General features: G+C 41.5%; 2 protein-coding genes across 5 annotated transcripts in view; both read left to right on the top strand.

Annotated features, from left to right (window-relative positions):
* Window positions 1-29,129: 29,129 nt before the first annotated feature.
* On the top strand, window positions 29,130-54,967 carry LOC149322364 (inward rectifier potassium channel 16-like). 2 transcript variants are annotated; one of them, XM_089540371.1, is made up of 2 exons: window positions 29,130-29,266; window positions 51,850-54,967. In XM_089540371.1, exon 2 carries the CDS (start codon window positions 51,932-51,934, stop codon window positions 53,204-53,206), a length of 1,275 nt encoding a protein of 424 aa, XP_089396497.1. In that variant the 5' UTR covers window positions 29,130-29,266; window positions 51,850-51,931; the 3' UTR covers window positions 53,207-54,967. The 2 variants fall into 2 exon arrangements, with proteins under 2 accessions (XP_089396497.1, XP_089396506.1); XM_089540380.1 differs by lacking the exon at window positions 29,130-29,266 and adding an exon at window positions 29,778-29,821.
* Window positions 54,968-63,483: 8,516 nt separating this feature from the next.
* Window positions 63,484-72,089, top strand: part of LOC149322363 (uncharacterized) — a 27,072-nt gene continuing 18,466 nt past the window's right edge. For 2 of the 3 annotated variants that reach the window (XR_016279874.1, XR_016279871.1), the window contains exon 1: window positions 63,704-63,817. Coding sequence is in view for 1 of the 3 variants with exons in the window: in XM_089508078.1 (XP_089364204.1) it covers window positions 63,714-63,817 (104 nt within the window). In the remaining 2 variants the exon portion in view is untranslated. Of the gene's footprint in view, window positions 63,503-63,690; window positions 63,818-72,089 lie in introns of those variants that run through there. The other variant, XM_089508078.1, reaches the window with a different exon arrangement.

The following is a 72,089-nucleotide window of genomic DNA, read 5'->3' as shown; positions in this document are numbered from 1 at the left end:
ATAAGCCAGCCTAACATCTGTCTCATTGTGAAATTTGGAGAGGGCAGAAAGATGTGCAAAGCTGTTCCTTTGATAAGACATCTTGAAGACAAGCCAAATTTCAAGTTTTTTTTTAAATCTCCCTCTTTTATTTATTCAGCAAAGGGAACATACAAAGAGGTGGTAAAGAGGATGGGATAAGGAAGGAAGGAGGGAAAAGGTAACATTTTATTTTATTTTATTTTGCCCCATCTTGCTTTCCTCCACAATGAAATAATCTTTGAAGAATGAACCAAAAATAGCAAAAGTGACCATAGATGAGTCCATTGATGAGTCTCTTTCCTGGCTATCCTTATTTCATTTAGTAAACAAACAAATAAATGAATAAAATAAAGGGCTAACATATTTCATTTTGTCTTGCAACCTATATTCAAAACTAACTACCTTCCTTTCTCCCTGCCTGCCTGGCTCTCGATATTCATTAATATGGGAGGGCAAGTACAGTAATAGCATTTGTTTTTATACTAATTTTGAAGTTCTCAATAAGGAATTGATTAAACTGCAAAGTTTTCCACAGCTCTTGTTAAAATATCTAAATTATTTTCATGCTGGTGAGTACATTGCTTGGAATATATTCTTCTGCAGAGGTCACCGACATCCATTCACACCTGGGCCCATTCACACACTGCTCAGTGGTTCTGAAACTGTGGGGTGGGACCCTCAGGAAGGGCCATGAGAGGTGCACAAGGAGAGAGCAGAAGACTTGAAGGTCCTGATCCCTCCTCTTCTCAAACCTCTTCTTTCCTGGAGTTGAAGAGAAAGGCAAGGAGGGTGCTTGGAGCCTCTGTTTGAGGGCAGCTAGCTACTTCCTTACAAGATGTTTAAATAGGAATATATATGAATGTGTGAACAAAGATACACACACACAAAAAGAAACAAAATATTTTTATTTATATTCTATGTCAAGTGGGGAGGGGGCACAATGTCCAGATGTAGATGTAAAAGGGGTCACAAGTGTAAAAAGTGTGAGAATTACTGAACTACAGAATTATAGCATAATGATTCCAGTGTGACTGCCATGGCTCCATCCTATGGAATCCCATCAACAATTTAGAGGGGTTTTTAGCCAGAAAGCTCTTCTGGTGTCTCTGACCAAAGTACAAACCCCAGGATTCAATGGGATGTAGAATAATAGCACTGTAATTGTGTAGCCTGAATGGGCCCCTGGGAAATCAGTTCAGCAATTATCAGTTCTCTTGTTAAAGGTTGATGAAGAAGAGGATGCCACTGGATAATTCAGATATTATCAGGGTAATGTGAAGATCATACAGGTAGTTCATATTTTGCATTCATAGGCTGCATTTTAAAAAAGTATTTTATTATATGCCTTAATGAAGCCAGTGAGGTTTTTTTAGCACTTTCTCTTGCTGAGATAGGAATTCCTTCCCCAGATAATTGTTGTGAACACAAAAACTTAGTAGGTACAAAACCTCTGAAGTGTCCTCGGTATAAGAGGGTACAGACAGGCATTTGCTATTTTGTTTTAAGTTATATAGGCAGGATTTCTACTTCTTATTCTCTCATGGCCATTATTCTCAAGGTAATTGGCTGCCTAGGATCCCGTTTAAAGAGAAAGGCAGGATATAGCAATAGCAGTAGCAAGTACATTTCTATACCGCTTATCAGTGCAGTTAAGCACTCCCTAAGCGGTTTACAATGTGTAAGTTAATTGCCCCCAACAAGCTGGGTACTCATTTTACCAACTGAAGGAAGGATGCCAGGCTGAGTCAACCCTGAGCCCCTGGCTGGTATTGAACTCACAACCTTGTGGTTTGTGAGCAAGTGGCTGCAGTAAAGGCATTTAACCACTGCGCCACCAGGGATATGAGTGCAATTGCCTTGATGGCATTTCTTAGACGTGTCATCAATGCATCCCTTAGGGAAGGTTATGTACCATCTGCCTTAAAGAAAGCGGTTGTTAGACCGCTTCTGAAAAAAACTTGCCTGGGACCCCTGGACATGAAAAATTATAGGCCTGTTTCCCATCTGCCATTTTTGAGTAAGGTAATTGAAAGGGCTGTCACTCTTCAGCTCCAAGTGGTCTTGGATGAAGCCGATTTTCTAGATCCATTTCAAACTGGCTTCAGGATGGGACAGTGGAGACTGCCATGTTCTCCTTAACTGATGACCTCCGTCTAAGCATTGACAGAGGAAGCGTGACCCTGCTGGTGCTATTAGACCTCTCAGCAGCATTTGACACAATAGACCATGACATCCTCTTGGAACGCCTGAGAGAGCTAGGAATTGGAGGCACTGCTTTGCAGTGGTTCTGTTCCTCCTGTCAGGTAGATTCCAGAGGGTGATGCTCAGGGACAGTTGCTCTTCAAAATCAGAGCTTAATTGTGACATCCCTCAGGGCGCCATCCTGTCCCCACTGTTATTCAACATCTATATGAAGCCGCTTGGAGAAATCATCTGTAGACATGGAGCGGGGTGTTATCAGTATGCTGATGACACCCAAATGTACTTCTCCATGTCTCGGTCATCAGCAATGACGACAGATGGCATTTCTCCCTTCAATCAATGTCTTGCAGCAGTAACGGACTGGATGAGGGAAAACAAACTCAAGCTGAATCCAGAGAAAATGGAGATACTTACAATAGGGCCCCCCAAACCAGGTATCGGGCTGCAACCTTCAGTCCTAGAGGGGTTCACGCTCCCCTCAAAGGACTGTGTTAGCAGCTTAGGGGTGTTTCTCGACTCGTTGCTTCAGATGAGAAATCAGGTGAATGCGACGGTCAAGAGTGCCTGTTATCAGCTCCGGCTGATACATCAGCTGTGCCCTTTCCTGGAGCCAGGTGACCTCGAAACTGTAGTACATGCACTGGTAACCTCAAGACTTGATTTTTGCAATGTGCTCTACATGGGGCTACCCTTGTGCCTAGTCCAGAAACTTCAACTGGTACAGAATATGGCTGCCAGATTGATCACAGGAACAACTAGGAGTGACCATATTACACTTATATTGAAATCACTCCACTGGCTGCCTATTAGTTTCCGGGCACAGTACAAGGTGTTGGTCATTACCTTTAAAGCCCTCCATGGCATGGGTCCAACCTATTTAAGGGATTGCCTCCTTCCGTATAATCCACCCCATGCACTCAGAGCCTCTGGGAGGAATTTGTTGCAGTCCAAAAAGACCAGACTGATGGCAACCTCCCAGAGGGCTTTTTCCGCGATCGCTCCCACCTTATGGAATGGCCTGCCAGACGAGATACGTCAAATTACCAACCTAGAGAGTTTCAAGAAAGCTGTCAAGATGGATCTCTTCTGGCAGGCCTTCCCGGAATAGAACCCGGCCATGTAAAGATCCCCTCCCCCCAAAGATTTATATATATAAGTGAAGATTCTGCCCACTGTTATTCTATCCTTGTGCCATTGTTTTTAGATTTTATTGTTTGTAATTTTAATGGATAGAATTGTTTAATCCTTTGTTAAGGGGGGGGATTGTATATATTGTTCTATTTTTTAAAGGTTGTACACTGCTTTGATTGTGGTAACAAAAAGCAGGATATAAATATTTATTTATTTATTTTATTTATTTAAATAGTGAATCTGCATATTTCTAAGAAATGTGCCCCCTTTTGAGATCTCTGAGTCAGGATTGCTCATATATTCCATGCTGAGGATTTTTTTTTAAAAAAAACTGTTCTATCTTAATATATTTTTTCTCAGTTTTGCAAAATGTTTAGATGGGTATATGTTGATGGGTTGTCATATACATAGGATGATAAATATTAAACTTGTACAACTCTGTGAAACATCAATATTTAAAAAGATCCTCCTTGATATAGATAAAATGAACATCTGTGGGAAATGTCTGTATTAAACAGAAAGCAATAGAAATTCATGAAAATACATAAAAGTGTAAATCTGAAATGACCCCAATGAATATCACTGTTTCAGACCTTTAATGAACTGTGAATATTATCTTCTTCTACATCTAAAGAACAGGTTATGGGAGAACATGAACCTGATAATTACCTTACACTCCTAGGAAAGGTTTCCTCACATAATAGTGTCTGCTGGCAAGACACCTACTCAGTGAATTGAACTCCGACAACCTTACTGTTAAGCAGTTGAACTCCATTAAATTTCACTTTAATTTTCTGCACTTAAATTTCACGTGAATCAGGGAATGTGAATGAGACCATTGCCTCTCCAAATTAGAATTCTGTCCTATCACCCTCAAATTTCTATCATTGTAGTAACTAAAATCTGCAGTTTAGGCATCAGAAGAAGGGTAGGAACCCAAAATCTATATATACACAGCCAAATCCAGGGGTTTGGCTATGTTTTGGTTTACTAGCATCAAATTTCCTTCATATTATGGTGACCTTATGAATAAGAGACCTCCAAGTCACCCTGTCCTCAACCACCCTGCTCAACTCTTGCAGACTCAAGTCTATCCACCTATAGTTTCTCTTTCTCTTTCTCTTTTCCTACTGCATTCTAACTTACCAAGCATTATTGTCATTTCTAATGAGATATATCTTTTCATGATATAAACAAAATACTGTACAACAATTTTCTTTTAAACATCTTGGTTTCGGGGGAGAGTTCAGGCTTGATTTGCTTTAATATGCATTCGCTTGTCATTTTGGCAGTCTGGAGTATTTGTAGAATTCCCCATCAGCACTATATTTCAAATGAGTTGATTTTATTTCTATCAGCTTTCTGCACTCTCCAGCTTTCACAACCATACATAATCAGAAATATGATGGCATAGACAATCCTGACTTTGGTATTCAATGATATATCATTACACTTGAGGACCATGTCTAGTTCCTTCATAGCTTTCTTTCAAATAATTTCTTGTCTGCAGTCTCCATTCAGATTAATGACTGAGCATAGGAAATCTTTAACTATCTCAGTGTCTTCATTGTCTGCTTTAAAATTCTGTAAATCATTTGTGGTCATAATTTCTGTTTTCTTAATGTTCAACTGCACGCCTGCCTTTGCATTTTCCTCCTTGACTATTTTCAATAGTCATTCCAGGTTTTTCCTCTTTTCTGCTGATAACCAAGACATGGGGGAAGAAGAATGCAGCAGCAAGATTTCTGTGCAGTTTTCTTCTAGCATTCCTGCTTTATGAAGTGTTCAGGAAAACTATTCTGCACAGAATGACACATAATTTTCCTTCACAGGAAACAGTGTTTGTGTACAGTATACACTGGCCTAAATCCTTCTCCAACTAGAATAGACACACTGAGTCAGTGGGATTTGGCGGGCCGTGCAACAACTAGAGTGCTTCTGGTGGAAACATTGCCGCTTATCTGACAAGGCTCTTCTTGACTCCTATGGGGTGGCAATCGATGCAGCAAAGAATTCATTCTATGCTGCTGGTATTGCATCAGCAGAGTCTCATCCAGAAGAGCTGTTCAGGGTGGTTAAAGAGTTAACCCAATGGTCTCCCACCCTGAACTCTCTATTAGAACCAACTAAAGCCTGTTGTGATGCCTTCAATGACGTTTTTGCTGACAAAATCTCTCTGATAAGCGTCGATCTTGACGCCGGTATTACAACAGAAACTATAAGAAAGGTGTCCAGTGACTCTGTGGACCATGTTAGACTGGATCATTTTGAGTTTGTAAATACCAACGAAGTGGGCAAGCTTCTTGTATGTGTAAGGAAGACAACATGCCCCCTCGATCCTTGCCCATCTTGGTTGACCGCCCAGGGAGGGGATGCAGTAACAGCATTACTTCAATCTATAATTAACGCATCCCTTAGGGAAGAAAAATTTCCATTTAAGCTTAAACAAGTGGTGGTAAAACCACTTTTTAAAAAACCCTCCCTAGACCCCTTGATAAGAAACAATTATAGGCCGGTCTCCTTATTACCATTCTTGGGCAAAGTGATCAAGAGGGCAGTTGCCTTCCAACTCCAGGCTGTCTTGGATGAAGCCAATTATCTAGACCCATTTCAAACCAGCTTCAGGCGGGATATGAAATTGAGACTCCCATTGTCACCTTGGTCGATGATTTCTGTCTGGGCATCGACAGGGGAAGTGTGACCCTGCTGGTGCTCTTGGACATCTCAGCGGCATTCGATACCATCAACCATGGTATCCTTCTGGAACGCCTGAGGGGGTTAGGCATAGGGGGCACTGTGCTCCAGTGGTTCCGGTTCTACCTCTCGGACAGATTCCAGATGGTGATGCTGGGAGACAGCTGCTATCGTAAAAGAGAGCTGACATCTGGCGTCCCTCAAGGTGTCATTCTGTCTCCCATGCTGTTTAACATTTACATGAAGCCACTGGAAGAGATCATCTGGTGATAGGGAGCACAGTGTTATCAGTACGCTGATGACACCCAAATCCATTTCTCAGTGTCTCTCCTCTAAATGTCTGTCTTGAGTAGGTAATGGGTTGGATGAGGGAAAACAAACTCAAGCTGAATCCAGAGAAAACAGAGGTGTTTGCGATAGGTACTACTGGTTCAGGAGCAGAGATTTACCAACCAGTCTTGGATGGGGTCACACTTCCCCTAAAGGATGAAGTTCACAGTTTGGGAGTACTCCTGGACTCATCTCTATAGCTGTCATCTCAGGTGGAGATGTTGGTCAGGAGTGCTTGGTACCAACTATGGTTGATACCCCAACTGCGTCCCTACCTGGCCCGGAGGTTCCTTGAAGCAGTAGTACATGCACTGGTAATCTCTTGTCTTGATTTTTGTAACACGCTCTACATGGGGCTACCTTTGTACCAAGTTCGGAAGCTTCAATTGATCCAAAATGCTGCAGCCAGATTGGTCACAGGAACATCAAGATCTGACCATATTACTCCAATATTAAGATCTCTTCATTGGCTGCCGATCAGCTTCCAGGCGCAATACAAAGTGTTGGTTATTACCTTTAAAGCCCTACATGGCTTGGGCCTGAGTTACTTAAGGGAACGCCTCTCCCTACACAATCCACCCCGTATTCTCAGAACAACAGGGAAGAATCTATTGGAACATACGAAAATTAGACTAACTACAACTTCCCATAAAGCGTTTACAGCCGCAGCCCCTAAATTATGGAACAATTTACTGGAAAAGATCCATCTCATTACCACCTTAGAAGCCTTTAAAAAGGCACTTAAGACGGACCTCTTCCATCAGGCCTATCCACCTGACCTTTTATAGCTGATTTTATGGAAGAGTCCCACGATTTGGCCTTTTTAGTGATTGGTAGCAATATTGCTGTTGTTTTACTGACTGTATTTTTAGATAATATTGTATTTTTTATTGTATTGTGGTTTTTAATTCTTTGCTGTAATCCTGTTTCGTTCCACAGGGAGAGGCAGGAAATACAAATCAAATTTATTATTATTATACTATTCACTACTTATCATTCAGCAATTCACTCCATGAATCATCTCTAGTTCAAAGTGAACAATAGGATTTGGGCTACTTTCTCCTGTGAAGAACCTGTGTTGTCTGAACAAAATGTGGAGTGTTTCTTGACAGAAAAACCACAGGTATTTTGCATAGAATAACTCCTTGGAATGCTTCACAAGGCATGAATAGTGGGAATAATGCTGCAAAAAGATTTTTATTACCTCCTGCAATGGGAAACTACATGAAACATTTGTCTTTGTACACGAGGATGATATAGGCAAGATTTACATCTCTCGTATAAGTTTCTGTCTGTGACTTTAATCTTTCTTTGTTCCTCTGACTTCCTTGTGAATGCAGCATAGATTGTTTGTATAGTTCTCTATAAAGTTCACTGTAAACCCAACAAATGGAACATGCAATCCTCTGTAAAAGGTAGATTCTCACAAAAATGCAAGATTGGATATAATACATGAAGTAAACAAAATTCAGTTATTTTGAAGCAGACTGGAATGAGTAAATGGAGATGTCTCATGGAGGGTGAAGAAATAATGAGTGAATTGAGGTGTGTGATAGGGGAAAATGTGCATTACCATATATACTTGACTATAAGTCGACCTCATGTATAAGTCGAGGACATGTTTTGGAGCTAAAATTATAGATTTTGCTATGACCTGTGGATAAGACAAGGGTAGAATTTAGGGGCACATAGCAAAGGGTTTAAAGGATGAAGCAAAGCAAAACTATGTCAAAGAACTTGTAAAATTCCAGCAGACATAACTCTTTGTGCTTAGTCTCAGAGCTAGATGGATGAGAGGATAGAGGGGATTGGTGCTTCCAGGACAGATTATACTATTGCTTTTCACCAGGGGATGGTGCCTTCTTATACATAAGAGGTAAGATAAAGTACTTACATTGGCCCATGGATAAGTTGATAAGTTTTTTGGGGTGAGTTTTTTGACCTAAATTTCTAGACTCATACATGAGTATATACTTGATTTCCTATCCCTTGATGACTTAATTCTTGATGACTAACAATGGATCCATGAAGTAACTGCACTAACACAATTGTGTTTGAAGTGATGTATCTTTCTGGGACTTGCATCTCTCCCTGGTCTCTCTGCTTTTAAAAATCAAAAGGAAATGCCAGTTCCAAAGCATTTTACTTTTGGTGATTTTAAGAGGCCAGTTTGCTAGTGTAGACATTGGCACCGAAGCTGTAAATATTTTTCCATAAATTATCTATACAGAACACCCAATTTGATTTACAAAGGAATCAAGAGAAGTGGCAATATTGCTCTCTCTATTTCATCAGCCACTGAAACAGATAAAGTGGAGAGTTTATATAGTGTTGTCAGGTCAGAACTATCTCAGGGCCTGAGATTTCAGGACCAAAGCTGAAATGTAGGAATGATCCGCTTGTGATGTCATGGGGTGGGCCCTTTTGATGCCAGTGTTGCAAGAGTGCTGCTACAATGAGCAGCCCCTCATAATCTTACTAAGCATGGCATTCAGATAAAAAACACCAAAGTGTAACAAATTAGAAAAAGGCAATATTCTTGCCCTGAGATCCCCCCTCACCCTGAGGACTGGGGAAGAGGTCCGAAGACCTCAGACTCATTTATCACAATGTGTCCCCCCTCCATTTTTCTCCCCAGCTCCCATCTGCTGCACTATTAGAAGGTGAATCTCTTATATCTCTTATATCAAAGCTTCTTATTCCTGATGGACTCGGGCAATAAAGCACAGACACAAAGGACTGGATTTTTAGGTTATAATTTACTGAGCATGGCTCTAATGATGTTTGAACAGTATGGTGACCTTTACATCTGTTGAAAGTTCTTATTCTAAATATCTTGCACCTATTTTCCTCATGTGTTGCCTTCTGTGTAGCACCTTCTGGTTAGGAGAAGGTGCAATGAATTCCTTATATTTCTTGAATCAGGAGTAGGAATTTTGTGGCCCTACAGATGTTATTGACCTATAATTCCCAGCAATCCAAGCTAGAATAGCCAAGTTGAATAATATCCATAAGACCGCACAGCTGCAACACTGCCTGAAATGTAGAAAATACAATGGGTGAAAGCTACTAGAGAAAGGTGTGTCCCTCTGTTATGAAAGGCTCTCACTAGCAGGGTTTATCTGGCAGTAAATCCTTGTCTTATCAATGCCAGGCAACCACCTTTTTTATTTTCTTGGACTTTCAAATCTTAACATTTGTTAGCAATTTATAGCACTGTTTATTCATGAAGTTACATTTTGATGCCACTATGAATTTAATTATATTATTTTATCATCTAGTGCTAGTTTTAAACTGTACTTAGATTTTATGATGTTATGGCTTTGTGTGCAATTGTTTTAATTTACTCTAAACTGCCTAGTGAACTTTTGTTATTGAGTAACATATAAATACTATAAATAAATGTATATAAAATTACAGCAATAAAGGAAATAACTACATACAGTTACTGAATGTTCATGGTTGAATAAACTTGTTGATCTTTAAGGGGACATAAGCCTCTGGGTCATTTTTGCTTCCACAGAATCACATAGCTACATTTTTTTTAAATGTTGTTATTTCCATTGTACAGAAGTGAAAATGACTCTGGGTTTCTCAAGACCATTAGGAATTTGAAACTAGGCATAGGTAAGGTCAGCTCGCTGAGTACATTGGTACTCTTTAGACCTAATACTTGGAAGAATAATTCATGCATGAATATTTTCTGGGTGTTTCCAGACATGTGATGTTTGTTTTAGAATTTGAAAGAGAGAAGGATTACACCTTACAGCAAAATGCTAGGGGCGTGTGCGCAGAATGGACCTGTGCTTGTTAGACCATAGAACAAGGTTATGAATCCCTACAGGCTTGCTGCATCAGGTAACACTCAATTCTCTTGTCATAAAATACTTTTCTTATTTCCATGGCTACAGCAATTACTGTTTCAGAGCTGTTTTACTCTGCAATTACTTCACTAGTGTTGTTGTTAAATATGTTTCCTTTGCAAATGTAAGGGCACTTTGAACTCTAATTTTCTTTTTCTCCCTGAAAAGACTGTTTTGTTTCTGTTGTTTCCCAAAGAGACTTTGCCAGAGTGGTATTAGAAGGGAGGAGGGAGATACTAAAATGATACTAAAAAGTTGTGGAAATTGTCCAGATCTGCACCATGAACACCTCAGATCTTGAAAGAGTTCATTTTCTGATGTATGGAGACCAGTTTTCTGAACATGTGTTCAATTGCTTAATCTTTGATTGTTGAAAGCTCCTACAGCTCAGTTTATATCCAATGATGTTCAGTGTTCTACAGACAATGAACAGAAGTAAAATCTTTATTTACCCACAACTGAGCCAAGATATTTTTCTGGCTAGGGAAAGGATGAAATGGTGTCAGTCATGCACTTTATCTAAACAAACTGACTGGATTGGCAGTTGGATTTTACTTAAACACTGGTTATAGGGCAATGGTATGCTTTAGTGCCCCCAAAGACAGCAAGGCTAATTTGGGGGATTTAAAGGAGGCTTCACGGCACATGCACTGTAAGTCTTTCACCCTCCAGTTTCTGTCATTCAGGACCATCCTCACCCTTCCCATTGGTAAGGAAGGACCGAACATATTTTCCCCTCTAATGCCAGCAATTTTAAGATGTAGTAATGACTTATGTGACACCAAAAATACTGCCTACCATTATAACTACATAGCACAAAAGCTGTGTTGTGAAAAAATTGAAAGTTGTGAAAAATTGTGGAGAGTTATTTCCACTAGTTTTCCAGATGAAGTGCGTCATCATCATTCAACCTCTCTCTCTCTCTCTCAGTCTTTGTTCTTTACTTTGTGATATCTAGTAATCACTTTAATATCCTTATTTGTACAGTTGGCCCTTCTTATACACAAATTTTTTATACATGGATTCAAGCATCCACAGTTTGAAAATGTTCCAAAAAAGTATAAATTTCAAATATCAAACCTTGATTTTCTATTTTTTTAAATAAGGGGCACCATTTTGCTATGTCATTATATTTAATGGGACTTGAGCATACACAGATTTTGTTATACATGGGGGACTTGGAAACAAACCCCAGTGTATAACAAAGGTCCACTGTATAGTGATTTACAGGGGAATTTCTTAGGTATACCTAGTTAAATAGAAAAATAAGAGGTCACCATTTGCATTTTTCAGAGTAGCAACCATTTGGTTGGCTGGAACAAAACCAGAAATTGACATCTTAAAGATTAAAAAATTATTCTGAAGTGAGCTTTTCTACCTGGCATTTATAACAAAAACAAGCACATGGTAAATATTCTGATACCCATATTTTGTCTCATGGTGAATTTTGAGAGAAAGAAAAATCAACGCCAGAATTTCCTATGGCTAGACTAGCTTACTCTGGTTGTTTGATTGTATCTTTATTTCAAAGTTCTGATTGTTCCTCCAGGAGTTACAAAAGATCATGCATTAAATCATTTTGTCATTTATGCAATGTATTTAAAGATTTAAGTTCAAAAGAACAAACTGTTCCGCTGCCTTTTACACCTGGGCAACACTTAAATCTCAGTCTGCTGCTTTCATGAAATCCATGTTTATCTTTTTGCCATTTCATGAATTTCTCTAGTTCTTCTTAGTGATCTTATTGGCCATCCGTTTTTTCACAGATCAGTGTGATATGGATGAGAGCAAAATTTCATCTGTTTGTACTCCATACTTTTTCCGTTATGTGAAAGGATACTAGGCAACTGTTCTCTATTCCTAATTCTTTCTCCAGGGACGTAGCCAGGATTTTAGGAGGGGGGGGGGGGTTCCAGACTAAGTGCCACCATTATAATGGGGCTTGGGTGTGGCGGAGCAGCAGCATGCACCATTCATTTTTCTAAAGGAAGGGGGGGTCCTGGACCCCAAGAACCCCCCCCCCCGGCTACGTCCCTGCTTTCTCTCTCTCCAGACAGCTCATAAATAAATGTTCTTTTGCATGTCATATTTAGGTTGTCTTTCATTTTATTTATGTGGGTTCAGGAAGGTTGTGTGGTTACCAAAGCAATAATCCAAAATGGAATCAGAACCTTTGAGCAACCTATGGAATGCAACTCTACAGGTGTTGCAACAGTCTGAAGAATTTTAATTGCTATGAAAACCCCCCAGCATTGCCATCATAGCTGCCTGTGATTTATAGTGTCTCTCTAGACTGGAGCAACACTGTATTTGCAGTGGTGGCAGTTGTTAAGCAGTATTACATCAAATGTCTAGTACAATAAATCATAATAAATGACTAGCTTTTGATTTGGTTTAAGCCTAGTCAAAGAATATATATTAGCCCAGGGGCTATGGACAACAACAATAAAATGCAACCAATGCATACTAAAATTGGATGAACAGGCTGTGATGGAGGGAGGATCCAATTCTAGAATTTGCCAGAAATCAAACCCAGAGTGTATACTGAACCTGTGGTCTTGGGGATTCAACCATTCCCTGAAAGCCAAATAAAAGGGGTATGGGGGCACGACAAACAGACCAGTTGGACATGCAAGGCCCTCTCAGTACTCAACAGACTAAATCAGGTCATGACCTAAAGCCCTCTGCGGAGTGATGCTGACTCTGTGCTATGCTGGCAGACACATCCCTGCTCCACTCCTATGAATAGGGAAACTATTTCTTGCCAAGATATCTCTTGTTACATCCAGTACATTTGTCATTTTCACACTTGCCCTGTCTTCATTTGCCAGAATACTCAGGGGGTGCTTGAGAGTATTCTAGCCCCAAATTTCCCATGGATTTCTACCCTACCTGCTTTCTTTCGCTGTGGGTTTTCAGCTCTCACAGCAAACGATGTGTGGCTGCCTTCCCACATGGTCCCTGTTCATTGTCCAGTGCTGCTGCTGAGGTTAGAACACGATGCCCAGCTATGTTATTGACACTGGGCACCTCATTCTGATATCGGAGTGACTCATGACTGGAATAGCAGTGATAGGTAGCTCACAGGGACCATAAGTAAATGCAACAACCATTATTACTACAAAGAGAGCAGAAAACCAACAGCAAAAGGTGCATTATTTAAATGTGGGTTAGGGAAGGAAACACCACATCAGTCCAGACTTGATTTGTGGTTATGGCCTTGAGTCATGTAAACAGGATGCAGTGAGCCCAGGGGAAATTAGGGGTAAATTACTCATGTAGACAAGCCACTTGTCTCACTCATTGGACTTTGACTGCTCTAACATATTAAAGGTGAACATGACAGTGGGATGGAATATTATATGAATCTAAATTCTGAGGTTTATTTCAGTATGTTTCTAGGGGTTTTAAGTGAAGGCTCAAGTTTCTAAAATAAAGCTTTTTATCGGGAGAGCATGATAAATGGCAATGGCTTACTATTTTGGCCCACAAGTGCCTCACTATTCTTCAGATTCATTTGTAGAAGAAAGAGTTGCTTAGTCATTATTGCTGCTGCTTCTTTTCTCCAGCAACTGTTGTTGGTGAAGCTTGGGTGAATTGTGGATAATGGCACAGGTACTGTAGGAAGTAAGAAGAATCAGCATCCTTCCCTGTTCCTTGCCAAAGCATGGAAACCTATCCTTCCACCCCCCGTTACAAGTTAGTTTAGAAATGGATACAGATTCTCATTATCTCCTCCTTGCAGATGTACGGAGAAGGAAAGGGAAAGGAAAATGTCCAAAGTTCACTCTGAATGCACCTTTACCTGCACATTAGTATTATATCTGGACTAAATCATTATTAGAGTTGAAGTGGGGGGGGGGAAGAGTTGAAGGACGGAGGTGACCTAAGTGGCTTTATGTCTTATTAGGCCTGGGTAAACCAGAAAACCTTGTTTTGTAATAAACCTCAAAGAGAAAAAAATGCCCACTTTCACCATGAACATGTAAGAGATAGAGTTGCAGTACAGGAGAGGCTCTGCTCCTTGGTCTAGGCTGAGTTCCATTTCACCAGTTTTTGTAATTCTTGGCCAGGGAAAGGTGCAAGCTCCATATGGTCCCTGAACCACTTTTTGTGGCCATCTGCAAGGCCCTAAACACTCTTTAAAAAAAAAAAAAAGGAAATCATTCTGGACTTTTTCTTGCCCCCCTCCCCAGTCACCAGGAGTCAAAAATCACTACAACTCTTTCCCCAAAGTCAGTTAAAAGTCCAGAAATGAAATCAGAAATTATTCCACATCATCTCCAGGTTTGATGCAGTGGAGTGGCGCATCAGGGTGTGGAGAGGATAAAAGAAAAACCCAAACATACAATTTTCATGAGATTTCAGCATACCTTATACTGGCTGTCTGCCATGATCTCCTTGCCTAGTAGTCTATTCACTCCCTGTGTCTCCTCACATCATGGATTGTCCATCTGAAGCTGATCAGGACTTTTCCAATGTCATTATGGCATGTTTTTCCCCTTTCCCTGAGAATTTGGGGTCTCCAGTTCCATGGCATTCTTTTTTTGCTTTTGAGATTCTCCTGGTTGCATTATAGTCTGTATTCCTAACATCACACATGTTCCATGGCACTTTATCAGAAGTGACAAGTATGAAGGTGAAGGGGGAATAATGTAGATTGGTGTGTGTGTGTGGGGGGGGGGGGAGCTTCCTAAATTTGCAGCTTAAAAACCTGGAGGGGGGATGACAGGCATTGGGGAGGGGGTATCATGCAATTGCAGTTACAGTCCACCCCATGTCTCTCTCTGGCTATGTCCTCTTCAAGCATATCTGAGATGTGTGAGGTAATTGGCTTCCCTGGATGGGTCATAGTTAGGGCCAATGAAGATTTTCACACTTGCCTGCATCGCTGCTAAAACGTCCTCCAAACGTAGCTAAAAGGGAAAGGAAGTGCCAGTGTCTGAACGCCAGGAGCGCTTCCTGAATTGCCATGGAAACATGGCTCCCTCTAGCGTTCTTGAATCGTTGCAAGGAAAGAAGATTTCCTCTGAACGCAAAGTTTGTGTTCAGAGGAATTCCTCTTCCCAGGAATGATTCAATCGCCATGTTTCCATGGCGTTTCAGGGACGTGCCAGGCTTTCAGACACAGGCTCTTCCTCCACTTTTTGGAGGACATTTCAGCAGCGTTTGAGCCAGGTACGAAAATCTTCACTATCAATGTGACCTTTCCTCTCTCATATCCAAAGGTATACTGAAGTGCTTTGTATTGTTCCTGGATAAAAGTTATATACTTGAGTCCACCCCCTCTGTCTCAGTGCAAAGTGCCCTACTCACACTCCTGAATTCATGGATGTCTATTTTGCAGTCTATGCATTTTACAGTGGTGCAAACTTTTGCTTTTTTGGTTTTGCTTTGTTTGTTCTAAAGTGGGAAGTGGACTTAAGGCAATGAAGACTTCATTAACATTTCAGGGTGTGTGTTTGAGAAGTGTGTTCTTTGAATGGAGTTCTGTTAGAAAGAACATAAAGATCTGAATTTCTAATTTGAAAAACATGTTAAGATTCAGTGACTGTCATTGAGTCCCAAGAACCTATAGCATCATAACATTTGATTGCACTTGCTGTGTGTTGCTCCAGTTCAGGTTGGGTTACAAAGAAGGAATGAGAGATCTGTGTTCTTAAGGAATGTTTTCTAACAATGATTTACCATTTGTTGGCAGCAAAGATTCCTCTTTTTGCTTTCCTCAGGATGTTTTGTGATGTCACTGCCCCCAACTTGTTTTGCACTTCTTATAACATTACTGGCTGTCTTCCAAACTGTTGTCTGTTATCTGTGCTTCCTGCACAGGGTGTAAACTTCAATAAACATGACAGTAGTCCTCTGCTGAAGAGATTCAGCAATTGTTATATTCTCCACTTAATCGTTTCATTGGAATAGATGACTAGATATACACTGGACGTAATTCATGTCTAAAGGTCAGCACATTCTTCTAGAATCTGCCAACAGTGCTTGATTCTGTTAATATGTACTTAAACCACAAAACAAAATAACAATAACACACCTGGATTTGTTCAGATTCCTATATGCTTATCACCTAAACCTGTTGTAATCACAAACTGTGCAGAAGACCAATTTAATTCAATCTAAAACAGATTCTATATCATCAAATGGAGCTATGATGATGGAATTTTTTTTTTGACCTAGCTATTTCTGATGATGCTGCCACCTCAAAACAAAAACAAAAACAAAACAAAACAAAAACACTCTCTATTAAACCAGGCAGCAACCCAGGTAAAGGTTTTCTGAAGCACTGCAAATGAAAGTGCTGGAAATGACAACTGTAGCATTCTTACAGTTGCAGGGTGCATTGAAACAGGCAGCTGGATAGAATCCCCCCAAAGGTCCTGCAACAGCCACTTGTCTCAATGCAGCCTGTGACAGGGACAGTGCAGCAGTCACAATTTTCCAGTACCCTTTGGCTGGAGTATTGCCTGGCTTAAGAGGTAGTTTTTTAGAGTCATGTTTGATCATTAATGACAGCAAAGATAAACCCCCAAATTAATGAGATCTGAATCATGGCTTACAATCTTGCGAATACAGAAAAGGATGCCATTCAATATTTATTACTTAGTTTTTCTAGAGAGGTCCCCTTGGGACCACAGCATAGAGAGTGGATATAACACTCTCAAATGTTACAAGCAACACGTAACTCCTTTGCTATAACAGCTTCACTGCTCACCATTTTGTTTCCAGACACAATTCAAAGTGCTAGTGATGATTTAAAAAGCTCTGTATGCCTTTGGTCTAGACTGTCTCCCTATATGAGTCTGCCCAGATTTTGAGATGCCTAGGGAGGGGCTTTATCTCAGCCCCACCATCCTCACAGGTACAGTTGGAGAGGATACATATAGAGCCTTTTCGGTGGTTGATTACAGGTTATGAAATTCTTTTCCTTGGGAGAGTAGGCTGCCCACCACCCAGTTTTTTCAGCAAGTAGAGATCTTTATATTTGAAGGGCGACTAGGTTGACTATCCGTATATGCTGTAAAGTCTTTTAACGGGATGTCTATACTGTACTTTTATTGTTATGAGTCATTATAAAATGATTTTACATGGTTTCAATGTACCCATGTTTTAATATGACAGTTTTGAAAATATCTTTTAACATTTTTATCAATAGGGTTTTTAATGTACCTTCATTTAAATCATGATGCAAGCTACCTTTAATTCATGATTTGAGCTGCCTGCGTGACTATCTAACTAACTAAATGTTGCCACTTGGAGATCTTAAGAAATCATTTATACAGGGATTGCTTCCAAAACAGAAAGCAGAACATATCATCCTCTAAAAGGACAATTGATCATCTAATTGTCAGAGTGATGTCAAGGAACATACATTTATGGAACAATTTTTTTGGTGTGTGTGTGTGTGTGTGTGTAGCTATAATGGCCTCCTCCAGAATGATCTGTCATTAGTACTACAGAAAAAGAAAGTCTAAAATAGTGGCTAGTTCTTGGAGAGTTTTGGGAATTGCCCAAGGAAATGTGATGAATGGGAGAGGGCAGACTTCAGTTATTTTAGTTTGTAGTCCTACCATTCCCCCATCTTTCACAAATTCAGTATGGCCACTGGTAAGAGACAGTGAAAAAAGGTAAAGTTAAAGGTAGTCACTTGACATGACTGTCTACAGTCCACCCTTGGCTTATGCGGGGGATCCGTTCCGGACCCCTGTGTAAGCCAAATTCTGCGCATGCTCAAGTCCCATTCAAGTGACGCGCATGCACCACAGGTGCACACCCCAATCATCCAAGTGGGACGCATCACCCCTTGCACCCCACGCGCTCCCATGCAGCTTTCAACATATGATGAAAGCCGCGTATAGAGCGCCTGCATATAACACGGGCACACTGTAGTTGTAACCAAATGTAAGGGTGCACATATCATCTCTAAGCTGAAGAGCCAGTGTTGTCTGAGCAATGCTCTGGTGATCATGTGGCCAGCATGACTGCACTGAATGCTGTTACCTTCCCACCGAAGTGGTACCTATTTATCTATTTGCATTTGCTTGCTTTCGAATTGCTAGGTTGACAGAAGGTGGGATGAATAACAGGAGCTCACCCCATCATGCAGCACTAAAGCTGTACCCCAAATAATCTGGAAGGGCAAACATTCATCATCCTTACTCTAGACATTCTGGGGATGGGAACCATAAAAGTGGTTCTGGTAGCAATGTCCCTCTGCATTACTTTCCACTTTAGAGAGCAATCAGGAGCCAGATTTACACAGCAGCATGCAGCATTGTTCGAGAGGATGGACAAAGTGTAGTTGCGGACAGCAAATTTGATATTCCTCCTCTTGGTTATGCTTGTTAGGGCTGAAGAGAGTTGCATCTGTCCTCCATCCTGACAGTATTAGTCTGGCTGGCGGGGGGGGGGGGCACATTGAGGGGTTCAGTGGCTCAGTCACACCCACCAAAATAGTCATATAATCATAGAATTGGAAGAGACCTCAAGGGCCATCATGTCCAGCCCCCTGCCATGCAGGAATACACAATCAAAGCACCCCTGACATTCAGCCTCTGTTTAAAAACTTTCAAAGAAGAAGATTCTACCACACTCTGAGGGAGTGTGTTCCACTGTCAAACAGCTCTAAATGTCAATATGACATCCCAATATTATATCCTCAATATGACATCCTTACAAATATTTAAACTGGGGTATCATATCACCTCTTAACCTTCTCTGTTCCAGGCTAAACATACCCAACTCTCTAAGTTGCTTCTCATAAGGCATGGTTTCCAGACCCTTCAGCATTTTGGTTTCCTCCTCTGGGCATGCTTCAGCTTGTCAACATCCTTTTTCAATTGTGGTGCCCAGAACTGCACACAGTATTCCAGTCAAGGCCTGACCAAAGCAGATTAGAGTGGTACCTATTACTTCCCTCCATCTAGACACTGTACTTCTATTGATACAGCTTAGAATTCCATTGGCTTTTTTAGCTGCAGCATCACACAGTTGACTCATGTTCAACTTGTGGTCTACTAGGACTCCTAGCTCCCTTTCACTGTTGTCAAGCCAGGTGTCCCCCATCCTATATCTGTGCATTTCATTTTTTTTCTCCATTAGTATAATACCTTACATTTCTCCCTGTTGGAATTAATTTCGTTAGTTTTGACCTAGTTTTCTAATCTATTGAGGTCGTTTTGAATCTCAGTCCTGTCCTTTGGAGTATTAGGTACTCCTCCTAATTTGGTGTCATCTGGAAATTTTATAAGCATGCCCTCTATTCCTTCATTCAGGTCATTGATAAAGATGTTAGATACCATTGGGCTCATGACAGAACTAGTCTGTGGCACCCTGCTAGTCACTTCCCTCTAGGATGAAGAGCGGTCATTGCTGAGCACCCTTTTGGTTTGGCGATTCAACCAATTACAAATCCACCTAACAGTGCATTGTCTAGCATTTTACTAGCTTGTTTGCCAGAATTTCATGGTGGACTTTGTCATAGTGAAATCTTTGGAGCAGTCTTAGTTCTCTACCTCTTCTATATACTGCAGTGGAGAGTTAATCTTTGATTCTTAAAGGTGTTCCTTAGACATAAATTCAACTCACATGTTTAAACTGTTGACCTGTAATAAACTGTGTAGACTATAAAGTGTTGAGACTGTAATACATTAACTTCTCAAAGGTCAATTGTATCTATACAAGAAGGCCAAGAAAGTTTTGTTTCCCCAAACATTTTTTAAGAAATGTTTAATGGCAATAAAACCATTCAAGTCCAGTTTAGACTGACTTTGTTGCACCTGCTGTTATTTCCAAAACTTTATTTAATATCGAGTGTCTTTGTGATAAGGATCTATTCCCTCATTTCATTATGTTTGCTTTTGAGGAATAAAATGAGGCTCTGACTGGCATAATAACATTATAAAGCTAACCTATTCCAAACCAAAATTAATTAGGTGTGGAGCAGCTGACTGAGTAACAGATTTAAAGGCATGTCAACCTGAATTTACTCAATACAAAATGAACAATTACATACTGCAAGCCTTGATAAAGACATTGTTACTTTTAGATATTTTTTGACAAGCTTTATTTACATTGGTATCTTGTCCTTCATCAAGGCTCAGTATATCCCCCTTCAACAACTTTTGCCCTGGGTAAATTAAACTGAAAGATACTGAGAGTGTAATGCAATCAGTATCTACTCAGAAGTAAGTTGCCCCCACCTGAATGAGATTAACATCCATAATAGTGTGTATAGCAATGAAGCCTGAAAGATTATTCAATGAGATGTTTATTTCTTAGAAGTTTTGAATACAGGCCATCTCAGCTGGGTGTGGGGACAGCTAACAATTACCCACTCTTAGAAAAGTAGATTACAACTAATACACAAGGTCTAGATGGTTATCAGCTCAGCTATTGTATCACTGTGATTATGTGAAGCTCAGTCATATAAACACAATGAATTCTTCTGTACTTCTTGATTGTGCTTAATCTAACATCTTATACTCATAATTGTTAATCTCATCAAGTGACCCTTTTCATTTGGAAGATTCTTAGAGGAATAGGTTCAATAGAAGAATGTTGTATCCATTGCTGAGGTGATCTTTGCTCAGCTGATTACTGCATTAATGACCAACAGAGGTGCAAGCTGTTTGTTAATGTTATTGTAACAGGGACATTCTTGACATGGCACTACTTTTCTGTTGTGGTGGGACTGCATGCTCCCATGAGGCAAGAGGCTATGCAGATGACAGCAATGCTGCTGCTAGGGTCTCCCATGTCAGGTGTTTGCTGAGGAGCCGGACTAAATGTGCCAAATAGCTACTGGGCAGGAGCAGTAGTAGGAAGGGGTGACACTGGCGGAGGATCTCTCAGAGACAATGGCAGTGGCAGCATAGCTAACACTTGTTATCACTGCACAGAGGTAAACCAATTCTGAAGCCTTCTACATTGAAAGCCCTTTGATGAGACAATTCAAAATGAAACATGTTCCAAAAGATGAGACTCCCAGACTGGAAGTCACTCAGTGAACTACTGTGGAAGAGCAGAGGACAGCTATGAGTAGTAGCAAATCAAGGAACTGGACTCATGCTAGAAGGATGATGTTGACAGTGGTGAAAGGGATGTCTGAAGTTCCATAACACGTGTTATAGGAACATGAAATGTGAGATTCATGAATCAGGGGAAGTTAGACACTGCAAAACAAAAATGGTATGTATAAACATTGCAGAACTTAGTGTGAACATTTTATGGTCAGACTGGAACATTTTCTGACATTTTCAATCATATAACTAAACAATGAAACTTATCACACAGGGACTCCATGCACGGGATGAGAACAGAACGAAAGGGGCCGGGAATGAGTGGGGAACAAGTGGGGGATGCATTTTACTGCACGCAGAAGTCCCATTCTGTTCTGTTCCCTTCCCTTCCATTCCCACTCCATTCCAGAGGATGCAATTTTTGAGAACTGTTCAGAATAGTTCTCAAAAATCACCTCCTCTGGGATGGATTGGGAATGGAAGGGAAGGAAACAGAATGAGTGAGGGACTTCCTGTGTGCAGTAAAATACATCCCCCACTCATTCCGTTCCTTTCCCGGCCCCTTTTGGACCGTTCTCATCCCATGCCATTAGCATGTGTGGTAAGGCCCAATGTTTTTACTCAGGAAATGAAAATCTAAGAAGAAACAGGGTGGCATTAATAATGAGAAAAGATGTAGCAAAAGCAGTCAAAGGATGTAATGCAACGTATCACTAAATAATATCAATAAGACTTCAGGAAAAACCCATAAGTGTAATCATAATCATGTTTATGCTCTAAGCAGAGGCAGAACAGAAAGAAATCAAATGATTCTGTGCTGGAGTCCAGGAGGAAATTGATCACACACCAAAACAGGTTATGTTCATAATCATAGGTGACTGGAACACAGAAATAAAAATGTGGGCAAAACCAAATATTTTAGGAGAAATTGGCCTAGGTTCAAGAAAAGATGAAGGAGAGTGACTGATGGAATTTTGTGAAATTAACAGTTCATTGCTTGCAAAAACATACTCCAGGCAACCAACGAGGTGACTGTATACACGGATATCATTTGATGCCCAATATAGAAATCAGATTGATTACTTGGAAACAGAAGGTGGAAAAGTTCCATTCTTTCTGAAAAACAATACCAGTAGCAGATTGTGGCACAGCCTATGAACTCCTAATATCAAAAATTGGAGAACAGCTAAAGGACAACACTAGGTCAATCATTGTGCCAAAATACAACCTGAAGAACATGAAACTAGAATTTAAAGTCTAGTTTCATGCTGGACTGAAGTATTCAATCCAGACTTTTCCCTTTATTTAGGAAGGGTTTGTATGAAGAAAATGGCCACTGAATATTGTATATATTAAGCAGTTAATTGTGATACTTGAACTTTGTGGTTGTGGTGATATTTGTTGTGTTCCTTCAAGTCATTTCTGACTTATGCTGACCCTCAGGTGAATCTATCATGGGGTTTTCTTGGCAAGATGTAGTCAGAGGAGGCTTGCCATTGCCTTCCTCTGAGGCTGAAAGAGTGTGACTTGCACCAGGCTAGTGGGTTTACATCGTTGAGCAGGGATTCAAACTCTGGTCTCCTGGATTTTTAGTCCAGCATTTCAGTCATACTGATTCCAAATACGGAAGCTACCATTAGTTAAAATGAGGTGGCAGAGTGGTGATTGCTGTCCTTATAAAAACTTTTTTCTTTAAATAAAGGACAAAACAATATATTTAGCACAACTTCATGAGGCAGCAGAGCCTCTGTAAAGCAGTACAGTGGCATTCTTATTTGCCATAGGATTTCCCACTTGCAATAACTTCACCTCAATTGGCAATGGAAGCAGTGGGTCTACCCCAAAATAAGTTCATTTAACTGTGTAGAAGGCTGTACCCTGTGAAGGGAAAGTGCCTACAGAACCAAAAGAATGAAAACAATGGAATTCATAACTGAGACTGTCACTCCAGCATGCTTTGGAAACATTTCAGCAAGGTGCATGGGGGTTATATTAAAACTTAATTGATGTTGTAGCATGGGCAGGATTGAAGAATGACGATCATCCTTCACTATGTTTATGTCTGATATGTAGTTATGGTTGAACTCCCTCATGAAGTCAAGAAGTATTTCCTCCCTAATTCGAATGTATCACCTGTAGCTCCACATAGTTCTGACTGTAGACATAACACTGCTGATCTCACTCTCTGTGGAAAATATTACAAACACACATAGCACATGAAACAAGAATCAAAGAGAACAGAACCTAGTCTTTTAACATGGAAGTTTGAAAGAAATTGACTTGTGTATTTGTAAATGAAGAGTGAAAACAGCTTCAGATTTTGCACAATCCTTCAGCTGCCCACTGTTAGATGAGGGGGGAAAAGTTTTTGTTTTTTGCATTTAAGACTATTAAATGATTATGTATACTCCAGGAGCCAGTCTACACTATGTGAATTACTCTATTTTATATATTTATTTTTTGCTTTGGGGGATTAAGAGATGAATCTTAAGGCAAATTTAATTTTAATATCATATCAAGCAATATTTATACCTTGCTTAAGAAATATAAAAAGTCAAGCTTTGACTCAGCTGTTGCAGATGTGCTACAATATTGTTTGGCTTATCTTTAGTCAGCTCTAGCTAGGAAACGTTAGTTTCAGTTTGACAAGATTTAGTCAGAGGAGTTTGCCATTACCTTAGGCTGAGATACTGTGACTAGCCCAGGGTCATCCAGTGTGCTTCAAACTCTGGTCCCTCAGAATCCTAGTGCAACACTCAGATCATTATATCACAGCAGATCCCGATACAGTGGTACCCCGGGATACGAATTGACCGCGTTACGAAATTTCCGGGTTACGAAAAAGTTAGATTTAAAAAAACTGTTCCGGGTTACGAAAGATTTTTCGGGTTACGAAATTAATTTCGGCGCGAAATTTAAATCGGAAGCGCGGCTAGCGGCTTTCCAGCGCCTTTTCGGGTTGCGAAATGTATCGGGTTACGAACGGCGCCGCGGAACGAATTAATTTCGTAACCCGAGGTAGCACTGTACTGGCAGTTGTCATTAGCCATGTTAACTGGACAATCCTGTGTTCTGAAGCACCCCAAGCACCCCAAAAGTAACTTTTCCATGATCTGGCTAATCATAGTTGTACCATTAGAACAAAAGGCCATGCATCCTTACTCTGATGGGGTAGAGCTACACTGTATGTTCAACACATGGATGTTGCCAAAATGTAGCCCATGCTAAGTTTAAGAACATTTGTCCCTAACAAATTTGCTGTGGCATAGGCTTTGATAGGTCAGAGCTCATTCATGAGATGAGATAGGCACTGGCCCATGCCACAATGATTTTGTCAGTCTATAAAGTGCCACAGGTTTCCTTTGATTATTTTTCTCCAACAACCCTTTGGATTTTACCCTATGTTATTCCTTGAATTTTTCTGCTATCCAATAAATGTTATTACTTTGGAGACAAAGGTAGGGAAATGATGGAAGTTACTTCCAAGGAAAGATAAATAAAGACGTTGCTCTAAGCTAAGCATTATGCAAGGAGCAAAATGAGAACACTCCCTTACCACTGTCACTTTCAGTTTCAAGCAGTGTGCAGTTCTGGAGAGTCAGACTGGTCTTATTGTATATATGGCAAGGCTAGGCAATATGTGTCCTTCCAGATGTTGTTGGACTCTCCATTCACTATTTATTAGCTGATAGGAACTGCAGTCTGTCAACATCTGGAGGGCTATACATTGCCCAGCCTCCCTCTGTTCTGTGGATAAGCCCAGATGTTCCCCACTTCCTGCTGTAATCTTGCCACTAACCACCCTGTGGCATTTCAAAAGAGTATTCCCCCCTCCCTGTATGTTGTGGATGGTGGTGGTAAATATGGATGCCTAAATTCACTGCCATGCATTAAAAACAAAATTATTTAATTTTTTGCAGTGAGATCCAAATACTGATTGTTGTTAGCTTCCTTTGAATACACGTCAGCTCATAGGGACCCTGTGAATGAGACATCTGAAGCACTCCCTGCCCTCAATTGCCCTGCATAAGTCCTGCAGGCTCAGACCTGTGGCCTTCCTGATTGAGTCTAACCATCTGGCATGTAGTCTTCTTCACTTTCTATTGCTTTCTACCTTTCCTAGAATTATTGTATTTTCTAGTGATTTATGCCTTCTCATGATGTGGCCAAAATTTGACAACCACAATTTAGTTATCTTGGCTTCCAGGAGAGTTCAGCCTTGATCTGTTCTAGAACACATTTGTTTGGCTGCCCATGATATCCTTGGATGTCCATGGTATCCTCAGCACTCTTTACCACCACCACCACATTTCAAGTGAGTTTCTTTCTATCAGCTTTCTTCACTGTCTTTCTATTTTCTTTCTATCAGCTTTCTTCATTGCCCAGCTCTTACATCTGAACATGGTGTTGGAGAATCCAATGGTTTGGACTATCCTCACTTTAGAGTTCAGAGTTATGTCTTTACACTTTAGGATCTTGTCCAATTCTTTCATAGCTGCCCTTCTCAATTGTAAGCCCAAAACAGATGGCTTCTGGCTGCTTTGGGGGCATGGTATGCAGATGACACATGCTCCCAAAGTGTCTGGAAGCTGCTCCAAGGCTGCCAAAGGTGGCCTGAAGTTTCTGAGAAAAGGAGCAGATTTAATTTGCTCCAGGTGTGGCCCATTTGGGACCACGTCAGCAGCAAGCTGTGGTCTATGAGAGTGGTCCATGCAGTTGCCACAGTCCTGGTCCAATTGCTGCTGGAGCAGCCAGAGGCCGCTCTTTGCCACCCATCTGCTTTGGGCCCTAGTCTTCTTCTGATTTCCAGACTCCAGTCTGATCCAAGGTATGAGAACTCTTTGACTATTTCAATTTTCTCATTATCTAGAATAAATCATTGTAGATCTTTCATGGTCATTATTTTTGTTTTCTTAATGTTCACCATTATGCCTACCTTGACATTACTTCCTTACATCTTCTTTAGCAATTGCTCCAGGTCTTTGTTGGTTTCTGCTAGTAGAATTTTGTCATATTTTTTGTTAAGGTTCTTTCCTCTGATCTTCACTGCTCCTGCCTCTGAATCTACATGGGGTGAGATAGGCATGTACACTCTTCTCATGTAAAAAGGAGCTTACAAATATTTGCAGGGGGCTTCAGTCCCCCCCCCCCCCCGAGAGACAGCTTTTCCCCATGAGAGCTGGAATGAAATGTTTATTCATGTTTGTGTTTATTTACCAGTTAAATGCATAAATATATAGCTGGGCTATATACAATAAAGATAAGATTACATCTTTTTATAAAAGCGGCATAATAACTGCTTGTTGTTATATGACTTCAAGTCAACTGCAATGTATCGAAACCCTATCACAAGGTTGTTGTTTTTAACAAGAGTTATTCAGAGAGGGTTAGCCTATGCCTTCTCCTGAGGTGAAAGAATCACTTAGAGGTTTTATGTGGCAGAGTAGGGATTTGAACCCTGGTCCCCCAAAGAACTAATCCAATGCTCAAAGCACTATCCCATGCTGGAATGCAATGTTTATTTATGCCTCTGTATGCTAGTAGAGGGAACAGACAACAGAATCTTACTAAAATTTATCACAACCCTTTAGTTTGCTTTTAGCTTTAGTCATTTTTAGATTCCAGAGTGTCCTAAATGTCTTGCAAGACATACAAAATTTGTCTAGTAGAAAGACTGAAAATGTTGTGGCTATGTTCATAATGCATTCAGAAATATTAAAATGACACATGGATGAAAAATAAAAGTCAGATAAGGACAAGACGTTTCATCATCAGTTGAGGGCAAGTTGTTGTGGTTTTCCTCAGTGTTGTCTTACATGTCACATTTCTTTCCTGACTAGAAAGCTGAGTTCTCTGCTTTGGAAGAATGTGAGTTGCATGCATAGTATTGAAAGAGGCAAAATGAAACACTGCTTCCATTGTGACAGCTTGGATGGGAAGGAGGGTGGCAACAAGACACTCAGGAAGACCTGTCAGAAGGACAGAACAGGGTAGGATGGAAGGCAGTAGATCATTAGAATACAGATGGGATGAGCTGGACAGAACCTTGGTGTCAAGATGTTCCAGTACTTTGAATGAATGAAATGTCCCATCTGGAAGCTGTCCAAAGGAAAGATCAGTGAGGAAAGAGGATTTTCCTTCTTCTTCTTGTGTTCCTGTCAGTCCAGTACAAGCAGGGTAAGAAAGAAATAAAGGAGCCAAAGTGGTGTAGTGGTTTGAGCACTGGATTATGACTCTGAAGACCAGGGTTTGAATCCCACTTGGCCATGGAAACCTACTGGGTGACCTTGGATTAGTCACACTCTTTCAGCCTCAGAGGAAGGCAAAGTCAAGCCCCTTCTGGTGTCCCTAAATTGAACCTGTCACGGGCAAGAATTCTTACTGGGGGGGGGGGGAGGCAGTGCATTCATTCTGTTCCCTCCATAGCTATACTCTTGGTTATGACTGTGTAGATTTAGACCCTCACTGCACTAGAAAACAAAGCTAAAATGGAGCTATTGATTAGCAACTTTTTCTGTGCCTTACTGCATGACATCATAGCACTTCACTTCTCTTCCTGTGGGAGATGGTTGCCAAAACAAGGCTTTTTTCCTAGCCAGAAAAATCCATTTGACAAAATACTTGTTTTGACAAGCATCTCTCATGGGGAAACATTGAAGCACTGTGACATTATACAGTAAGGCATGGAGAAATCCACTAGTCTCTGGCTCTGATTCAGGTTTGTTTTCTAGTGCGATAAGGCTCTTAGGCTACAGCTATACTGCAGAATTAATGCAGTTTGATACCACTTTAATTGCCATGGCTCAATGATATGGAATTCTGGGGTTTGTAGTTTTGTAAGCTTTCTCTGCTAGAGAACTCTGGTGGAACAACAAACTACAGACCCTAGGATACCATAGCATAGAGCCATGGCAATTAAAATGGTGTCAAACTGTATTAATTCTGTAGTGTGAGAGCAGCCTTGGACTTCGGTTTCCTGCCCTCCTGCTGAATGGGAAAACACTTTTAAGCCTACCTTCCTGCTGTCCTTCTCTAAAATAGTCCTGAGGCTGGGAATTACACTTCCCTATCTCTTCCCCACTTAAATACATCTCTTTTAACGGAGCTTTGATCCAGTCCTCTCCTTCAGTGTAGAATAATCTTTTCTAGGTCTAGGACACTTTTTAATCAGAAGCAGGAGAAACATTGAAACTCTCTACTGGCATAGTCACACGTAGCAACAGAGCCTCACACAAATCACATACACAGATTATTTTAATTGTCTGCCTCCAAAAAGGCTGGCAGTCTGTATATTTTTAGAGCTCCACATTTATTTATTTATTTATTTATTTATTTATTTATTTATTTATTTATTTCAAACACTTGTAAGTTACATCCTTTGTCAAACTGATTCTTGAAGTGTTGCCCAAAAACACACAACAAAACTCAATTCATGGTGTTTTTGTTGTTCTTTTAAAAAAGCCTACCATATAAAGCATACAAAATATGAAAAACTAAAGTGAAAACGCTAGTAAAAGTTAAAGCAGGCACAATTAAGTAGAACATCAGAAGCAAGTTTAGGCAGAAGATCCAATTTTTTTTAATTTTTTTTTTTTTTAGGAAGATTTAGCAAAGCCACAATAATTATTCAGAACCTAGCTGACCTTTTACATGCAACTTTCTCCCTCTCTCTTCCCTATCTTATTTTACTTTTTGGAAGTATCTAACACTTAATGCAGAAGCACAACTCTGAATGACTGCCAGGGCTATTGTGAAGTGCCCGTTCGTCCTAAATGCTCAATGAGCTGTGGGAGCCAAGGTTGCTTAGCACCCCATAGAATGAAGACCTCAAGACAGAAAAGGCTAACTGAGCTGTGTTGCCTTCTGGATTGGGGTGGGGATATAGCTGAGAAAATTAAGAAGAGCACAGTTTTGTTCCAAATCAGTAACTGCTATGGTTCTAGCTAGCAAGCAATCCTGGTGCTGCTGGTGGTAGCTGCCCTCTTGGCGAACAAACTGGTGAGTGGATTGGGGACCCGGGAGCTGAAGACATATCATAGACTGCCTTTAAAAGACTGGCTTTGTAGCTGGATGATAGCAGAATTCTGGTGCTTTTGTGTTGATGAAACTAGGCAAATGGGCTGTATGGGTTAATCTTCCCTGTTTAATTCAGTAACTGGACGTTGACAATAAATATTAAAAAATTAGGATTGATTGATTGATTGATTGATTGATATAAATGATGGCCACTCTGTCCAGGCTGATAACCTCTATGGCAAAATGAGTTTCATTTCTAAAACTGATGCTGCAGAAGTCATGAGCGATCCCAAGTAAGTGAAGATCCCACCCCCCACCCCCCATATAAAGGATGATAAGTCTTGTTTATACATGATAATGATCAGATGCCCAGAATGCTAATAGAATGCTTCACTACAAAGCAAGGCAACCTGGCGGGGATCAGGAACAGCATGCTTTTTCTGAGCAGCTGGAGGTTTGTACTTGGGCTGAAAGACAAGCTACAACAGAGACCCAATTTCTCAGGCTTTGGTGCTTCAGAAGAGAAAGCCAACATTGGTAAGAGCTTGATCTGTAGAGAGACAAAATATGGACTTCTTCTTTGAAATCACAGGGTTGAAAATGAGGGGAAAGAAAGAGGGAGGAATTGGGAACTGGGAAAGGAAGGCAGCAAGGGAGAAGCAATAGCAATGGCAATAGCAAGTACATTTCTATATTGCTTATCAGTGCACTTAAGCACTCCCTAAGCGGTATACAAAGTGTAAGCTAATTGCCCCCAACAATCTGGGTACTCATTTTAGCCACCTTGGAAGGATGCAAGCCTGAGTCAAACTTGAGCTCTTTTGCTGGTATTGAACTTGCAACCTTTTGGTTTGTGAGTGAGTGGCTGCAGTACAGGCATTTAACCACTGCGCCACCAGGGCTCCTACATATAAGCAACATATAAGAGGAGCAATGGAAGGAGAGAAAGATGTAGTAGAAAAGGTTATGCGAGTGAAAGTTTGATAAAGACAAGGTCTGTTGGAAGAGGAAGAAGTTACAAGAATAGCAAGTGGTTGCAAGGAGGTCACTTGCCCTGGAGCTCTTGAATGTGGAGCAAGGGGCTTAAACCTTTGAATTTCTGCTCCTCTGCAGAGCTGGTGGGGGGAACTTCTTGACCAAAGTTACTTTCCTGACTCCTCACCTTTATCTGCCCACCTGCCATTATGTTTGAAGCCTTGCCCCTTCCCATCCCTGTATTAACCTGCACACAATAACAAGCACAACAATAGATTCCTTGTCATTCAATAAAACAACTGTTCTGCTTGACTGTCTTTCTCTCTCCTCTGTTTCTACTCTCCTTCTGGAATCTCCAAGACTTTCAGCAGCTGGTCTTTCACTTATCCTGATGCATCTCTCCTATCATACCCACTTAACCTGGTTCCCTTCCCTGGATTTTGACCTCAGGCTGCCATTTGATCTGAGATACTCATTTCACTCTCTCAATCCAGATCCCTCAGCTCTCTCTCCCCACCTTGCAACTGATTCATCTCTCCTTTAGTTACGTGACACTGTGTCTCTTGGTTTGATGAACACTGTAGCTCCCAGGCTCCAAGTACATCCCTGTTGGCTAATTTTTCCACAGCTGGTTCCAGTAAATATTGTGGGTAGCTTGCATAATCAGCATACCTCATGAGTTCTTTTCTCTTTCATGCTATTCTTGCTGTTTCCTAAAATAAGTATTAAAATGTATTAGGGAAAGGTATTAAGGACAGTATCCCTAAGTGTTTTCTGCTCTGTTTTTTCCTCCTTCACCTCTTTTCTCCACCCTGCTTACAGCATCTGCAGATTCATGTGCACATAGTCTGCAGCTACAAACTTAGATTTCTCAGTTGTGGCTCCATGTGTACAATTTTGACAGTGAAAAATAGGCAACTGGAAGGAAGGAAAAAATTCTAATGGGAACTTAGTGCTGCTGGAATTTCCAAAACATGCATCTTATGACTATTGGCATTTTAGTAAAAAGACACGGAAAATAGGATCCACATTAATTCCATCTTTTGATTCCATTCTTTTATATATCTCAGAGAAATTCTATGATGTTTTGCCCAGGAATAACCTGATCCAAATATCACAATCATATGCTCATTGAAAAAAAGAAAGAAAAAGGTTTCTGGAATTACAAAAATTATATAAAATTTATTTTAAGCATTTTAAGCAAACACCTAATGATGCATATGCACTGCAGAATTAAAGCAATTTGCCACCACTTTAACTGTCATGGCTCAATGCTATGGGATTCTGGGAATTGTAATTTATTGTGGCACCACAGCTCTATGGCAGAGAAGCCTAAATATCTCATAAAACTACAATTCCTAGAATTCCACAGCACTGAGCAATGACAGTTAAATCAGTGCCAAACTGGATTATTTCTGCAGTGTGGATGAAGCCTCAGAATAGATGCAGATCTTTATCTCTTATAATCATCAGTTTTCTTTCCTCTGCATGATTTTTTCCTGTCTTTACTTGATGAAGAGGCCAGTTTCAAAACCTAGTGTGGTGTATTTAGCCCTTTTTTTGGTATAACCACAATGTATACATTTTAATGACTCCCCCCCCCCCAATCTTTAAAGGGGAAAAATAATGCAATGTGGCTATGTAACATTAATCCCCCACAAGAACCCCTTATTCATGAGGGTCAATGCCTAGGTTTGAATCTTGCTTTGCTTTGACAGTCTATCAGGAATTACAGCTCAAGACACAGATAAGGATGAGTTAAAGCGCACACCAACACACCTACACACAAAGATTGTTGTTGTTATGGGCTTTCAAGATGACTCTGACCTATAGTGAACCTCTCCTAGCATTTTTTGGCAAGATTTATTCATAATTGCTCTTCCCTTCCTCTAAGGCTGAGAGCATGTGACTTGCTCAAAGTAACCCAGTGGGTTCTCATGGCTGAACATCATTCCAAATTACAAATCAATGTCTGAGCAGTGTTTTTGGAGTCCTAATCAAATACTCAAACTACTACACCATGCTGCCCCTCTCTCACACACACACATGCACACACATGCATGTGCATACAATTATATAACTATTGGGAAAACAATAGCAGTTGGACATTGGGTGTATTAAAAGGTAAAGGTATTTCCCATTAACAAGGTTGTCAAGTTGTGTCCGACCATAGGGGGCAATGCTCATCTCCATTACTAAGGCGAAGAGCCAGCTTTGTCAGAGACTATTCTGTGATCATGTGGCCAGAATGATTGCCTAGAATGCTGTTTACCTTCGCACCGGAGTGGTACCTATTTATCTACTTGCATTTGCATGCTTTGGAACTGCTAGGTTGCTAGGTCTAGTGATGGAAGCTCACCCCATCATGCAGTACCCGGGCCTTGAACTGCCAACCTGCTGATCTTGCAATCAACAGGGTCAGCATCTTAACTACTTGAGCCACTGCATCCCTGTATTAACACACAGTTAAATCTGTCTTTCCTTTTTCACTCTTCCCTTCAGCTATCTCAGATGCTCTCTTCTCCTCCAGACATCATAAAATCATTGACTGTCCCATGGGAAGGTGGTCTTCAGTATATTGGGTTGCAAAGAGGCTTAGAACCTGCATGAGCAACATATATAAAGGCTTTTCCAAGCATATCTTGATGGCATACAACAGAACATGATTTTTAATTATTAAGGACCTCCACAAGTGGAAACCGTGTTGATAAATTATTTCCATCTGACGCCAGCAATAGATTTCCCCTTTGTTCAATTATTGAATAATGGCATTGAGACTGTTTCGTTTTTGCCCTGTCATATTTGCTTTGAACTATTTTATCACCATGCACCTATAGTGGCGAACCTGTGGCACACATGCCAGAAAAGGCATCCAGAGCCTTCTCTAAGGGCATGTCCGCTGTTGCCTCCACCATGGCAGAGGCCAGGAGCAGCGAGGGACACCCCTCCCACCCTGAAAATGCCAGGAGAAAGCCTTTCCAGGGTAGGAGGGGAGAAGAAAAGGAATGCTCTGTTCTTCCACCCCTCCCACCCTGGAAATGCCAGGAGATGTCCCACCGCTGGAGGTTCCCCCAGAAGTCCTGCCCCTCCCCAGTAGTTTTGGCATCAGGTAACACCTGATGTGAGAATGCCACTGAGTTTGGGCACTCGGTCTCTAAAAGGTTCACCATCACTGCCATAAACCATATGTCAGGGTTACCATGCATGTTTATTATCATGAGTGTTGTTGTTCTTGTTGTTGTGTATCTTCAAGTTATTTTCAACTTTTGATGACCCTAAGGTGAATATATTAAGGGGTTTTCTTGGCACGTTTCTTCAGAAGAGGTTTGCCATTGCCATCCTCTGAGGCTGACAAAGTGTGACTTGCCCAAGGTCATCCAGTGGGTTTCCATGGCCAAGTTGGGATTTGACCCTTGGTCTCCAGAATCATAGTCCAACATTGTTTTAATTATGTCATTTTTATTTGTTTTTACAATTGCATTGGTAGATATTAACTGATTTCCTTCTGTGAGCCACCTTAAGTCTCACAACCGGAAAAAGTTGGCCTATAAAATAAATAAATAAATAAATAAATAAATAAGCAAGCAAGCAAGCAAGCAAGCAAGCAAGCAAGCAAGCAAGCAAGCAAGCAAGCATATTTATCCATCTCTCTCCACTGAATAAGGTGTGCTTGTCCACATTTTCCAAATATATGCATTTTCCCTGTTATCTAAAGTACCTCTTTTTCAAAAAGATGCACTTTTAATGGTGTGCATTTGTTTAAAGCATATAGTTCAAAGAGAATAAGAAAAGACACCGATGCCCATGGTTTTCTCTCAATGGGAACTAAAAGATATGTGCATGCTTTGATTAATAGTATACTAGACCAGGAACTGAGTAAACTAATTTGAAAATTCAGTTAATACACATTTATTCTCCATATCTGAGGTTGAAGTAAATTATATTCAGGTTTTTTCAGTAACTTCCTACTGAATTCATGGGAGACAAATCTCAGGGAGCCAGCCATGGCATATTTGATAGAAAGTCCTTCATTTTAGAATTTAGAACAACTGTGATCCACTTGCTATTTTGTAAAAGCATATTCTAGCCAAATAGATGATTGGTACTCTGAGTTTTGCTATCAATGTTTTTCAGAGTGCAATGAAGGGGTGGCTGCATCTTCACATTCAACATTTCAAGTAGATTGTGAGCATTGTCAGTCCTCAGCACACCGTCAAATTGCATGGGATCCTGATTCAGTAGGATCCTGCAAACTTTTTTTAAAAAGCATCAACTGTAAACCTCTCACCCTAGGTCAGATTGAATTGGACACATCCTTCTTGGTTGTGGCCAACACAGTGCCAAACACACCAAAGTTACTGTTCTGTTCTGATCATGATTCCTTCATTATATATATTCTTTCTGAAAATCATTTCTGAAACCATGTCCACCTCTCTGCTTGGGCTAAAGTTAAATTTTGGAAATATTTAGCAGACTTGCAACATGTGAATGCAGTTTTTTACAGTGTAGAATTTTTTTCACACACCCTCTTCTAACACTGTTAAACCAAAGAGGCATTACAAGTCTTCTGTTGGAATACTGAATTGGAGCACTCTTACTAAAGAGACATTTTCTTGCAGTGACTACTTGTGTTTCTGCTCCAAACAGCTGTGTGGTGGGCATATTATATGCATATTATATATAAATAATATACAGTGTTTGCATTTTCTAACTTGGGTTATACAATCCTGTTATGAAACCAATGCTTCTCTGCATCTATTCCCACTCACTGTCAGTAAGTAAGCATTGTTGTGCGAAGTGACAAAAAACAAAAAACCAGCCATTCTGTTAATTAAAAATATTAGGGAGTTTGGGCTGTGTTGCCAGAAAGTCATCTAACCTGATCCTGCCATTGTTGGTGAGCTGCATTTTACCTATTGTTAAATGTGTTATTGCATTACATCATGTCTTATTTAGAGCCTGAGATATTGTCTGCCAACAAGAGCTGGGAGCGAGGATTTGAGTTTTCTGTTTTTCAGAAGCTGGAACATAGGCTCCTTGGGATTAGAAATCTGGAAAGAAACACTCAAAATCTCTAAGATTGCAAATTGAATAAAGTGTGAATTAATTAACTAAGAACAAGGGATGGGTGGTTCTCCAAAATGTTTTGGCTCAGAGAATGAATTAGTTCAACTCTGCCAAAACCCTAGAATGGATTCAGAAATAGAGATGTGATTAGATTCAAACAGATCCTGAACCCAATCAGACTGATTTGGACAGATCTGAGAGATGTCGAAATTGAAGCTAAATGATTGATAAGATAGAATGATAATGTTTGGGGGAGAGGAACGCTTCATTCTCCCTGTAGAAAATCTGCAACTAGTGATAGGAGGAAATATCTGTTTCTCCATCTAAAGAATCCATGTAGAGGAAATGCTGCACACTTGAGATGAATCAGCAGTCAGCCATAAAGTTGCCCGAGTCAGGGACGTAGCTAGGATTTTAGGAAGGGGGGGGGGTCCAGACTAAGTGCCACCATTATAATGGGGGTTGGGTGCGGCAGCGCAGCAGCACACACCATTCATTTTTCTAATGGAAAGGGGGGGGGGGGTCCGGACCCCAAGAACCCCCCCCTTGGCTATGTTCCTGTCTGAGTCATTCTCTCTGTCTATCTGTCTGTCTCTCTCTCTGTCTTGCATGCAGACACTCAGCATAACTAGGGTTGCCATAAGTCAGGACCTCCAAACCGGGACAAATGTAGGACAAATGTAGGACAACATTTTCAAATGGAGGACATGGTTTTAATAAATGGAGGACACGCGAAAAAAATTGATGATTTTTTAAAAATGTTAATATAAATGCATGTTTCTTAGGCATGATCAAAATGGAGGACATTTTGAAATTTGACAGAAGAGGACATGTCCTGGAAAAGGAGGAGGATGTCTGGTCACCTTGTCTCTGGTCCAAAATACACTGCAGAATTAAAACATAGCTGGACTGAAATGCCCAGAGTTCCTCACCAAAGCTGCATCCACACTGAGGAAATAATCCAGTTCAAGAGTGACTTAACTGTCCTCGGTTAGTGCTGGAGAATGCTGGGAATTGTAGTACACTGTGGCCCCAGAGCTATCTCTGGCAGGGAGTCACATAATCCTCCAAACGTACTTGAACTGCAGTGCCCAGAATGCCTCACCAGGTGCATCCACACTGAGGTAATGGTCCAGTTTGAGACTGCTCAGTGCTGGGGAATCCTGGGAATTGCAGTCTATTGTGGCCTCAGAGCCTCTGACAGAGAAGTCTCTATTAAGTTTATCGCATGGGGGTTAAACCGCTCCCCAGCGCGTTCTAACGGGGGTGAGCGGGGGTGCGCACGGAACGCGATGGGCACCGGATGGGGCGCAAAACGCGACTTTATTGCACGGGGGGACGCCACCGCCGCCGCCGCGCATTCCCATCGCGTCCCAATTCGGTTCCAGAGGGCGCCATTTCTGGGGACGCTTTGAAACAGTTCCCAGAAATGGCGCCCTCTGGAACCGAATTGGGACACGATGGGAATGTGCGGCGGCGGCAGCGGCGGCCCCCCGTGCGATAAAGTCGCGTTTTGGGCCCCATCCGGTGCCCATCGCGTTCCGTGTGCACCCCCGCTCGCCCCCGTTAGAACGCGCTGGGGAGCGGTTTAACCCCCATGCGATAAACTCTAATGTCTCCCAAACACTAGCATTCCCAGGATTCCCTAGCATTGAGTTAAAGCAGTCTCAAAGTGGGTTATTACTCCTGCAGTGTGTGAGAGAGATATAAAGGCTAGGGACTGAGGAGGATATCTGTGTCCAAAACACACTGCTTTGACTGCCAGGGCTCAGTGCTATGGAATCCTGGGAATTGTAGTTTATTGTGGCACCAGAGCTCTCTGACAGAGAAGGCCAAATGCCTCACAGACACCAGAGTTCCAGATAGGCTTGCCATATCCCGCCTGGGGGCGGGGCTTTCCCGGTTTGGGGCGGGCCTGCATGGTCCCACCCCAGTTTGGCCCCGCCCCCGGGATTTCCCCCCCCCCCAGCCAGGCCCTGGAGGTGGTTCCGCAATTGCAGAGCCGCTTCTGAGGACTCTCTGGGGCTTGGGAGGCAGCGTCTCCCAAGCCCCAGAGGGGCCTTGGAAGGCTCCGCAGTTGGAGCTCCGGCCGCAGGGTCCTCCAAGACCTCCGTGAGGCCAGGGAGGGGGAGGAGGCCGCTTGCCATCGCGGCGATTGCCGCGATGACAGGCCCCCACACTCCTTCACAGCCTGGGAGCAGGCCGAGGCTTCCTCTCAAGCCGGGAAGGAGAAGGAGAACAAGGTTTTAAAATGTAGGACTTTTTTTTAAAAAAAAAATCCTGGCTAGGAAATTTTTCCTAAAAAGGTCCTACATTTTTAAACCCTGTCCTACATTTGTCCCGGTTTGGAGATCCTCACCTATGGCAACCCTAGTTCCAGAGCACTGAGCCCTGGCAGTCAAAGTTAGAAAAAATACACAGGGGCAAAATAAATATTGAAAATGGCCACGCACCTCCTCCTCCTCCTCCTCCTCATCATCATCATCATCATCATCATCCTCTCCTCGGTGCCAAAGGAAATGGCCCTCTCCCCCCTTCTGCCTTGCTGGGACCAAACAGAGGAGGAGCTCCTCTTCCTGAGTCTGGCAACCTCCTGTTGCCAACAAGCCTCAAAGATAATTCCCCAAACGTTTGACCAAAACTCACCAAATCCCCCCCATATCTCACCAAATATTCAGTCAAAATCCACGAAAAGTCCCTGTAATGTTAATATGGCAATAAAACGTAGCCCTAATTGAATAAAAATAATTGGAACTTATTTCAACTCTCAAAATTACCATTAAAACCAACCACCAAAATCACACCAAAGGCTCTGAAAAGTACCCATTTTGGTGTGAAAGTCACCAGATTGGCAACAGGCCGGGAGTCAAGGAGGAAACCATGCAGGGACGCCCCCTAGTGGTGAAAAACCGGGAATGTCCTGCCGGCAGGAGGGTTATGGCAACCCTAAGCATAACATTCCCAAATCTTAGGGCCTAGACATGTTTCTCCAGTTCTCAAGGAAGCAGGAGATATCTCAGGGTGTGAGTGCTGTCTTGAAAAATGTGTGTGGGTGTGGATGTGCATTCCTCATTACCTAGATTTGGTGTGATGTTTTGTATTTGAAAAGCATATGCCATGTAACTGTAGTTGAAGCTTAAAGTATTTTATTTAATGACATCACCAGGACCTGTCCTCAGTGATATCACAAGGGCTGTGTGTTTCATCCTTAGGTGTTCCAGTCTAGGCCTCAAAATATGAGGCCCTGGGCTAGTCCTGTTCTGGCAACCTTACTTACCACATAGGGTTTAAAAATACTGAATTAAAAAATCCCCTTAGCTGATTGGAAAAGGGAGTTTTTCTCATGTAATTTTAACATTGACCCGGGCACAGGACGGGATGGGGCTGGAATGGGTTAAAACTGATTTTACTGCATGCACAATTGCTGCTACGCTGCCACCCAACCATCACCTGTCCTCCAGCAGTGCTCTGGCAGCTGATTTTGATAACTACGGAAGCTTTCCATAGTACCAAAATTGGCTGCCAGAGCACTGCTGGAGGATGGGTGATGGTCAGGCGGCAGCGCAGCAGCAATTTTGCATGCAGTACAATAAGTTTTAACCTGTTCCGCCCCCCCCCCCCCGTCCTGTGCCCAGGTTGGCATTAAAATTGCATGCAATAAACTCCAAGCTCTAACAATGACAACAGTTTTCAACAGAGAGATTTGCCTTATCTAGATTGCCTTATTAATAATGAAGAATTTGCTAGGTGTTTAATGGGTATTTGAGAGTGTAAAAACCAAACTTGGGCTACAGGCCTAAGCATGCTCCCTAGTTCTGAGTTAGATCTGAGGAGTATTGATCACTGTTAGTCTCCACTATTCATCTTAATGCAGACTCAATAACTAAGGTTTTATGTCCCTTCTTATTCAGGAGGTCATGTCAGGTGAGAGAAATGGTCCCTTGTGGCTTTGAAAGCCACGCATCTATGCTGTGAAAGAACCAACTTCAGTTGTATTCTATAGGCTTCCTTTGTCCTTCTGTCAATCCTGAGTGTCCAAATACCTCCTATTCTTTTTTATTATAGGATCTGGTTTCACTTAGACAAATTAAATGTCACTGTAAGCTGTTCCAGTGTGGATGACAGCACCATTGCATGACATTGAAGTCCTCATAATAGTCTCTTGCTCTGTGCTATTTATGTCTGCCTTTCAAATGTTTAATAAACACTTTAATAGTGACATAGTAAGGCACCTCTCTTTATTGGGACAGTGATCCATGTAGTATTTTGCCCCCGCCAAACATAAATTCCAGCCCATTCTGAGCATATTTATATTTCCAAATTTAAAGTATTGTGCTTTACTTTGAAAAAATGTTAAAGAAGAAAGTTTTACTTTGATCATATTTTTCAAAAATAAACTTTCCCAAACTTTCATTTTCTCAGCCCCCTCCCTTCTTCAGATCACCCACCTGCTGTTGTGGTTGCCACCCTTGTCCCTGTCTATTCAAAACTGTAGTCTCAGCAAGTGGAGTGCCACAGCTGCCTACACAGATGTATGGAGAGCCCTGTATTTTAAAAAGGGGAGCCCTACACTGTAGAAATAATGCAGTTTGATATCACTTTATCTGCCAAGACTCCATCTTACAGAATCCTGGGATTTGTAGTTTTGTGAGGCACCAGCACTCTTTGACAGAGAAGGCTAAAAAAAATGCACTTTGACACCACTTTCAGAGCTGTAGCTCTATCCTATAGAATCCTGGGATTTACAGTTTTATAAAGTCTTTAGCCTTCTCTGCCAAAGAGTGCTGGTGCCTGACAAAACTACAATCCCAGTACTCTGTAGGATGGAGCCATGGCAGTGAAATGTGGTGTCAAACTGTATTGGTTCTACAGTGTAGATGTACCTTGAATCATCATGAAATTTTCCAGCTATTGTAAGCAGCATCCAAGCTTGATTGCCCTTCAGGCCAAAGTTTAATGCTCCTTGAATGCATCTCCTTCAGCATGTAGCAACAATGAAATTAGCAGAAATAACCCACTGTTTGAATTATAATGAAAAGGATTATGTAGCATTGGTTGTCTGATAATATGGGCAGTTACATTCACCACTAACCCCATCTCAAACAAGACACCATAAAGTTGGACAAGGTCCAGTTCTCCTACCGTCTGTGAAAATTGTGTTAAACTGGGACACACACACACACCAGAAAAGGGTTACCTAAATCAAGGGCATGGCAGCAGTTTTCACATTTTACAATGGTGTGTAGACAATGAATAGAGACATGATTTTCTCCCACACACACAATGCCAGAATTTGGGGTCATCTAGTGAAACTCCTCGGTCTGAGGATCAAAGTTGTGTGCAGGCGCCAGTGGCATCTGAAGCAAGGGTTATTGCAAAAAAGAAAAAAGGGGTATTGAAATGTTTTTCTTTCTTTTTTTTTTAACAACCATGTGGTTGTGGCTGCCCACATGGTTAGAATCACCATATTTTTGAGTGGTGACAGTGCTATTAATGGCAGATTGTTTCCATCCATAGTCTGTACTGGATAAATGGTAGACAGTTCAAGTTATGATTTCTTCATTTACAGAAAACTGTGGTACTAGTGTTGTTCGATAAAAGCATGCCGGTCTCTACAAAGCAAGGATATAAAGTATAGTGGGCCCTTGGTATCCCCTGGGGTTTGTGGATGCCAAAATCCATGGACACTCAAGTCCCATTAAATACAATGACACATTAAAATGCTGTCCCTTATATAAAGTGGCAAAACTAGGGTTTGCTTTTGGAATTTATTAAAAAAATTTTTAAAAAATTCATGCCGTGGATGCTTGATTGTTTCTTATACAGTCAGCCCTCCATATCCATGGATTCTGCATCCACAGATTCAAACATCCATTATTTGAATAGATATCTAAATTTTTAATTCCACAAAGTAAACCTTGATTTTGCCATTTTATATAATAATAATAATAATAATAATAATAATAGGATTTATTTATTTGCCGCCTAATCACTGGGAATCTGGGAGGCTTACAACAGAGGGGATAATAGATGGTTCCCTGCCCTCAGGCTTACAATCTAAAAAGACATGACACAAAAGGAGAAGGGAATGGTGGGGGGGGCAGGGGATCAGGTCCAGTATACTTCTCTCCCTCTGAGGCCTGGACCAAGGCAGATGGACCAGAGGGAGGGCTCTTTTTCTTAATCGAGGCCGGGCCCGATGGCATTGGGCCTGTCCTTTCACTCCTTCCCAGGCCAGAAGTTGACAGTTGGAAGGAGGGAGGGGAGGGAGGGGAGGGCTCTTCTTCTTCAGGCCTGATGGCGTTGGGCCTGTCCTTTCACTCCCTCACCATATAAGGGACACCATTTTACTATCTCACTGTATATAATAGGACTTGAGCATCCATGGACTTTGGTGTCTACAGGGGGATCCTGGAACCAAATCGCAGCAGATCCCAAGGGCACATGGTATTGCAAGATGGCCAGTTTGTACAGCAGCTGGAAACCACTTGTAACTGACCAAGAGAAGCTCATTTTACAATAGAACCAGAACTTGTTAATTTCCTTTTTTAATTTATGGGGCTGCAACTTCTTTAAACGGAGGAAGAGGAATATCACAAGATTTAAGTGCTGGCTCTCTAAATGGTGGGAAGAATCTCATGAGGCTTATGTGTAGGCTTACGTTGTGCCCTTGTGTTGCTACCTTATACACTGTTATGGGATTGAGAAGACAGTGAAGTGGGCAGAGAAGAGTGTGTTTTGTGCCAGAGACCAATAGCTTATAGTGTTCAGTGGCCTTTATTTTTATTTATTTTTTTAAAAACTGCTTAAAAACTAACTAATTTAGTTACTTTTGAGAAAAAGGAAAGGGGTAAGCTACTTTTCAAAATGTGTAACTATAACACTAATTAATGACATTTTCAAAGTAATTTCTGAAGCTGTAGTGGAACCAGTGTACTACCAGGAGAGAAAATTAAAATAATGGATGAAGACAAACTTGGTTGATAAGAAATCTTGGGCAGAATAACAAGATAAAAACAAGGCTGTGAATATGGAACACCCAAGAGAAGCTTCTCTCAAGGAGGATATTTGTCCAACACCAAAAGTCCATTGTGGCTCAAAGATCATATTTCAAAGGCTAAGTGACAGTGACTAGATAATAACTAAATGACTAGAGGTAGTGTGAGTGAATTTGGTACGTGTATGATGAGCAAGGAATGCTTACTGTGGTGTTTGGCCACCTGGACCCCTCAGAAACTAATCTAGCCTATAGCCTTGATTTTATCACAGCGAGGGGAGTAATTGAGACAACTTCTTTTGGAATGTACTATTATCCTAATGCCTTTATTTAAAACATTACATTTAATCTTTGCAAGGCAGCTTACAGCAGTCATCTAATTAAAATCATACAGTAAAAACAAACATAGGAAACAAAGAAAAATATATTTTTTAAAAAAGCAAATGAAATCATACCTAATTGCTAACCCTCAAATCACCTTATTTGTAAAATCCTTGCTTCTTGATATCCTTCTGATCTGGATGGATTTTGCAACAGGTCAGCTGTAAAATCAGGTGTTTTAAAGTTGCCATTTTGCCTTTATATTAATAGATGTAGTACAGTAACCATGGGCATTTTTGAGAGCTATCTTAAATGATCTGGGTAAAATTTCAGACCTCTTAAGGAAAGGTCCCTTGGCATTACCTAGAAAGGAAGGGTTATATTTAAATTTGTTGTTATTATGTGCCTTCAAGTCATTTTAGACTTATGGTGACCCTAAGGTGAACCAATCACAGGGTTCTCTTGAGAAGATTTGTTCAGAAGGGGATTGTTTTTGCCTTCCTCTGAGGCTGATATAGCATGAATATATATATTCACACAGGGCAGGGATCCGTCTAACTAAAAAGATTGCATGTACAGCGCTGTGTAAATTTACAGTGCTTCATAAATAAAGGTTAATATATATATATATATAATTGCAGGATTCTGTAGGATGGAGCCATAATAGTCAAAGTGGAACCATGGTTCTAACTGTGTAGTATGAAAGAGTCCTTGGTCTTTTAATCCTTTCATGAGTGAACAGCCACATGCAAGTGAAGGGGACAAAATAGGAAGCCCTTGAACCTATAAAATGCAGATCTCTGGGTTCTTTGGACTGCACTCTCTGGCTTTATGTGAGTGTGATTTTCTGACTTCTTCAGGTCTTTATGAAACCAATCAGAGAAAAGGCTTCTTTTTAAGATTCTGCTGGCTATAAAAGGGTGTTGTTTTTTTCTCTCAAAAAGAAATAACAATAGACTAGCTAATAGATGTCCCAATTCCCAAACAGCTCAAGATGTTCCAACACTTTTCATTTCTTACTCTCAAAACAGAAAGCCTTCCGAAGTTACACAACTTCACCAGGAAAGGATTTAAAAATAAAAAAACAAAGAAAACAGCATCCTGAATCCCTTTTCAGAACTTCACTGATGGGTAATGGGAAAGTGTGATGTGACTACTAAACCAAAGCTTAAATGGAATTCATTGCCTGCTTGGAAGATTATAGAGGGAAAGCCCCCAGTTTCAAGCAAAGTCTTAGGATATGTTCTTTTTTAAAAATGCTATTCCCAGAATAGCATTATTTTGGAAAATGGGTTTCTGTTGTTGCTTTCATAATATTTTTATGACTAGACACTTGACTAAAGTATGATTGAATTCAAATTCATTTTTGCCACAGCTCATGGTGACTGAGTATTGGTTTCATGATGGATCTTAAAGGAAACGTGATTGGGAATTTCTGTATAATCTTTCAAGGGTCTGTATAGGCTTCAGTTTTCATGGCAAAACCAGGTACCTGCAGTCACCAAATGCTGAATGGCAGGCATGAGGAGGACACCCTATTGCTATTACACTCTTTTCAGCTGTACATAAATCAGAATTAAAGTGATAGAAGGAATCAAACAGAGCTTGCTACAAAATTAAATACCCTGGCAATGGGATCTGCATTGGGCCCACTAGGGTTCACTCCTGTCGTGTCCATGCTGGTAGAACCAGAGAGCTGGAAAGAACTGTAAGAGCTGCCTAGTCAAACCACCTAACTTGGAGGAATATGCAGTTAAAGCAACCTCAGCATAGGCATCAAATTTCTATTGCTGTTGTTGTTGTTAATATGTGCCTTCAACTCCTTTCCAACTTTTAGCAACCCCATAGGGTTTCCTTGGCAAGATTTTTTCAAGGGAGGGTTGCCTTTAGTGATATGAAAAGTCATTGCTGTTCACAAAATATTTGGGATCTTTGGTTTTTCAGTGACTTGGTTCAAGTCTTTTCAAGCTCTGAAAAGCTGCTTGCTATTCACCCCAGGGGTCAGACATCCTCTTTTCCCCAGACATGCCTTATATTTCAACCTTTTCTCCAGGAGTCCATGAGGAATTCCAAAATATCCTCCATTTTGAGCATGACCGACAGGATGTACAGACCGGCGTTATATAACGGCCTTGGGGCAGAGTGGGAGCATGGCATCCAAACAATGCATGCCCGACACAGCCTTGATGCTGCTGTCATGGCGTGCACCCGAACACATGGTGGGCAGCATCACATGGCACTCCTTTGGTGCTGCGTCCAGATGACACAGCCCCAAAAGGAATGCCAGAAAGTGCCACTGTGGCAGCAAAGGCACCCTTTCCACGGTGCAAAAAGGAACCACTTTTTGCGGCTCCTTTTTGCGCTGCAGAAATGCCAAATTGGGGCCGCAGTGTGTAGCTATGGCCCTGATCTGGCGATGAAAGAGGTGGCTGCAGGCCATCCCTTAGGGCCAGTCTGTTCAGCCCCTGTGAAGCCCATTGAATAATACCATTTGCTGTTTCCCTTTGAGAAATGTGTCTACTTGGCAGGCTGTCCTCACTATAAATAGGGAGATAGGATGGATCCTTTTATAGTTCTTTTTTTCTTGGAGCAGCAACAGATGAGACTTTATCCTAGAGCATGGGGCAAGTTGGTTTCTTGGAGGGAAAAAGGACAGGAAATCTTGTTAGGAAATGGATGACGTGAGGTGGAAGGATAATCCCTCTAAAGCTAATTTTCAAACCTCCTCCCATACACAGTAAAGAAAGGCTGCTGAGTAGACCTCAAGAAGACTATTGAGTCACACCACGTTTGCTGTTCCCCTTTGAGTAATGTGTCTACAATTGGCCTGCTACTTTTGCCCGTATCTCTTCTGGCCACTTATCACTACAGTACTTCCTTCTGCTTCCCTCTGTTCTGAATCAATTGGAGTTTATCAAACGGGATGGGCGGCTCTCAATTTCGAAAGAGAAGATAGCGAGGTCAATTTGAAAATTCACACAATTACATGATTACTTATCACACCTTAAATTCACTGTAATGGCCTCCCCGAACGCGACCCAGATTCTATGCAAAGTAAGCCATCACATCGGTGGGTTCTTAATTGCAAATTGGCACCCTTGTGCATGCTCAGTGAGACTCCAGATGACTGGAGCATAGCATATTTAGGCGAGTGAGAAAGAGGAACCAAGGAATCCCACAATTTACAAAAGAGGTTGGGGGGTGGGTGGGAAGAATGGTTGAAAGAATATGCTCTATTCACGTTAAAATGAACATATATTCACTCTTGTCACATGAATATGTGAATATAATGGTTATCCAATAGCTCCCAGTCCATGACTCTTAATTAGCAGGCAGCAGCCCCCCTCAGCAATGAAGCGGAAGCAAAATTGAAGCGGAATTGCAGCATGGCTTCCTGGGAAACCTCCCCTTCCGAATTGGGGGGGGGGGGGAACCAGGACCAAAGGAGACAAGTACATCACACCAAACAACAGTGCACTGAGTGCAAAGTTGTCTAGGAACAGGGTTTGTGACTTTGCTAGTTCACCAAATTTACTTAACTGTGGATTGATGCGTGATTGCATTCGGAGTGCGTTTGGACTGCCAGCGATCGCGTGTGGTAACCTTTCACGCAATAACGTGAATACGCATGATTCTGTTCAGGATGACACTGGATTATACTTCCAATTTCAGCCGTGTGATATCATCCAATTGTTAAAATGTTCACTCCCTCATTGTCCTGCTCACTCTCTGGATGTCCCCTGGCCACCTAACACCACTTCTTTCCGCTTCCCTCTGTTCTGAATCTGATGTTCAAATATTCTTCACCTCACCATCCTTCTCCCCCTCTGAACGTCTCTTGACCGCGTAACACCAGCTCCCTCTGCTTCTCTCCATTCTGAACCCAATTTTAAAACCTTTTCCCCACCAATGTCCTTCTCCCCCTTCAAACCTCTCTCAGCCACCTAGCACCACTTTCCTCCATTCTGAATCTAATGTGCAAAGTTGTACTTTCAACACAAATTAAAAAGTAGAAACATGAAGCTTTTAAGCAACAGCATCCACTTGTACGACCCTCCAGCTTAAGATGCACTGTTTAAGCCAAAGATGGACAATTTCACCAAGAGGCTGTACAGACCAGCGTTATACGCCAGCTTCAGGGCAGACTGGATGCGTGGCGTCCACACGACACATTTCCCAATGCTGTCCTGACATCACAGTCATGCTGTGTGCCTGACAGCATGGTGGGTGGCATCATGGTGCTCCTTTGGTGCTGCATCCAGATGACACAGCACCAAAAGGAGCACCAGAAGGTGCCGCCGCAGTGGCAAAGGCACCCTTTCTGTGGTGCAAAGAGGAGCTACTTTTTGTGGCTCCTCTTTGCACCACAGAAATGCCAGATTGGGGCCATGGCATGTAGTTGCCACAGCCCCAATCCGGTGCTGAAAGAGGTGGCTGCAGGCCACCCTTTAGGGGTGGTTTGTTCAGCTCCCATGTCTAGAGGGCAATTTCAGCTCTCTGGCTCCCTCCACAGGCCACAACCTTGGGACCATATTGTAGCACTAAAAGAAGATCCATGAGCCTCCCGCAACATCACCTTGTTTTATCTCTAAAATGCAGTACATTTTCATGTAGTGCAGCTGACATTTGGTGGCATACCACTGAATTCATAGTTTCATAACTCCATTGTGGAGGGGCCCTTGGGCCCTGGCCTAACCCACTGAATAAAAAGTAGGTTCCTTATGGTAGCTTGGTATCCTTTCTAGGTTCCTTTTGTCCCTTCAGTTTTTCTGAAAGCCCATCAAAAAATACTTGTTCTCAGATGTTCTTCCCATATTAGTCTGCCTTACCCTGGAGCCTCATCTCTTCTAAGATCATTTGTCTTTTGAGCAGTGACTGACCCCTGTATAACGTTTGCTTGTAGCTCATGCCTGAGCTGTTCTTTAACCTAGTGAACAAAAAACAAACAAACAAAAATTATCATTATACTCCACTTCCCAACATGCTTTTAAATGGAAGAATAATGGCTTTTGGTTGCAGTTCCCTTCCTTTTCACACCTGTTGTTGCAGAGCTCCTTGAAACCTTACAACAGTTTCCAATTGCTGCTTGTTTTTCAAAGACAGCTTATGAAAACGTCGGTTCATGTGAGAGCAATGGATGAAAACGGCAAGGGGTTTTTAAAGCCACAGTTACAGCAAGTCATACGAATATTTCCAATAACTGTGTTCCAAGAAGTATTTTTGGAAGCATGAATGTTGTGTTTTTTAATGAAGGCCATATTCTGAGGATACGACACCATATGTCACATTCGTTCTCGTCCCAAAAAAGAAAAGGAAAGTATGCTAGGCTTTTAAGTGTTTTGGAAAAGTCTCTTTGCATGGCTGACATTATCCTTTGTGTGCCTGAGGGATTTTTGCTCTTTTAGCACATCCCAAATGAAATGTAATTCACAGGATGGATGCTTCACAACGTACAGCTTAGGGGTGGGCCATTGTTTATGCTGTCATTTTCATGGCTGCAGATTGTACATGCAAGAAGGTATATGTGTGTGCACAGAATTGAGAGCAGAAATGGACAAAATGCTGGCAGGAGTCTGCACAGGAGCCCAACACCTTTTTTAAAATAGTCCAGCCTGTGATATCTCCCAGGAGATCCCAGTGGGAAATTGCCTTTTACTATTCCTGGAGGCTTTCAGCAGCAATGTTTATGTTGCTAGGCTGTAGGCTGAAAATTCTCCACAAATCCCCCAAAACCAGATTTCCGGAATATAAATGATCATTTGTCCCCTATTTTCCCACTGTTCAACCCTCTGCTTTCAGGCCTAGTGTAGACCATAGTCGGCGCTGAGGTATCATATTCTCCAGCATTTCACAGATGAAAACTGGGACACGTATGGCCAAGCAACATCAGAGAGTAGTAAAGATGGCAAAAGTAATTAGAAAAGACAAATTAGGGGAGGCTGCAACAGTTTTCTTTTGCCTGAGTCTACTGGGAGGGATGATATTCCACCCTGTCTTCTGTCTCTCTCTCCCCTCCCCCACTCAGTTAACTGAGTGCAAACTACTTTTGGACTTTGAACTCAGGTTTGCAGCACTTGAAGTAAGCTGAGAAAAAAAGGGGAAAATGGGAGGAGGAAAGAGAAATTGGGTCATTTTAAAAGCAACTGAAAAAGTGGGGTGTCAGACGATTACTTAGGACTCTTCCTGCCAAAGTGGGACAGTTGGAGTGTGGGGCTATGTGACCAAACATTGAGAGGAAGTGATTTACATGTTAATCTCTGTGTTGATCTGTTGTTGAACAGCAAGGCCTCAGGATGTTTATTTAATTAGTGAACCATTTGAACAACATCCACTTGAACATCCAATTCATGATTGAAAAATAAAAGGAAGGAACATTGCCAACTAGAATAAATCCATTGCTCAGTGGGATTTTCATTGAGCAGTTGATTGAACTGGTCTTCTTTATTTGGGTTTTAGGCCATAGATTTTTTTTTTTTAAAGGTATGTGTTCTGAGAAATATTGGTTGAGTTTTAATTGTAGCCCAGGCCACCTTTATCTGTTGTATTGCTTTTTTATTTGCATGATGTTAAGAAAAAAATAGTTATGCATTTGTCTCACTTATAGTTACAGTTATTTTACTTCTGTGGCATAGGTAGACTAGGCCATAATTTGCCCACATGGTGTGGAAAGCTTCCATATCAGCAGAACATTTTTCTAGAGATTGCTGATCATATCATGGAAATTCTCCATTTGATTTGAGCAAGCCTCAGTTAACTGAGTGCAAAATAGTGAGAAAAGTGTTTGAAGAAATTACAGACATAGCATCGAAACAATTGCCCTCAAGGAAACCTTGCTCAATATCTTCCATGCGGTTAAATTCACTTGTAGTGCAGACCCAAGTTGTTGTTTAGCACTGTCTTGTGATTGGTGATGGATTCCCCATTAGGATAAGAAAATGGTGGAAAGGAAAGTTTAATATGCTAAAGCTGTTGATGGTCTTAGACTGAATCTGCATTGCAGAAATAATGCCGTTTGTCACTGCTTTAATTGTCATGGCTCCATCCTATGGAATTCTGGGATTTGTAGTTTGTTGTGGCACCAGAGCTTTCTGACAGAAAAGGTTAAATATTTTAGAAAATTATACATCCTAGAATTCCATAGCATTGAGCCATGGCATGTTTGATGCCACTGTGGGTCGCTCATTCTGAGGCTCAGCACTGGGCACCTTGTTCTGACCTCAGAAGCAAGTGTCTTGCAATGTCAAAGATGCACCAGGTGGCTCAGTGGGACTCACATGCAGCTGATGGCTGAGATTCTCTGGACTGCCCCTGGACTATCTTACCTCTTCTTCAGCCAGACTGAGGCCATGGCAACCATATGCTGCAGCCCTGATCTGGCCTTTCCAGGGTACAAAAAAGAGCCGCAAGAAGTGACTCCTTTTTGTGCCCTGGAAAGGGTGTGATGGCCACGGCACCACGGCTATATGGCGCTCCTTCGGCACTGCAGCATGTGGAGGCAGCACCAGAGGAGCACTGTGATGCCACGTACTGTGTGGTCCAGCGTGCGGCGTCACAGTGCTCTGAGGGCAGAGCCAGGGTGTGCATCATATAGACGCTACGTCCCAACTCCACCTCCAGGCTGGCCCAAAGTGCCAGGCTGCATAGGGCCAAAGTTCAAAGAATAACAAACAAAAGCAGAATTAGGCAAACATTGGCTTGTGGGGCAAAAGGATAGCAAAAGCTAAAGTGGCAGAAGTGGTGTGATGTATATTCATCTTCTCAATCAGGGTGTGAAATGAGGGTTACATGTTTCATAATAACATCATTGTGCAATTGTGGTTTCTTATTTTGTTTTTGTTTTCTTTAAATACATCAGTCATGGAGCAGTAGAGTGAGTAATCAGGGTGATATAAGTGGTATTATCAGGGACGTAGCCAAGGGGGGGTGGGTTCTTGGGGTCCGGACCCCCCCTTCCGTTAGATAAAATGAATGGTGCGTGCTGCTGCACCGCCACACCCAAGCCCCATTATAATGGTGGCACTTAGTCTGGACCCCCCCTTCCCAAAATCCTGGCTACATCCCTGGTATTATTGTATTTGCTGCTGTTGTTAATTGCCTTTGAGTATGCCACAACTCATGATGACTCTGTAAGTGAGACATTTCCAAGCCCCTCTATCCTCAGCTGCTATGTTCGGATCCTGCAGGCTCAGGGCTGTGGCCTCCTTGATTGAGTCTATCTACGTGGTATGCAGTTTTGACTGTCTCCCACCTTTCCCAGTATTACTGTTTTCTGAGTCATGCCTTTTCATGATGTGACCTAAGTATGACAGCCTCAATTTACAAACAAAAATCCATCAGTGAGACCTTTATTGGCCAACAGAAATGCACAATATACTTGTTGCAAGCTTTCAATGCTCCATGGGCTTCTTCATCAGGCAACATGTTACAAACCAAACAGGAGGAAAAAAACAAAACAATTGGAGATGTTAGATGCCTGCATGTTGTTTCAGTCCTTAGTAAAGATGTTGTAATGGGGAGGATATCTTTAGTCACCTTTGCTTCCAGTGAAAGTTCAGATTTGCTCTAGGACTCATTGCAAGAAAGGAATTAGACTAAAGCCACTGAAGTGCAAATGTGCGATGGTGTGAAAGAGTTTGTTGCTATTCCATTATCTTTCCAAGCATTGGGGGGGGGGGGGCAGAGGATGGCTCATGAAGAATGACTAAAGTGACTAAACACCTAGTAATCTCCAAGTGCAAAGCAACTGTGGGTTTTGCAGTGGGTTTTCCCCCCTTAGTGGACTAGCACAACTCCTTTTGATTTTTACCTTCCTTGAAGAAAGTTCAAGAAGACTGTCAAGGTTTTAGTTCTTCTCATAGCAGAGCACTTTATGGGAGACATTTAAGGCCAAATAGAACATGTATGTTATGACTGGGCTATGTCTTGTACCTATTCAGAGTAAGCACCCTGGCCTCTGATGGTCAAACCAGGAAAGCAAGACATATAAAAACAATAGCTCTAAAGCAGCTTTTCACTTACAATCTATTCTAGATGTTATATAAAGGGATTGGAGATATAAAATGAAAATACACTAATTTGTTTCCCCTCCTTCTCTCCCTCCCACTAAATCTATATAACTATTACATTGTGATTATTACAGTTTAACATGGAATACAATCCAAAATCTCAAATATTTACCCTCTGGTTTGTTTTTGTGTTTTTGTAGGTTATAAATGAAGAGAGGGAGAAATCAGTTGGTTATTGATATTTTTACACGTGACTAATCACCAGCCTTCAGACTCAAAAACATGGCTGAGCCTGGTGACAGCCATAAACTTATAAACATGGAAGTAAATCAACTTAGACACTCGCAGAGTTGTGAAGAAACAACTTCAGTGGGGCTGAAAAGAATGCAAAAGCGATTTCTCCAGAAAGATGGAAGCTGCAATGTATACTTCAAACACATCTTTGGGGAGTGGGAAAGCTATGTGACTGATATTTTCACCACATTAGTGGATATTCAATGGCGTCACATGTTTGTGATTTTCTCATTGTCCTACGTCCTTTCTTGGTTGTTCTTTGGCTTGGTCTTCTGGCTGATTGCACTCCAGCATGGTGACTTATCCCTTGATAAAGAAGTGACCCCTTGCGTTGATAATGTCCATAGTTTCACAGGGGCTTTCTTGTTCTCTCTTGAAACACAGACAACCATTGGCTATGGATCTCGTTGTGTCACTGAAGAATGCTCTGCAGCAATCCTCACAGTTATCCTTCAATCAGTTTTAGGTTGCATCATTGACACATTCATCATTGGAGCTGCCTTGGCCAAAATGGCAACTGCCCGAAAACGAGCTCAGACAATCCGCTTCAGCTATTATGCTACAGTAGGTTTAAGAGATGGCAAGCTATGTCTGATGTGGCGTGTGGGTGATTTCCGTCCTAATCATATGGTGGAAGGTACAGTGAGAGCCCAGCTCTTGCGATATGTGGAAGACAGACTGGGGAGAATGGCAATGGAATACAAAGATTTAAAACTGTTAAATGACCAGATCATTGTTGCTACTCCAGTGACCATTGTACACGAAATCAACCAAGATAGCCCATTGTATGAACTAGATAGGAAAGCTCTAGCTAGAGATAACTTTGAGATCCTGGTGACATTTGTTTACACTGGAGATTCAACAGGGACATCACATCAGTCAAGGAGTTCATATGTGCCTCGAGAAATCCTTTGGGGCCACAGATTCAATGATGTTCTGCAAATGAAGAAAAAATACTACAAAGTTAACTGCCTCCAGTTTGAAGAAACCACAGAGGTTTATGCTCCTTTTTGTAGTGCAAAGCACCTAGAGAAGAAGGAACAAGAATACACAACTTTTGAAAAGGCCTCAGATGGGGAACCTGGAACATCTTCAGCATTATCAGGACTCAGAATGCGGTCATTCAGTGCAGATGCTTTAATCATCCATTCGGAAACATCAGATGAATCATCCAAAGTTTCTAATCAAGTCAATACAATGGAGGTACCATATGATAGGGCTCTGGTGACGTTAAGCAGAATCTCAATGGAATCCCAGATCTAGAAATCTGTGGTCATGGCTGTTGTGATCTTTTTGCAGGGTGGTGGCATTTTTCAAGCGCACAAGTTTCACTTAGCCGTCAGGTCATAAATGCAAGAAACAACTCACAACTTCACTTAATAACTATTTTTGTTTCATAGATAAGTCAACTGTTACTTATTTCCTTTAAAATTACTCTTCTTTGGAAGTTATAAATTTTTGTAGACCAATAACATAATTCTAAAAAAATGCTCAGCAGTGCTCAGTTGAAAGGTAATCTGGTGACAGAAAAGAATCTTGAAAGATTGTTTGAATTTAATCAATCTGTGTCCCATGTAATCATATCATTTAGATATATTAATGTTGAAATGTGTGCTTAAGAGTGATGTCCAAGAAATTTTTTAGCAATTTCAAATTAATATATACATGCATATTGCAGAGATTATATCCTTATTTTTGAAACTTTTGATAATTTTGGTTTTGATGCTTCTCAACATGTTAGTCTTCTCTTGAGCAAATGTATTTCTCTTTATAAAAACACTCAGATCTGAGTCATTTTCTCTGTCTTTTGGCAGTTTCAAATACAGTGGGGCCTCCTTATCTGATTTAAACATCCACAGAGAGCAAGCCCCTTGTTGCCACCATGCCACCATTAAGAATGGTTCCTGTTGTTGCCTGCTGAGGGAGTTTTAGCCCTTCCTGCCACAGCCTCATCCCTCAGCCCAGGGTCATCATGAAGAGCCCAAGAAGAAGAAGAGGAGGAGGCGAAAGCTAAAGAGAGGTTGTCCTCAGGGTCCCCTTTACCCTGGAGGCTGCCTCCTTCTTCTCCTCCTCCTCCTCCAGATAGACAATAAAGCACCCTCCTTCAACTTTCTTGGCTTCCAATGGCAGGGCCAGAGCTCTCTGAGGCAAGACTGGACTGCATTCACCTTTTGTTTGCCCCCAAAGAGCTCCTCAGTAACTTGGGGGAGAAGAAAAAGTGTGGGAGAGCAGCTCTTCAGAAAGACACACCACCACCACCCCATTTCTTTCTTCATCTCTTGGCTACCTTGGGCTGGCTTTTCTCCTCTTGGCCACCTGGCCACCCATGGTGGGAGGAGCCATGCAGGTTGGTCCCTGCCAATCCCTGCCTGCCCTCCTCCTCCTCAACTGGCTGAGTGGGGTCGGGGGCAGCATGGCCTGGGCATCCAACCCTTTCCACCATGGCTCAACTGCTCCAGGAGTGTGGTGGTGGCAATGCTCCTCCTTGCATGGCCCTGACCAGCTCCAAATGGAGCCCAAAGCCCCCAGCTAGGCCCCACCTTTTCACCAGACTCTCCACATGCCCCTTGGTAGGCTCAACACCCTCCTTCCCCACCTCTGCCTCCCCATCAGAGGACCTTATCTGAAGAAGCTTACCTAAGAACAATGGGACTTGAGCATCAGTGCTTTTTGGCATCCATGTGTGTATGGGATCCAGAATGGATCTCCCACGGATACCGAGGTCCCACTGTAAAATACTTTGAGTCCTGCATTAATGGGGGGGGGGGGGGGGGAATCACAATTTGATGATACTTCCTTTGCTTGCACTTTACTAATGTTAATTCATGATTTAATTACTGTATGTTTCATGTGAGCAGATAAGGACAATGCTCAAATCTATGGGTTGAGGATTTCCATTTTGTCTGTTTCCATAATGTAATTATTCTGTGTGCAGAATAACTTTAAAATTTGTTTTGCATATTTGAAAAAAAAAGTTTGTAACATAGAGAGGATGATGTAAAGGTGTGATTTAAAATTAATATATATATAAAGTGTCTTCTCACTATTTGCTTTTATTTTACTCTTCATTGCTTTAATTAAGTACTCAAATTGGACAGTTTTCTCTATCTCCTGTTGGTTATAGAAGCCTATGTACTTCTAGGAGTGTTGTGGAAAATGGTATCCAGTACCCCTTTGAAGAATGCCTTTTGCCTTAGATTTGCAGCAGGAATGTTTCTGAGTACAACTCTGTCTCTCCAGCCACTGATCAGTTACAGGAGTCCACTGGGCATTCTGGCTATTCTTGAGCAGCCAAGGAAGGAGGAGGAGCCTTGTGCTGAGGATGGAAGCTGCTCCTTCATTCCCAGGCACTCAGAAACAGCCAGAATGCACACAAGTGCTGCTTCACCACTGATCAGTGCCTTGGGGGGGGGGGGGGGATGAAGTTGTGGCCAGGTGCCCGCAGTTGTTATTGTCCATTCCCAGACAACAGCATTGGAATACATAAGGAGACTGAGAAGCAGATTTAATGGATCTTTGTTGAATCCTCCCTATACTAGTTTTAGATAACTTATGTTGCAATTAGATTTTATTGCTTATATAGTTTCTTGAGTCTACATGTCTTCCCTGGCTTAAGCAGCTAGAATGATACTTAGTTTTTATTTATTAAAAATCTTTACTGTTTGCAACAAGGAATTCAACATTCAGGAAAGCTGATAACAAATACCACTGTCTGGGGACAGTCACATGAATAAGTACATTTTTGCTAACTAGTGGAATGATTGTGCCACAGATGTATGTCAGATAGCTTAAGGCAGATCAATCATCATAAATCTATATAGAGAGAAGCAGTCTGTCAGATAGCCTGGTCCCAAGCTCTTTCTGAGGCTACCAATAGGAAATTCTGCCAGGAAAAATTTCCACACAGACCAGAAGGAGCCAACTTGTGCTTGCTGAATAGAAGACATAGGCCTGGTACAGACTGCCCCAAAGGGGCAGCCTGCACCCGCCCCTTTTGGTGCTGGATTGGGGCCAGGGCAGCCTCACTGGCAGCCCTGTGACCCCAATCCGGTGTTTTTCCAGGCCACAGAGAAGTGGCAAAATACCCCTGGGCTCCCTGGCCCAAAAGGAGCTCCAAAACAATCGTGGCTGTGCCTGCACGCGCTAAGGTTCGGGAGCGTGCAGTTACTGCATGCTCCTGAACCCTAGTATCACCGCCATCATGCCCCTTTTGGCCTGTCTGTCTCGGGCCATAGTTACATCATGTTGCCATGTCTCAAACATACAAGAAACCCAGAGAACCAGATAGAAGCTCCAAGCACAATAAAGGGGCCTGTAGGACTCTCAATTGACAGACACACTTAGGATGCTGTTGGGCTGAATCCAACCCATGGGCAAAATGCATTTACCTCCTTCCTAAATGCCAATGGAGGAAAAGACTTTCAACCAGGAATTAGCAAAAAGCATATGCAATCTGCAGAGCATGGCAAATATGCTTAGGAGGCAACCAGTACCAACATTTTGGTGCTTGGAAGATCTGTTACTGAAATCTTTGGATGAACCGAATGGCTGTGAATGAGCTAGCACCACACCAGGATCCACATCTGTATGGCATTTGTATTACATCACATGGAATATATCTCCACAAGGGCTTTACTGGGGGGGGTGTGTGTGTGTGTGTGTACAGGCTGCACCTGGTGAAACCCTAAGATGGGGTGACATCACAGCTCCTCAAATACCTACCTTTGGGCAGAAATGGACTGTGTCATTTGCTGCATTTTTTATAACACTGAGGAGTTGGGTGGGGCAAGGCTCAATGGGAGGAGAAAGAAGAGGTCCAAGGTTTTTTTTTAAATGTGTGTGTGTGTGTGTGTGTGTATTTAAAAAAATATTCTTTTTCAATTTTCTTTAAAAACATTAAATCTTACAAAATTATAACTTTGGGGTTTTGAGCATGCCAATAGAACTGAGAACCTGGGCTACCCTGAAGGTATGCCTACAATAGCACAAGATGAATCCTCACCAGGAAATGGTTAGCAGTCGTGAAAATGATGCCTGGGGCTCATCTATATTTGGGCATTGATTCTTAATGGTGACAGGCATTTAACATGCCTTTAGAATTATGGTTTGAGGGGATGTAGTACTCTTGTGGATGCAACATTTTGGTGCCCATCAAAGAGACTGTCACTTGCTATAGGCCCCAAAGCATACTGGAGCCCTTATCCTTCTCCAGCAGTTCCTGCACTTGTTGAGAAATTCTGCATCCTCCATCCCAGGGCCTTGGGAGAGACTCTGGGCCACAATGGGCCCAGAAGGATCACAAAGATACTGTAAACCAGCATTACTGCCCGAGGGTGGTGAAGAACCCCTAGTTTTGTACTAGGCATGTAGATACTGAGAGGCCATGCAGTGCTAAACATCCAGTGCCCTATGACCTGATGCTCTGATTATGGAAGTGTGCACAAGGGACTGTGTTTGAAGACCAGCAGATACAAATGAAAAACCAGAAGCAAAGAGTCATGCATCATCAACAGGATGAGTGAACTTCACAGCTGTGACATAATAAAGCACCCATTAATTTGTCACACCCTTCTCCCTACAGCTCCCATATAACCTACAGCCATGTGGCTCACTGTTGTTGCAGTGAATGAATGCTGCTGCTCACCCAACAACCAGCACTGCTGACACCAGAAAATGACTGACATTTCTTTTACTCTGCCCTCAGTTTTCCCAATGCCAAAGGTAAACCTGGAGGAGGGTGGGGCATGAGGGAGAAGCTGCAGTATGAGGAACTGTGGAGATGTTCCAACTATCCCATATTTTACAGCTTATTGTGGCATTTCCACCAGCATATTTGCCATGGTGGTTATGGGCTGTTCATTTGGATGTCATAAGGGAACTTCCTTTCAAAGCCAAAGCTCCTTAAGTGATGTTATTCTGCCATTGTACCTCCAAAGCCGCTCTGGGTTTCTTTGCATACATATGGAATGTAGGGTGGCCAGCTTCAATAGCAATAGCAAGTACCTTTCTATACCACGTATCAGTGCACTTAAGTACTCCCTAAGTGGTTTACAAAGGGTAAGCTAATTGCCCCCAACAATCTGTGAAGTCAAAGGCTTTCATGGCTGGCATCCATAGTTTTTTGTGGGTTTTTCAGGCTATGTAGCCCTGTTTTAGAAGAGTTTATTGGGTAATATTAGCAACCTTGGAAGGATGCAAGGCTGAGTTGAGCTTGAGTCCTTTGCTGGTATTGAACTCATAACCTTATGGTTTGTGAGTGAGTGGCTGTAATACAGGCATTTAACCACTGCACCACCAGGGCTCCTTCTTCACCACCAGCTTCACCACCAAAGACTCCTGATTTGGGTTGTACTTTTTGAATATCAACTTGACTTGTGGGGTTTCTCAATGCTAAACCCTGTCTCATTGCTCTATTGTTTTCTGAAGATGTTCAAATATCCTTTCCATCTCTAGGAGAAACTTGATTTTTCAGCACATTCTTCACATCAGAATATACTTCACTTGTGAAACAGACAGGATCGAAGTGTATGGAAAGAGGATAGCAACTATAACTGTAACTGAACATAAGAAAATAAATTTTAAAATGGCAACATTGTATACACTGCCTGTTAGCACTCACAAAGCCTGACACCTCAGTTTGTCTTTTCAGAAATGTTATGTTCTCAAATGTCATTACTGACATCAAAGTTAATTTTTCATACCAAATACAGTATGATAAGAAAAGGTAATCTTTTGTCTAGATCTACTCAGTATCATCCATTACATCAATTACCAAACTTTCCTTCCATTATTTCCTATGAAGTATCTTATTACACTTGAAATATAATGTGTAACACTTTTGTTTACTCTTCTTATTTGTTTTTCCTTTAAAAAAAACTTTGCCAGGAGCTCTGACCTCAGCAGTCCACTGATCACACAGTGTTTTTACTTGACACCTTCCTGAGCGAACAACATGTGTGATTCTATTCACTGGAGATGTATAGGAAGAAATGTCTTTAAATCTACAATGAATCATTGTCCCCCAAAAGGAGTCTCTGGTCTAATCTGCACTGCAGAAATCCTCAAATCTAATATGCTGATCTCAGCTTTCTCATTACAAGGAGGAAAATGTGGCAAGATCCTTATTTTGAGAACCATAACCGGGTACTACAGTAGGTAGTGATGGCAGCTCTTAAACCCACATGTCTCCAAGTACAGGGGAAAACCCATTGGTGAAGTCAGCAATGTTGCCAGTGTCTTCTCCATATTACAAACAATTATGGGAGAAGGAAGAAACACCCAGTGTTCCTGTCATCTTCAAATGAATGATTGCTAAGATTGTGTGAGGACTCTACTTTTAGTCAGGTTCAGGATTATTTTTTAAAAAATATGATCATTAAGCTTTTGATATTCCTTATTTTATACCATGTTTTGAGCTTCCTCAGGTTCCATGTCAGGAGAAAGGTAGGATGTAATAAAGCAAATTAATTGATTAATCAATTCAACAGACTTGTCTTAGTGTGCATTTCCAGGAATATCTATGGGAAGGACACAATTTGCATTCCAGAATCCAGATGTTGGTGGGGTCCAGTGGACACATCCAAAGAAAACATGCATAGTTGGAAAGTGTAAAGAAAAATGTTTAGGCTTCAAATGTGCAGGAAAAAACTGCTGATGCACCTTGTAGTCAATGTTTGTGTGTGCAGGGAGGAGGATGAATCAAAGCAATGCACACAGCTGAAAACACGTGGACAAAAAAAAGCAAAGAAAAGGATACATTTCTTTCTATGAAAGGGGGCAATCAAATACTGACAACGCAGGCATTGTCTGGCCACGATGGTGGAAAGGAAAGACTTTGGTGGCCTTTTTATATACATCCCAAGAGATTGCCACTACATAAGCCAAGTCCAAGGTAAACATTTCTCTTTGGGGAATAGAACAAGTAGCAGGCCACTGAAAGAATCAGGTCCTTCAACTATTCCTTTTGACACTTGACATTCTCCTCACGAGGGTTTGTTTGTGCATTTGAATGTGATGCTGAAGGAACTGTATTGCTTTTCAAGGAAGGCACAGGATGTTAACACACAGTATTCCAAAAAAATAAGTATTTTGATTTAATACCTGTGGATTCATACACTTGCTTCTTGATTCATATACAATCCACACTGAAATCCGAGGTACAAATTTAGGTACAAAACACACTGCAGAAATAATCCACTTTGAGAGCTCTTTAACTGCCCTGGCTCAATGCTATGGAAGTCTGGGAACTGTAGTTTTGTGCCATATTTAGCCTTCTCTGTCAGAGAGTTCTGGTGCCACAATAAACTACAATTCCTGGGATATTCTAGCACTGAACCAGGACAGTTAAAGCCGTCTCAAATTGGATTATTTCTGCAGTGTGTTTTGGACCTAAATTGTCTTAAAACTCTCAGATTTTTTAAAAACTGAGTAGTGATATTCTAGACTTCTTGAAGGACCCAGGAAATTCACAAAGTTTCAAGAAGAAACTAAAATTCAGAACAAACCAACCTGGCTTTCATCCCCTACCTTCAAAATTAATACTAAGAAAAAAAGTTTGAGTTTCTCAAAGTGTTTTTTGTTATATGACTGGAACCTAAGCTTCTCGTTGTTGTTGTTTTGTACATCTTTGAGTAGGAAAGATTTCCCTTTTTAAAATATAACTGCCAGTCACTGGTATGCTCTCAATAGGACTCTGAGGGTTTTAATGAAAATAAAAGTAACTTCCTTATCTCTGGTTTTACACAGCTTCAGCAGGTTGTGAATATCGCTTTGGGATTTTTAAAAATGTAATTACTGTTAATTGTCCCCTTTTGTGTGACATCTGAATCCCAGTTTTCACACTGCTGCTGCATCAAATGAAAGAGGCACAAACGCAAAACAAACACAAGTGCCCTTCTGAAAAACTGAGTGCTGTCCCAGCCACACCACCTATGATAAGGATATTTGGGGTCATCATTCTGCCACCTTGTGGCTGCCAACGAAATAAAGGAACTGTTCTCTGTGTTTTGAGTCATGCTTGTGCTTGAGACTACTAGTGTGTATGTGGGGGAACTGTTTGCTTCTTGCCTTCAGGAGAATTAATATCACTTAAGATGCCAGTTAGGGATAAGTGAGAATTTCATTTCAGCTCATCTTAAGATAACAGTTTGCCACAAATTGATGAATGACTGCAAATTATCTGCAAATATATAAGATGGAAAAATCAATGCAGGAGAATTCTGAATGGACAGATTTCTCCATCCAGGCTTAGATCTCCTTCCAGGCTGAGTTTTTAATTCTTAAAAGTCTGGCTTTGAACCCTATGCTTGCAATCATGTCAGCATTGAAGTAGGGTCCCCCCTCCCGAGATCTTATTGGTTTTGATTGCTAGGTGGGTAGTAGGTACAATCTGGTTGCCTTTATGCGAGAAACAGCTTGCTGTTGTTGCTGTGTGGCTTCAAGTAATTTTTCCAACTTACAGTGATGCTAAAGTGGGGTTTTCTTGGTAAGATTTGTTCAGAAGAAGTTTGCTATTGCCTTCCCCTGAGGATGAGAGAGTGTCACTTACCCAAGCTCACCCAGTAGTTGCACTTATTGAATCTGGCTGAATGAAGTGGGAAGGGTTTTAATTTCATTTTTTTAAAAAAGAATTTAGAAAACATCATATTCAGGATGGAAACACCTGGGAGTGTATCCACATGATATTATTCTAGCTCTGTGGTTCCACATTAACTGTCATGGTTCCATCATATGGAATCCTAGGATTCTCATTTGAGGGAGGGGCCATTAGAATATTTGGCCAGGAAGATCCTCTATAGTTTCCAAGATTATAAAGGATCGAGCCATGCAGGTAAAGTGGTATCAAACTACTATAGTTCTTCAGTGTGGATACATCCTTGCTAGTTAAGAAAAATGTGGGAAGGAACCAAACACAGAGATATTCTCATCCCAGTGCCAGTGATCTTATCATTGGGGTAGTATGATAATGACACTAGAATTGAAATACAGACTGGTTTGTTATCCAACAATAAAATTCAAAGCTTCATCCAGAATTAACTTGCTACATCCACTCAGAGAGAATATGAGTAACATGGATTTCTACGAAGACTGGTTGCATTCTGTCAACAGAGATCTAATTCAATATTCTTGGTAAGCATGGTTTATTGAAACAAACTCAGATCCCATATAGAATCATAGAATCATAAAATTATAGTTGGAAGAGACCACAAGGGCCATCCCATCCAACCCCCTTCCATGCAGGAAGACACAATCAATGGACTCCCAATAGATAGCCATCCAGCCTCTGTTTAAAACCTCCAAAGAATGAGACACCACCACTCTCTGAGGGAGTGTCTTCCACTGTCAAACAGCTCTTACTGTCAGGACGTTCCTCCTAATGTTGAGGTGGAATCTCCCTACATGGCTTGGGTCCGGGTTACTTACGGAAATGCATCTCCCTGTACAATCCGCCCCGCACTCTTAAAACAAGTGGGAAGAATTTGTTGGAGATACCATCATCCAAACATGTTTCTACTTCCCTAAAGGCATTTAGCATAGCTGCCCCCAGACTTTGGAATGGACTCCCAGAGGAAACCCACCTTATTACATCTTTAGAAATCTTTAAGAAGGCGGTAAAGACAGAGCTCTTCTGCCGCACTTATCCTCCTGACCTCCTATGAAGATCACTAGTATAGAACGAGACCAGCTGACCCCGTGATTGATTGATGCTACTGTTTTTAGATTCTTATGTTTTTAGGTTTTTAGGTTTTTATTTTTCACTGTGGTTTTAATGGTGCTGTAATTTTAACCTTGCTGTGATCCCGCTTTGATCCATTGGGAGAGGCGGGAAGATAGAAATAATAATAATAATAATAATAATAATAATAATTATTATTATTATTATTATTATTATTTTCCTGCAGCTTGCATCCATTGGTCTGGGTCCTGTTCTCTGGAGCAGCAGAAACCAAGCTAGCTCCATCCTCAAAGTGACATCCTTTCAAATACTTAAACAGGGCTATCATATCACCTCCTAACCTCCTCTTCTCCAGACTAAACATCGCCAGCTTCCTAAGTCATTCCTCATAAGGCATGGTTTCCAGACCCCTCACTATTTTAGTGGCTTTTCTCTCTACATGCTCCAGCTTCTCAACATCATTTTTGATGTGGTGCCCAGAACTGATCTCAAAAAGGGAAAATTAAAATAGGTTATCTCTTCTTCTTCTTGTTACCACTTTCTCAAATATATGGCCAACTGTGCTATGTTCCAAAGTTACTTTTGGAATGATGTCCCAGAACTATCCAGCCAGCATGGCTCTAGAAATTGCAGCCCCCCCCCCAAAAAAAAAAAAAAAAGGTTTCAATTTCAAACTCTATTGCTAGCAGCATTATTTCCCACTAGGTAGTTCAACCCAAATGGCCAAGATGCTGCCGACATCACCATGGACTTTTTAACACTGGGAAAATTGGAAGGTAATACTTGTCACAATGTAGGGTCATCAAAGGCATTAGGAACTATTTCACAGCTGCTTTTCAGACGACGCTGTGCACAAACCGGTCAGACTCCACACAGCAAATGAGGTGAACCCGGGAATAAGTATTTTTGCAAAAATACCATGTTTTCAAGTCCAGTTCATTCACAAATTCACTATCTTCATGTAATAGCAGCCATCTGAAATCCATGTTCAGGATTCTCTCTGGGAACAGGGACACACACACACACACACACACCTCTTTCCCTCATGCGGCTGCTCTCCTTCCTCCTGCAGCAGGGAACAGCTGGTGGGAGAGCATGAGAGAGGACGTTTTGGAATTCTTCCTGTACCGGAGGGAGAAATGGAGGATATGCCCTGGAAAAGGAGGGCATCTGAGAGTTTCGGCCCTCGCTGAAATCAGGCAAGTTTATGGAGCAGCCATCTCCTCTTTCTCCCTGGTGTGTGTGTGTGTGTGTGTGTGTGTGTGTGTGTGTGTGTGTGTGTGGTTTTAAGGGAGTTTGCAAAGGGAAACTTCAGCCTGCCTTCCTCTGAAACAGCTTCTGGGGCAAAGAGGATTTTCCTCCCCATTTCCCTTTCCTCATTGGAGCATGTGTGTGTATACACTTGTGGAAATGACAGTTTGGAGCATGCGCAAAAAAGTTATTTCCAAGCTAGCAAGGGGATTTTTCCTCATCCAACTCAAATTTGCCTTTGACCCACTTTCTTGCCTAAGTAATGTGCTTTTAACCCCTTGTTGTGCTCTTTCATTTCAGTATAATGAACAGTGTGGCAATAAAAATGTTTGGTTACCCAAGATAAAATCCATTTCAGCAATAGCTTCTTTTTTGCTTGCTTTTCTGGGATGCCAACACTTTAATCATTTTTGAGATGGAAGCACACAGGTCCCTGTGTGAAAAAGTTCTATGTTAGCAATATTTCACAGCCAGAAAAAAACAATAGAATAATCTTCTCATTTCCAACAAAACCAGAAGTGACCAGAAGGCTGTATTTGCCTTTGTGAAGAGAACTCTCTCTCTCTCTCTCTTTCTCTCTCTGTGTGTGCGTGTGTGTGTATGTGTGTATTTTAAAACAAGGTGTGTCTGGGAGACCCCATTGTTTGTTTTTTCCCTTAGAACTGAACTGTTGAAGACTTCTGAAAGCATGATATCCTGATTTTCTAAGATTTCTCATAACAATTTGGAAGGCTTCAGGGCCTAAAAGAGGCCCCTACAGCTGCAGAATTCTCATCTCTGTTTTAAAAGAGTATTATTATTATTATTTTCACATATTTTCTTGGGGGATGAAGAAAGCACAGCTCTCCAGACTGACACTAGATTTCACCCAACACAAAAGTGAATTTGAAAGGTCCTGTGCCTTTCAAGAACTGTATTTCTAAGAATGTCTGGAGGAGCTATAGTAATTTCAATAAGATTGACAGCCTTTCACTTGGTAGGCAGTACCTGGAAGGAGGATCTGGCCAGTTAGCTAAGGAAGGAATGGTGGTCATGCTAGACTCCAAAGTACACATCCATTAGATCATATCTAGAAGGTGACATATAAATAAAGTAAATAAATAAGAATATAGCAAAGTACAAAAACATCCCAAATCCACAAAACATTGATACCTTTATGGGACAACCAAAATGCATAAAATATATGTCACAAGCTCCCACCATACTCAAAACACCACCAACATCTAGACAAAATGCAGGCCTGTGACTAACACTGTCAATTTTTTTCCTGCATTATTTTTAACACCTTTCCCTGATAAGAAGCCTGTGAAGCTTTAAAAGTTTGCAACACATATTTCATGCATTTTGGTTGGCCCAATAAAGGTACCACTGTTTTGTGGATTTGGGATATTATTTTCCTTCAGATCAGGATTTCAGTGTTTGTTGACTATGAGGGGGCTTCTTAGGTTATAATAAGTTGTGCTAAGTAAACCAATTGACCCGCATCCAGTTTTAGGTGCATGCACCTAGACTGAAAGAGGCAGATATCCTTGCCCTTTCTTGTTATGGTAGTTTTCCTATCCTCTCTAAAATGCAACTTAGAGGGTCACATGGATCCTGTTGAATTGGATGAGCTGTTGTGCAAAATTGGAAAAAGGCATATTTTGTGATTGGAGAAATTCCATTCACAATAGACAGAAGGCAACGTTTGATTTTTCTTTCAAAAATCTGACAATCAGCTTTAGTCAATGCTTTGTACATTGTCAACTGTCAGCACATAGCATATTAAATGTAGTATTAAATGCAGTGGTTAAATGCCTGTACTGCAGCCATTCACTCAAAACCACAAAGTTGCGAGTTCAAGACCAGCAAAAGGGCCCAAGCTCAACTCAGGCTTGCATCCTTCCAAGGTCGCTAAAATGAGTACCCAGACTGTTGGGGGCAAATTAGCTTACTTGCTAATTAGCTTACTTGCTGTTCACCGCTATGATCTTTGGAATAGCGGTATATAAATAAAACAAATTATTATTATTATTAGTTAAGTAGGTGATGCTATGAAAATCAGGTCTTGCATTCCTCTGGTTGATACTATGTATACCATTCTGTAGAGGGGAGAGGTTGTTTGGCCATGTTAAGGATGTACGCAAGTTAATACTGGTTGCTCTCTGCAGGGAACATCTCAAAGACAGCAAAAGTCTATTTGTAGCACAGCATCACTATGCCAAGGGGGAATATCCATTACAAGAAGCTAAATGCTGCCAGTCTACTTACATTTGTACACTGTGCTTAAAAAAAAGAAGTGCTTTGAAGCACTCCTTTTAGTAAAGCTAAAGATTTTTAAAGCATATTTTTAGCTCGCTGACATACACACTGAGTTTGTTCTATGGCTATAGTTATGATGACCTATAGAAAAATAAGGGAGTTGGACTGTTGGGCATACTTTATGCACGATTGGGACACCGATTTTTCATGCTTTTTATTTCTTAGCTACAACCAAACACAGAGTGAAGGGTGATGACCTTAAGCACTCTTCACACAGTGTTTGGTTGTAGCTAATAAATTAAGGCTGCTTGAAAACTCAGACAACTATATGGAAATAGGAAATGTGGAATGCCCATTTCCTCACCTACTTTTAACAGGTATGAAAAATTATCTGGAAGAATATAGCAACACCTCAGCTGCCAAAGGAAGATAGGCTCACTCAATCTCTTCTCAATTTCTGGTGGTCCACTAAGACAGTGCTTTTCCACGTGGCCTTTGGTTCTTGACATTTCTCAGTAGAGTTTCTGGTTTGTTTTGAAAGGGTTTATCTATAAACTTTATGTTTTAATTGTTTTTGTCTGTTGGACATCACCTTGGGGGGCCCTGGTGAACTTAAAGGCAATATGTAAATGCCAGAAAGAAAGAAAGAAAGAAAGAAAGAAAGAAAGAAAGAAAGAATTTAGTAAGTCAGCAAAATTTCCTCTTCCATGGTGCCATGGCCTCCTCATTCAGAGAAATACCATGTAATCTACACAGATCCTGAAACATACAGTCATGTAACATCTACCTGAAGTCATCTGGAGTATTGACCTGGGCTGAAACAAACATGTGATTTCACCCCTCAATTTCAGGATGACATTAAAGTGTTTTGTTGTTGTTTTAATGTTGATAGTGTACAGCTAAAACACTGAAAGATCAAAACTGGTCCTTGACAGCAAATGCAGCCCTGTCTAAAAGAGTCTGCACATTCTAACCCAGGTTAAGGCTGCATTCCTATGGCCATTTAAAATGGAGGTGAATCTCAGTGAAATTTGTAAGGCTTACATTTGACTAGGTTGTATAGGATTGTACTACATCTACTGACAAAAAAGCTAATGAAATTTTCTCCTAGTGGAGGTTTTTATGGCTCTTACAGTACAGGTCTTCATAAACCATTGCATTTTGTCAGTTTTTTGGTCACAAGCACTTACTAAGCTCAGTCTAAGTCTTTGTTATCTTTAGTATGTCCTGGGCTTTCTTTCTTTTTCTCCTGTAAGCCACTTTGGAAGTCACTAAGCACAAAGAACAAAAACTATTAATATTAAATAGATGCTATTAACTGTGGGTGGGCTAATGGGATGCCATTGCAGGCACTTCAACCACAACAGTGTGGTAAATATTGGTCACATTGATTTACTGCCCAGGCACCATCTTGCCTGTTTATATGTGGCTCCTGTGTACACACAAAGTGAAGTCAGTCTTAGAAAGCTACCATGCGGGGACAGTTTGAATATGGGGAAGTGTACTACAGTTCTGACAGCTAAATTCTACATAGAATACATATCGGCCTCAGAGGGAGAGAAAGGCCAGCCAGCTCCATCAGGCCTGGCCTAAAGTAAGAAGAAGAGCCCTCCCTCCATGCCATCTGACATCATCCAGCCTTAGAGAGAGAGAAGAACCGCTGGCCTTTACCTCTTCCCCAGTGCCATTCCCTTCACCTTTTGTGTCATGTCTTTTTAAGATTGTAAGCCTGAGAACAGGGAAATGTCTAATTAACTATCTGTAAGCTACTCTGAGAGCCTTTCTCCTTGAAGAGCAGGGTATAAATACAGTAAATAAATAAATAAATAAATAAATAAGTGTCAGAGCAGTGTCCATTACATTCAGTACATAGGAGACTTTACAACATTGACAATATTTGAAAGAGTGGCACACAGACACAACTTGCAAATGGACTTATATTTAGACATGTGATCTGCTTTCATTGAAATCTGTGAATAACATTTTTTTCTTTTTCTCTCTGACTGAGTGTGCAAATCAAGAGAGACAACTAACATAGGTATGCGGTCCAACCAGCATTATATAGATATGTGCAGCATGCGGTGTGCCTAGGGTTGCCATAAGTCAGGACCGCCAAACTGGGACAAATGTAGGACAAATGTAGGACAAAATTTTCAAATGGAGGACACAATTTGAAAAAATGGAGGACGCTCAAAAAATTGATGGTTTTTTTTTAAAAAAATCATATAAATGCATGTTTCTTAGGCATGATAAAAATGGAGGACATTTGGCATTATTCCTAGACAGATGGCAGAAATGTGCTTCCCTTTCTGGCTAAAAACCAGAAGAGGAGGAAGAGTGGAAGAAGCAGAGGAGGAGGAAGCGGAGAAGAAGAAAAGGAGGAAGAAGAGGAGGAGGAGGAGGGGTAAAGGAGGAGGAGGAAGAAGAGGAAGTAGAGGAAGAAAAAGGGGAGGAAGAGGGGAAGGATGAGGTGGAGAAGAAGAGGAGGAGGAGGAAGAAGAGGAAAAAGAGGAGGAAGAAGAGGAAAAGGAGGAGGAGGAGAGGAGACAGAAGAAGAGGAGGAGAAAGAAGAAGAAAGGCTCTTTCCCCTGCCTTGAAGCCTCCCTGGCCGGTGGAGGAAGCTTCAAGGCAGGGAGAAAAGGGTCTCCCCGAGGCGAGACCCTTCGTCCCTGCCTTGAAGCCTCTGTGGCCGGCGGGGAAAGCAGCAAGGGAGGAGAAAAGGGCCTTGCCGAGGCGAGACCCTTTCCCCTGGCCCTCCCAGGCCGCCTCCCTGGCCGGCGGAGGAGGCCAAGCAGGGAACGAGCCTTGCTGAGGCGAGGCTCTTTTCCCTGCCTGGCGTCGGTGGGGGGGGGGGGGTCCCGGGGGCGGGGCCAAACCGGGGTGGGACTGTGTGGCCATGCCCCAAACCGGGAAAGTCCCGCCCCCAGGCGGGATATGGCAACCCTAGGTGTGCCAAGTACTTTGCACCATTTGTCTGAATAGGCAGCAAGCAAGGAAACAGAGTGGTGCCATCTTGTTGGAAGACTGAACTGTGTCTGCTATATGACCTGCCATCTTGTCTCCCAAGTTGTCCATTTGCCTCAAGTAGGGAACTATCTAATTTAGGATCAGTTATGGAGATGGCACTGTGTAGATGTTGGAAGGCTAAGTGGATGTGAATAAAAACTCAGCAAGTAATATCTTGGGGCCTGTGAGTAGACTAAAGGAGGTCATAGAGAGCACTGGGATGAACAGGAGAACTGGGGAAAGTTAAACTGAGTATTTTAGAAATAGTATCAACACTTACATATGAAGTTCTACACCAGATATAAGCAACAACAAAAACCCTACCAAATACCATCTTAGCTCCTTCATTTTACTATACTTCTATTACTTCTATTACTACTATCTCCTTTACTGTTTATTTATTTTATTTTTAATGTTTTATGTCTTCACTCAGTGGTATTCAAATTCTCTATCCTTGTGACCCTGACATAGCATGTGAATAAAAATATTTTGGTTTTTTAGTGTGTGCATTTTCATTTGCACATGTATATATATTAATCTTTTAACATTTTATAAGGAGTTAATATTGATCAAATTAGGACAGTTTTATTTAAGTAAATTCAATATTTAACTCAATTCATGTGTACGTTTTGCACATTACAAAGTTTGGGAAGAGGAGGAGGAGGTGAGATCAGAGCCTCCAACTCTCATGCCCCTCTTGAGCAGCTTTCATGCCTCCCCTGGGGGTCCTTCCCTACCATTTGAGAACCATTTGTTTTAACTAGTTTTCATTTATTCATTAATTTATTGAATTGTTAAGCTTAATGACTTTTCAGCTTTTGTATGCTGTGTATTTCTAATTATGCTTGTTTTAAACATTGTTAAGCGGCTTTGAGTCTTGAACTGGGAAAGAGGTGGGATAACAGCAGAGATTATCTCACAACAAATTCAAAAACAGATCCTATCGCACTGTCCTGTGCCTGAAAATTAACAGCCCATATGCAACCAGGGCTTCTTCAGAGTTCTCCTGCAGCCACAAAAGACACTATTTTACAGTTATAATTGTGGCTCAAAAGCTATGTGTGATGATCCCTTTAGTCTCAAAGGTGCTACAAGATCCCTTTACACAGTAAAAGCTTGAAAGAGCTATTTCCTCCCATAAAATGAATTAACAAAAATGGCTCTTTTAAAGCCAAAATGAAGCAGTTGCTGTTTCTATCACTGATCTTGTTTTTTCTGAATCTACTACCTCTGTATAGTAGGAAAAGAAAGTATGGCAATGGAACAATGTTGTCTTTGTGTGTAGAGGAACATTGGAGAAACAATGACCCTTCAGATGCTGCAAGACTATTATTTCTAGAACCGCTGTCCATTGGTCATGCATGATGGGACTGATGGGCTTTTGTGTTCAACAACATCTGGGCTAGTAGAGGTTCTCAATTCCTCTCTAAAGCCTGCAGGCTGAAATATGCTTAGTGCTTCTGAAGTATGCTTTTGCATCAAGATATTTTATGTTTTTTGTGACAGTGATTTCTAAGAATTTTATTGAACATTTCACATAGAATACAAAGGAAAAATATGATGCAGTTCTTTCCCCTCCAGCCTTTGCAACAATAGCTGTTAATAAGATTTGGGCATTAGCACAAATAATATTAGACAATCAAAGCTGACTTTTAAACTATTAAGGTGATTATATATATAAAAAATGGCTGGCTCATGCCTGCTGGCTACTGAAGAAGGAAAGCTGATCAGTAACATGAGGAAAGTTAATCCGTAAAATGGATCCCACAGCATGGCGCAGTTAGTCCACAACTGAAACAGTCTGAGAAACTCAAAATGTTCCCTGTAGTTTGTACAATCAAGAAGAATTGACCTAGCCTATTCATTCTTGGCTCAGTGAACTATTAAGGAACAACAAGACTCCCCATGATGGCTTCTTCGGTCTTTCTTTTTCTTAAGCAACTACCAACTTTCTTCTCCTCTTCTAAGATAAGGCTTTTTATGATTGGCAGTCTTTGTGGAGATACATTATCCTCAACAAGAAAGGCAACATGCCTCTGAGATAGGGTACCAGGTCAGGACTCTCCTAGGTCCAGAAGCAACATTAGGGAGGCACACTGAGTGATATCTCAGAGAAGATATGCTACCAAGTTGGGCCATCCTCACCACTGCAGGGGGTGGTGTGCTGCTGCCTGGTATCTGTCCCTTCTTCTCCACTGTCTCAGCTGTGGGAGCCAAGGCAATGGAGAACGAGGGGGAAGTGTGTGCTCCTCCCAGCTTTTACTCCATGGTCAGCTGGTCTTTCTGACTGTCTGGGTGACCAGGGTGGGGGCAGTTCAGCAAGGTGGTTGGAGGGAGGGAGGGAGGGAAGGAGGGAGGGAATGCAGGGCAGGTCTCTGCTGCCCCCCAGCAGCCCTTTCCAGGCACCCACACTGGCTGACACCAACACTAGTGATGCCACTGTTCAGATCTTAAGATTTTAATGTCAGAACTGAGACCTAGGAATGACCCTCTGTGATGTTTCCAAGAGCAGGTCCTTGAGCTATTATAAGGGTTAATTACAAAGGAGAGTTCCTCGTGATATCAATAAGCATCTACCATATTTGCACAGAGTATGCCACTGAAATAAAAAAATGCCAAGGAAATTTTGAATAGAGTGTTCTCATGCCTGGTTATGGGACAGAAATAGCCTTTGTTGACTTGGTGGATGACCTGAAAGCTGGACAGGGAAGTGAGCCCCTATTGGTCCTCCAGGATATATCATTGGCCTTTGATACCATTGACGATGGCATTCTTCTGGATCATTTGTCAGATATGGGACTTAGGGGCATTGCTTTTCAGTGGTTCTGGTCTTCCTTTGCTGAACCTTCCCATTACTCAGCCTTTGGGGGTTCCACAGAGGTCAGTACTGTCTCTTGTGCTTTTCAATATTTATGTGAAGCCACTGGGAGAAGTTATCCAAAGCTTTTGGGTTGGGTGTCATTAATATGCTGA

Source organism: Sceloporus occidentalis, unplaced genomic scaffold, assembly GCF_023333645.1.
Source record: "Sceloporus occidentalis isolate IW3139 unplaced genomic scaffold, rSceOcc1.0.p SCAF_1, whole genome shotgun sequence".
Taxonomy (NCBI): Eukaryota; Metazoa; Chordata; class Lepidosauria; order Squamata; family Phrynosomatidae; genus Sceloporus; species Sceloporus occidentalis.
Note: the sequence above shows the minus strand (reverse complement) of the source record. Positions and strands in the feature narration are given on the sequence as shown.

Excerpts from the sequence above, each read along its gene's own strand:
- LOC149322364 (XM_089540371.1), top strand. The coding sequence starts at position 51,932 with ATGGCTGAGCCTGGTGACAGCCATAAACTTATAAACATGGAAGTAAAT.